Raw genomic sequence first — 57,098 nt, 5'->3', positions numbered from 1 at the left:
GTAGGACGTTTTTGAAAGGTTCGCTGTAGTTAAGAGAATTTGCTTGAGAATTCTTCCAGTGCTGGCAGCAGCCGTTAAATTTCAAGCTCTGCCCCGAACTCCTGCTGTTGAATTGGATCTCAGAACATGTGGCTGAAATATTGTATGGAGGGGGGGACATATAAAGACATGATATCCTTTCAGCTCATCCTTGCAGCTCATAGAAATGCAGACATGATATCCTTCCAGCCTGGAGTTCAGCAAAAACACGGCTTTACCGCCCCTCTCCTTTGTACAGCTTTTCCTGTTCCATGGGAGGGGTGGGGGTACAGAGGTGACCCTACAACAAAAGGGGGGGTTGCTGCATCATGTTTTCCCCACCCAAATTAGCTTTTTACAGTTTTCAGTTTATTACCAATCATGTATTCTATAAATACAGAACATACGACCCAAAGGTAATGAATAAAATATACTATTATAGATCATCTCGAATGATACCAAATATCGACACGACTTCTGAAGATACTGGGTTGGAGCCAATGACGCCTTTCCACTTAGGGAGTTTTCCCTCTTATAAAGTCATTTGATCTAATTCATTGGTTTATTTCCAATAATTAACCATTTTCCCCATCGTTATACGTACAAATTTACTTCCTGTCTATCTTCTTTTATTGTGAAAAGCAGGTTAAGTGTGGCTGTGGTTGCCTAGTGAAACATGTTTTGTTTGAACTCTTGAAGACCTGGAACAATATTTCCAATATTTCATGTGCAGTGTATGGGCAGCCCATTCTTCAGACCATAACTGCTCTCTGGTAGCCCTGACACTGCTACGGTTTTCCCTTGTATCTCCTTGTGTTGGTGTTTCTAGTTTTCTACATTTTAAATCTCCTGCTTCTCGGTTCCGGACTGTGAACTTGTTCACACGATCATACACTTGGGGGATTACAGGTTTAGCTAAAAGGTGGGACTGTACTTTGTTGCTCAGAAGCCCTCCTGTTTGTACGGTCTCAGACGATAAATGCAGCATTTACCAAATGTTTGCCTTGCGAGTTGCATTTGACATGCTGGGCCTCCAAGTTGTGCTGGCTTGCATTACGACACTGTACTTTCTGAGGTGGAATATATGCTACCAGGTGATTTCTCCCCCTGGTGGTGTACACGTGGTGAAATATCCTTGTGAGACCTGTGAAAACGCATGGTCGCTTTAGCCTCCTTTATTCCCTGTTTCAGCCAGGATTCAGCCAGGATCGAACGCACGTTCGGTAAAAACGCATGCGTCCGATCCTGGCTGAATCCTGGCTGAAACAGGGAACAGAGGAGGCTAAAGCGACTGTGTGTTTTCGCCCCATGACTCCCTACCCTTCAACATTTAAGCCTTGTACTTCTTCTTCCTCAAGAGTCAAACCCTGAACACAACGCCCTGCATTATCTCCCTGTGTGAGCTTTGTATTCACGGCTATGTTGGTGTGGCTGCTGTTCCGTGCACGTTTCTGGGATCTTCATTGTGTATGTGTTTGTGGGGTGTGTATGCGCCCGTCTGTGTTTGTCTCTCTCCCCCTCTCTCCTGACCCACCTGTCTGCATGCGTTTGGGCATCTGTCTTGTCTGTGCGCTTATCCCTTCTCCTTGACACACTGTTCATCATTGTCAGTAGCCAACATGTTCTGTCCCATGCTACCAGGGAATGTAACACCCCCCAGATCAAAGCCACAGAGTTCTCGAACCCTCTTTCACCACCAGTGGCTCACGGTTCCAGCCCTGGGTGAGAAATCTGAATATCAAAATTCTCTTAGCTGACTAATGCTTTCACAGATCTTTGGAGGCTCTATTTCCCCTTTCCCATAAGTGGATCGGATCTAATTCGACGGGGGTGACTGACTGCCATTTACACGAGGGCTTGTAAAAACTCACCAAACTTCCTCATAAACTCCCAGCAAAGAGGGTCTCGTTTTTAAGAAACTCCTGGCTGATATCGGATTCCAGAAACCTCGGCGGGGAGAGTGGTGGACGAGGTATTCCAGACCCGGCAACCGGGGGGGAGAAAAGGTTGGTTTGCGATCATCGCTGTATTATGTCACTATGTTATTGTATCACATCGTTTTCCTGCATTCTTTTCCCTGATGCATGATAAATTCTAGCGCAGCCTGCCTAAGCAGCCGAAACCGAAAAAAATGCGATCAGAGGAAAATATTTAAGACAGCAAAGTCTGCAGTATTCGTGTGGATATGTTATTAGCATTATATCGGCCTTGCCGATGGTTTTGTAGTATAATGGGCTATAGATAATACCCCAGCTAACAAATGCAACGAAAGCCGATACGGTTATTGGAATATGTGACGTGTGTCACCTAAAGCCGGCAATGTTTATATTGCAGCATTATCCAAACGAATCCATAATATCAGAGCTGATGCAGGCGAGAAAGATTAGATAAAGGTTAGTCAAGCTATCGAGACAACTAACATATTGCTAAATATATCCATATTTGCAACAGACATTGGATAATAAATTATGTAAGAGATGCCGGGAAAGGAACACATCTTTCTAGCGAATGGTACAATCACTGTTTATGTTTCTGGTTTCAGTGACAATTTCGGGGAGATCCTAGGGGGGGGGGCTTTTCAAGCCTTCCAGAATGCTGGGGGGGGGGTGTTGCCCTAAATGTTTGAATCTCAGGAACCTGCAAATCCTTTGTTTCCTGTTCCTCCCTCATGCTTCAGATTGCAAATAAATCTTGAATTGTCCCAAGCGATATGCTGAAATTATTGCAATGCTTGTTTAATTACCTACTCTGCAGCTCGTAATGAGAATAGGAACTGGGATGAATATTCGACAAACGTGAGCAGCAGCTTCAGCCCCGGCAGATGTATGTTGATGTGAGCTGGCTGGTTTTGGTGTAACAGATTCTGTATTTGCTACCTATTAGTCCTTGTAGCAGGAATTACAGTCAAAATAGGCAGTAGCGAATTTTGGTAAATACCTATTTCATATCTTTGACAGAATTTTTTTTTAAACAATTTTGGGAGGGAGGATTAGGTCTGGGCAGATCATATCTCGGCTATTTGTACTCAGGATCGCACAGACCCTTGTGATTGTACATGAAGATCCATTTAAAAACCCATCATTTGCTCCATTTTGTAATAGGCACCCCACCTCCCATGATGGGAAAATCCACAATCTTTTACCAGATTTGAATTTGCTAGACTTGACAGCTTGCTGATTTGAAGTTTGCTGAATATTGACTGAAGAAAAAATATTTTGAAGCAGGGAAGGGATTTGATTTCAAAATTTATGAACTGGTTTTTCAGAATTGCTGCATATAGACCAGTTTTTACTGTGATAGGTTTCCTCAACCAAACTTAAGCTGGTTGAATTTCAATATAAATATAATATCCTTCTCCTGGTTCTGTAGAAATAAGCAGCTTCATATATATATATGCTAACATCTGAGGTTTGATTGTTGGTATTTTGTTTTAATGACACCAAGAGGAGGTAGATTAAATGCCACAATTCCTTAATTTAAATGTAAACTGAGTAGGAATTTTTCATCACGAAAACAAATTATAGTGAAGCAAGGGTAAAGAAGATGGATAAGCAATTCGAGGGCTCTTCAGCATTTGTCAAGGTGGGAAATTAAAATAGGCGTGTTTTATATCAGGTGTAAGAATGCATCTTCAGAGAAAGCTTGCAATTGAAAAGCTGGCAGATACCGTGTTGGATCCCACTAGGTTTTCCTCTGGTAAAAGCAGGAGGAGGGGAGCCCCTCCAGAAATTGCCACGATGGTCCAAGGACAGTACAAAGGAAGGGAATTCAGAGAGATCAAACAGAAAAACTGACAGGATCTAACCCATCACTTTCAGGTGGGAGGGGGACACGGTTGGCATGGCCCTCTAAATTGTTTTAGAAACATTTGGAATGTACCCTTTCCTATTGCTTGGATACACACCCACGTTTGTATATAAAATTGGTAGGTAGGCACATTGTTCCAAAGAACAATGACAAAAACAGATGTTGCAACCCAAATATCACAATATGGTATACAAGCTTTTGAGTTTCCCAGAACTCTTCATCAGGCTGGATATTCACTACAAAATGGTGTGTGCGGGGGTATTCTGGGCCTGATGGAAAAGCCCCTAGACTGCAACAGTTTTCAGATCAACAACCTAGCTCTCCAAATACTACGTTCTCCCCTCACCAGTGTTTGGGGGTTCAGCTAATACTAGCAATGATATTAGTACATGTAGCAAATTGAGGAAAGGTGGTATTTGAAGAATATGCTCAGTGTTAGATAAGAGTTTGGTGCTTAGCCTGAATTGGCATTGATAATGAGAAAATAGGGAATTGTATCTACTAAGATGGAATAGTAGGACAGAGAATACTCATACGAGAGCAGATTACAAAGGGAACATGTATATGTATATTTATAGCCTCACTGAGCAGTACATTCATATGTGTGTAGAGCCATCATGGGGCACGTTGCAAAACATGTATGATCATGAATCACCATCAAGGTCAATGGAATCGGGGCCCTGCGGTTCAGCTACTACTCAGATTTTCTTCAACAGCATTTCAGCTACTAGATACTGGTTTAGGGTTGTTGGGTTTTTTTACTGGTAATTATTATTAACCATTTGCCTGGTGCTTTTACAAGTCTTTTTCCCATCGTGACTCTACCAGCCTCTTCAGGTAGGCATTTGTATCACCATAATACAAAAAAGGAATTAAAGCTAAGGTAGGCTTAGCTTGTCAGGTAGGCATTTGTATTACCATAATACAAAAAGGAATTGAGAGCCGGCATGGTGTAGTGGTTAAGAGTGGTGGTTTGGAGTGGTGGACTCTGATCTGGAGAACCGGGTTTGATTCCCCACTCCTCCACATGAGCAGCGGAGGCCAATCTGGTGAACTGGATTTGTTTCCCAACTCCTCCACACGAAGCCAGCTGGGTGACCTTGGGCTAGTCACAGCTCTGTCAGTCTCACCTACCTTACAAGGTGTCTGTTGTGGGGAGGAAAAGGGAAGGTGACTGTAAGCCAGTTTGATTCTTCCTTAAGTGGTAGAGAAAGTCGGCATATAAAAACCTCCTCCTCTTCTTCTTCTTCTTAACTACAGAATTTTTTTTAAAGCAGTGGCTATTTTAAATGCAAATAGTTTCTATTGCCGGGAGAGCAGGCAGCCCATTTCAAAATCTTTCCATCCCGCCGCCTTAAGAACTATAAAATCTCTAAATGTATTTAGTTGAAGAGAGAAGGTGAACAACAACAAAACTGCTGTAGGATACAGAGATCTTGCTGCATCAGCTGAGGAGCTTGTTTAGCGGTATTGCCGCATTTCAATATTGAGATGCGGAGGCAGTGATTCGTTTTCCGCATTTATTTTGGTTTCCCTTTTAGCATGTCAGAGGAAAGTGTACCAGCCATTCAGGCCCGAATCATATTGAAAACACTGGATAACTTATGCATATTGTTCATATTTATATTATGTTTTATTCTTCCGTAAATGCAATGAAGAGAGAAGAAGCCACTGAGATATTTTGCTTGGCCGTCGATCTTCCCCATTACAAAACCTTTGGGATTTCCACCTCAGTCCAAAATTATGGACATGGAAAATGCTGCATAGATTTCAATGGGACTTGCTTCATCATGCTACTATTGGGGCTTCAGCTGTTCTATGTGCTTTACTTAACCATTTTATCTGTAGAAGGGACTGTGGGTTCTTGCCATCTAGTAGTAGTCAGTATCATGGCAACAGTCAGTATATTTCAGTTAATGCAATGTGTCCCCCCCCCTTTTAAAAACCCCTTTTCAAAAAGGCTTGTAGACCTTTGATAGGATCAACAGACAACTGCATAATCAGGAATAAACTCTTGAAAGGCCCGAGCCTGAAAAATTTGGATTTAGGGGGATTTATGCAATACGCGGTTTAAAAATAAGACAGACTTCTGATGGCATTCTGCTGCATATGTCCGATCCTGTTTTGTTTTGAAGAAGGCTGTTGAGCACCCTACTTTGCTGTCAAATTTGGAGCAGAGGGGGATGAATCCAGCCTCCTACCCTAAAAAGTTTGAAACTTAACAAAACACTAAAGGAAACCCTCCAGCCAAAGCTAACCATTTTTAAGGCCCTTTGATTTTCAATGGCAGAGAACTAAGCAGACAGAACCTCTCTTTTTTCTAGACCCTGGCCCTCTGGTTTCAAAAGAAAAGCTTTCATTAGCATCCATGTTGTGGGACCCAAAGTAATTGTCCTCACGTTCATCATCTCATTACAAATTAAAAGTTAATGATTCATCAAATTGCTAAAGTGGCAATTGGATAATGATAACAAGAATAATTGGTGCACATTTGAAAACAGAAGGCAAATTCTTGGACAATCTAACACCGTTCATCCATGAGCACAATTGCTGGCCAGTTTGAAGTGCAGGAACATTCTTAGGGTTATCCACAGGTGAATATGCCTGAATTATTCAAAAGAAAGGTACTCTCTCTGTGTGTATATCTGTCCGTCTCGATCATAACAGAGATTGCGAAGCCAAAGCAGAGAATGAAAAAAAAAATTCGCCAGACAAATCAAAAGAATTAGAGAACATAACTCATTTGAAATCATTCTGATTGTTCTCTCAGCTATGGCAATCGTTCCATTATTGATACATCGCTAACAATACAGTACCACATTATAACATTCCAGATATCCCTGAATGACAATATCTGGTTGCTCCTTATGAAGCAGCAGGGAAGTGAATGTGTATAGGTCTCTCTTTCTGTGAGGTGCTGTAATGTAGATCACTTCGGCTTTATGAGAACTGGTCATTAGGTTTAGTTACTCCAAGTTAGCAGGCCGAGGTTTGCATTCTTCATTAGACACTGGCTAGTGTCTGAGCATCAGAAATCAATAAGCAAATTAATATTAATATCCTCAGGACTAATAACGCTTTTGAAGCAGTCATCAATAAACTGAATATCAAAGGGAAAGAAAATGGAATTTACATGACGGTGATGTAAAAATATAGACTGAAATTTTTCTGCATTTCAGCTAAAGACACCATGTTAAAGACGGAAGAGAATCAAGGGGGAAAGAGTCTAAGAAATAGAATCGATTTAAGTTAAGAATTGTAAAAATATTAGCAGAAAGGAAGGAAAGGTCAGTGGGGTAAGAGATTTGTCCCATATTGCAATGTTTCTGAGGTTTCTGATACTTGGGACACACTTTTATCGGGATTAAAATTGGGAGGATTCTTCACTCACACTACTTTATTTTTAGACTATGAAAAAGGAAGAGTTATCCATGTATGGGAGAGCCGACTCCCTGGGTTTCTCCTGGGTCGTCATTCTGAGCATGCCTTCTGACTGGAAGGGCACATCCCCAGAGCAGTAACTGATGCAGAGATGAAGCAGGCAGCCTCCTTTGTGGGTTGGTAATTTGGATGCATCACTGTATCAAGAACGAGAGAGTCATTCTACCCCACCGTAGAATCCCCATCCCTGTGACTTCTGTAGAGGCAAGGAAAAGATGAAGGCATGGAAAGAACAACCTGAATCAAGCAGAGATGCAGTTCAAGTAGAAATGCAGTGGGCAATATTCTCCGCGGATTTTGGTTTGAGCTCATAGATGGCTCATGTTTTATTTTTGTGCCGCACAAGCTGTTCTCTTGCAGTTTTTAAGAATAACCACACAAGAGGGGCAGGTGTGCGAGTGGAAGGAAGGGATTTCACACTAAAAACAACAACAACAGAGACTTGATGTCACCTCATGATAATCTCACTACAAGGTGGGAATTGAAGGAACAGCTAGGTCACCAGGGAGTAGGGTTGTCAGCTCTGGGTTGGGAAATACCTGGAGATTTTGGGGGTGGAGTCTGAGGAGGGCGGGGTTTGGAGATGGGAGGGCCTCTGTGCCATAGAGTCCAATGGCCAAAGCGGCCATTTTCTCCAGGGGAACTGATTTCTATCGCCTGGAGATCAGTTGTAATCGCAGGAGATCTCCAGCCACCACCTGGAGGTTGGCAACCTTACCAGGGAGCCATGTGATCAAAATCGTGTAATGTAGGCCACTTCGGGTAAACAAAACAGAAGTCCAGTGGCACTTTAAAGACTAACAACATTTATTCCAGTATAAGCTTAAGTGCTCACTTCCTCAGATATAATGGGAAGAAAATCATTTCCCTCATTTTTACAGAAAATTACAGAAGGGGTGGGGAAAGAAGGAGTCCCCACAAAAAGAATCCCCCCTTATTCATTGTACTATGCCTCTCTCAGTTTAACTCCTCCATCTTTCCCCTTCCCCTTCTGTGATTTCTCTGTAAAAATGAGGGGAAGGATTTTCTTTCTTCCCATTGTTTCTGAGGAAGTGAGCTCTTGCGAAAGCTCACACCGGAATAAATGTTGTTAGGCTTTAAGGTGCCGCTGGACTTCTGTTTTGTTTTGCTACGGTATACTAACATGGCAATTGTAGCAGAACCATCGTTTCGGCCACAATTTAAAGTCCCATCTGTACATGCACTCAATGTGTTTGAAAAGTGGCAACTGCAAGTTTTGCTGAGTGTGCTCTTTTAGTGGAGCTGGGTGCAGTGGGAAGGGCAATTATTTCGCATTAAGTCGTTCCAAATGAGAGGATGTGTTTTGAGGGATATCTAATCTTGTGTTTCTTTGTGTCTGTGCCCCCCGCCCGCCCGCCAATCTTCAAACCTTCGACTTTGCAGATTTTGCAGTCCACAAGGCGAGAGAACCTGTTCATGATTTTTAAATGCCAACAGCAACCTGTCCATAAAAGCCATCCGCTAATGTGAATGGCCCAGGCTAGCCTGATCTCATCAGATCTCAGAAGCTAAGCAGGGTCAGCCCTGGTTAGTATTTGGATGGGAGACCACCAAGGAATACCAGGGTTGCTGTGCAGACTAGGAAGGCACTGGCAAACTACCTCTGTTAGTCTCTTGCCATGAAAACCCCAAAAAGGAGTCGCCATAAGTCGGCTGCGACTTGACGGCACTTCACACGCACACACACAATGTGGCAGATGTATTTCAAAGACAGGTCAAAGGAAACTGTTTGGATGTTTGTGCTGAATACTGGGTATGACTTTGCTGGCTAGCAAATGAAGATGTTTGGTTATTTGAGGGAGGGGAATGTTTCTCCTGTCATCTGGCAATAATTTATTTATGAACGGTCAAAGGTCATCTAATGGGGCATCGGGGATTCCAACATGTAGTAAAACGTCGCTGTGGATTATATTACATAAAAGAAGAAACAAGAACACAACACCCAGCAGCAATGGAAATTATTATGTTCCAAAGTACTAAAAAGATGCTGGTTTCCCCCTCCCTGGACATTTGTGTGTTTTGATTTGTTTGAAACGTTTATACGCTGCTCTATCCCCATGTCCAGCGTGGTCTATGAGAAGACTATAAACATGTATTAAACCCAGAAAATAGTAAATAATCAAGCCATAATAAAATAACAAAGAGCACTCGCAATAATAGCTGATAGAAATATTTAGCAAATAGTGTTGTCACGGGTTCCAAGGCATTTGTGTACATCAATGTTTTAAAATCCCTTGAACTAAAAAAAAAAGCTGTAATATTCCTTTCAAGAACAGCATTCCTGACTTGCTGCCGGTAAAGACTAGATAAATTTGGACAGTGTTAGACTGTCCGTAAGCATAACAGCACTTTGTCACATTTCCTTTAAGTTAGCTATTTTACAGCATCCTGGGTTGGATTCTGCCTGCTTTTTCATTAAATCTTGCTTAGTTCCCCTCCTTAGCACAACCTCTGTCATACCTTGTTTTTGTTCATGCAGATTCCAGCATAACCTTTTGGGGGGTGGGGGCGGCCAAAGGACTCCCTCATCCCTTTTTCAGGAATGGAAAACCTGGCCGGATCCAGCCCAATGCCTTTGACTCTCGAGAAGACCTTCCAAAACCAGAGTTGCTGATCTAAGTGGGAAAAGGCCACCATCATGTTGTGCTTCTGCAGAAATCTCTGCAGATTTGAATCGGGAAGGCGGTTTACTCGTTGTAGATCCAACAACGCAACATTCAGATCTGCAAGTGTATGTTGTCCATCAATGTATGCAGAGGGGTGCTCTTTTTAACCAAGGAAATCATGGACCGTTCCGCCGCTTTCTACAATGGCAGCACATCAAGGGCTTATGAGGATAGCTTCCTTATAAACTGGAGTAGGGTTTATGGGGGTATTGAAAAAGATGGGCTCGAATTTCCCTGAAGTTTGGGGTTATTTTTGAGAAACTTTCACTTTGTATTGTGTCTGTTGCATTTCCTCCTGCCCGTCCTGCAAAGAACGGAGGGCAGGATGCGTGTTTCTCCTCCAAGACCCAGGGGGATTAAACTCTCTGGCACTGAAGTGATGGTAATGCAGTGGTAATGCAGATGATATTATTTCGATAAAAGATGCGGCCTCTCATTCAATCAGTGTCAGCGATGAATACTTCGTCTTCGATTCATCATTTTTCATGCAAAACTTGCAGCTGTCCGATGAGATTCGTATGAGAAAAATGTGGACTCACTTTTGTCTGTAATAAGTTTTCTATTCATTATGGACAAAGTTTCCAAAATATGGACGCTCCATAGAAATGATGAATGGTTGGTAATCATGCAAATATTTTTTTTTATTTTTTATTTTTTGCAAACGGGGAAAATCGATAGGCTTAAGTGTGCTTAATTCTGTGCTGGAGTGGGGCCACGGAAACTGTAATCCAAAGAACACTTTTCTGGAGTAAGTCCCATTGAATAAGATACAGTAGGACTTACTTTTGAGTAGGCCGGCTTCGGTTTGCATGATGCACAGATAGGGTTGTCAACCTCCAGGTGGTAGCTGGAGATCTCCTGCTATTACAACTGACCTCCAGGTGACAGAGATCACCTGGAGAAAATGGCCACTTTGGCAATTGGACTCTATGGCACTGAAGTCCTTCCCCTCTCCAAACCCCACCCTCCTCAGGCTCCACCCCCAAAATCTCCAGGTATTTCCCAACCCAGAGCTGGCACCTCCAGGTACTAGCTGGAGATCTCCTGCTATTACAACTGACCTCCAGGTGACAGAGATCACCTGGAGAAAATGGCCACTTTGGCAATTGGACTCTATGGCATTGAAGTCCCTCCCCTTCCCAAACCTCACCCTCCTCAGGCTCCGCCCCCAAAATCTCCCACCAGTGGCGAAGAGGTACCTGGCAACCCTAGCTGCCAACCCTCTGCACACATCATGCGCTGGACCCCAATATTTATTCCTTCCTCCAAAGTGCAGCCATGCAGGCCTCCGTGTGCAGCAGAAAACCAGCACATGGTGCTGGGGAGATTTCTTTAGTGGGGTTTCCAGATAAAAAGACTTGTCTTTAGGATTCTCTGCTCACAAAGAAGCTTTTTTAAAAAGCCAAGCTGGAACTTCCTGCCTGCGACTAAGGTTACCAGCTTGTGAGATTTAAAGTACCTGGACAGTAGATAAAGTCAAGGGTAGGGTGAGAGAAATCTGATCGGGTCAAGGGGTAGAGTCTGGTGAGTTTGCGATAGGACGGAAGTGTCAGGTTTCAGTTCACCAAAGAGTGGTGGCCAGGTGAGGGAAAGAGACAAAATATTTAAAAAACCAAAACAAAATATGTGGTTAGTAAAATGGGCCCTCAGAGCTCCCCTTGGTGAAAAAAATACCAGACAGGTTAAGGGCCCAAGTTACCAGATTTCAATGAGATGTCCTCTCGTAGGTTTTTCCCCCCCACCAAAGAAAAGATAAATCTTTCCTAACTCTCCTTTATTTCTGCCTTCGCTAGGAAGAATTACAGTTTTTCAGGTTGAGTCCTCCTCCTAATTAAATCCATCCCTTCTTTCCACAATGGTCCCTCAGGAGTCTCCCCTGGTCTCCGCTGAGCGCAGGATTGGGGCAATCTCTGAACCTAAAACAGAACGCAAATCGGACATTTTCTAACAAAGCTGTCGATTTTACGAAATTCGCCCATTGGTTGGGGGGAGTCATTTTCCACTGCGAGTATGAAAAAGCAGAAGGTGCAGGGGCCAGCAGCATGCCCCTCTCTCCACGACATCCCAACATTGAGTCCTATGTTTGGCTCATCAGAAACCCCTTTACCTAATTCTGAGACGCGTCCTTAAATCGGCACAAATAACTGCCTCCATCAGTTGAACAATTAAAAATGCAACAGCTTAATTGCTGCTGCCTGTTCCCAGCCTGCCTGATTTGTATAGATGCAAATGAGAGTCTTGGATTATTGCTCAGAGTTCCTTGAATCACAGCACGTTTCAGAACCGTTCACAAATTTACCCGACTTACAAAACATTCCTCGCTCGTTCATAAAGCGCCCCAGTTCCTGCCATGTATGCAACAATGAAGAAAATACCGTATTCGTAAACATTTGGATCATATTCCAACCTCTGCTAATGAACTGTTTATTAAGGGGATGGTGGTCAGTTCTGAGCGGGATTTCAGATAATGCTAACATTAACACACTTACAATTACCTAGTGTTAACCACAGCCGAGTATATCTTTCGGAAACAGAAGACTGTTATGTTCTAGGAGAATGTGATGTGAAATGAAGGACTTTAAAAATAATAACTCTTTCCCTGTACATTCCTCCCCAGCCCCTTAAATTGGATGGGGGAGACTCTCCTCTGTGTTCCTTTCTTTCTGGAAGCTGGGCCTTTGGGGTACTTTTTGCCTCTTCCTGCCCAGCGAGAGATTCGCTGGAGAAGAAGCCAGGATGTCCATATTTTTATATATCATCCAAAACCATAGCCAAGTCTATAATTAATAGACCAAATTCAAAGCACGGTTTCAGAGCTCTGTTAGATGAACTTTAACTCACCAGACAATCACAGTAAGCATTGGTAGTTTTTTTTTTAATGAAACCAGGGTTTCGCATTCTGTCTCAACTGAGACCGACTAAAAGTCAAGGAAAAACATTAACGTAGAACAAAAGCAACGAGCAAGACATGATTGGCCGTGACCTAAAGATTTCCACAAAGGAATGCCTTCTTTTGCGTGGATAAATATTACCTTGACCCGCTAAATACCTTGTTTTTTTACTCTAAAGAAAAAAGTATAGTTTCTTAAGACATACAAGAAGATGTTATTTGCAACATACAAGATTCGGAGTCTTCTTTGCACACAGAAGGTCTCCGATTCAATCCCCAACATCCCCGGTTAAACGGATCAGGTTGTAGGTGATGGGAATATTTTATTTAGCGAGTTGATACGCCGCCTCTTCAGAGAACAAGGTGCGCCTAACAGATGTATTTGTGCATCTCATGCAGATGCCTCGTGCACTAGTGGAAGCCATAGATGCCAAAATCTGCTTTGCTAATTGAAGAGTATCGATTCACTGACTGGAGGGGGGTGAATATATACGTAGATATTTACCCACTGAGAGGACAGCTTGAAATGAGATAGGGGGTCTACTTTGTGGTGAGGGAGCGCCAGGCTAGAAGCAGGCTATCCAATGGCGGCAAAATTGCCACTCTCCTTGTTGAAGTATTATGGGATCCTGTCAAGAGCGGCCTCGTTTCCGACAGCACTTCGCCCCTCCTGGGTTTCATTTGGTATAACAGCAAAAGGAGATGAAACGGAGATATGCCAGTGGGAGCCAAGAGCCGAATATCCTCAAAAGAGGAACTAACGCCAAAAATCCTGACATCATGGAAAGGATGTCATGAGAGCCAAAATAATGTGTGTGTGTGTGTGTGTGTGTGTGTGTGTGTGTGTGTGTGTGTGAGAGAGAGAGAGAGAGAGAGAGAGAGAGAGAGAGAGAGTAAAAGGGAAAAGAGCCGGGTATTTCGGCAAGCAGGAAGCCCCTGCTGCTTGCAGTTTGTTTAAGTAAAGACACACGACAAAATAATGAATCTTTCTAACCCTGAACCTGCAAAATCCTTTTATTTTGTTCCGATTGCTTTCTCAGGGAGCAGGTAGGGTGAAACGGTAGCGCAGACACAAAACAGAACGACGTGAAGCCGAAATTCAGCAAACTTCCTCTATTTCAAAGACAAAAATTTGAAGTAGGCGAATGGCTGTGAAGCCTCAGTGAGAATCAGCATCAGGTGATGGTCAGGGTTTTTTGCACTCGGCCATCAGTAGGGTTGCTAGGTCCCTCTTCGCCACCGGCGGGAGGTTTTTGGGGTGGAGCCTGAGGAGGACGGGGTTTGGGGAGGGGAGGGACTTCAATGTTATTGAGTCCAATTGCCAAAGTGGCCGTTTTCTCCAGGTGAACTGATCTCTATCGGCTGGAGATCAGTTGCAATAGCCGGAGATCTCCAGCTAGTACCTGGAGGTTGGCACTGAGCAGGCATGGCCAAGTCTTGCAAGGCCGAACATTATTTTGAGAACCTGTCACTGGGCCTCTGTACTTTTACTCTAACCTTAAAAAGCCACGGCTGTGATGACCAATTTGGATGGAGTCCACAGTGCGAGACAGGAAGGCTTAAAGAGTTTCCCTCCTGTACCATTTCCCAAATTAAACTGTCCACTTCTATGAGCTAATATTTGCCCTAATGGAGGGGTTGGGGGGGGTACTCTTCTTGTATCAGGATTCCCTACCCCCCTTACTGGGGCGAATAGCAGCTGGGTCTAGAGCACAGAGGTTCTTTTCTGGACGAGTTCTCGACAGAGAGCGAAGGAAGAGCTTTAGATAACTGCAGTTGACACCCCAAATTGGAAAGCCGCTTCACGGGCTACGCCTCGGGGAGCGTCAGCAGCAAAAAAAATAAATAACTGAGGGCTTTTAATAGATTTTCACCAACGTTCCCACTGTGAGATTTTGTTGTTGTTGTTCCACAGAACACAAATCTGCAAGAGGGCAGACAAAAATATTTCTGTAGGAAAGAGGGAAGCGTGTTCGTATTTCACAGAAGCAGTCGCAAGGTCTTTTCTGGCTATTTCAGGTTCCACTAGGGGAGGGGAAAGAGATTTCATTAATGGGGGGCAGCGGAGGGGAGACTCGCATCAAGGCTCAATCGTCTTTGATAGACTGAAGACTGAAATACAAAAAAAAATCCCATATATTCTAAAATAATTCCTTATGTCTTATTTTTTTACACCTCGTAATAATTATAGCAATGTTATTGTGTGCATGTGTGTATGTAAAGTGCAGTCAAGTCACGGCTGGCTTATGGCAACCCCATTGGGTTTTCAAGGCAAGAGACTAACTAGGGTTGCCCTTGCCAGGTCCTTCTTTGCCACCGGCAGGAGGTTTTTTAAGCAGAGCCTGAGGAGGCCAGGGTTTGGGGAGGGGAGGGACTTCAATGCCATAGAGTCCAATTGCTAAAGCTGCCATTTTCCCCAGGTGAATTGATCTCTACCGGCTGGAAATCAGTTGTAATAGTGGGATATCTTCTGCTAGTACCTGGAGGTTGGCAAGCCTAACACTAACAGAGGTGGTTTAGCCATTATCTTCTTCTGCATAGCAACCCTGGTATTCTTTGGCAGTCTCCAGGAGCCACCCTACTTAGCTTCTGAGATTTGACAAGGTCAGACTACCCTGGGACATCCAGGTCAGGGCACAGCCTATTCACATGTAGCCCTGACCTGGAGAGCCCAGGCCAGGCCAATTTCATCATATCTCAGAAGTTAAGTAGAGTCAGCCCTGGTTAGTACTTGGATGGAAGACCACCAAGGAAGTCCAGGGCCGCTATGCAGAGGCAGGCAATGGCAAACCACCTCTGTTCGCCTTTTGCCTTGAAAATCCTATGGGTTGCTATGAGCAAAAAATAAAAATTACATGTATATACACATACATCTTTAAGCAAGGGGATTTGTGTTTTTCTCAGATGTGCAGATATACTCACTGGGTTAGATCCAACCAGCTTTTCTTCTAGTGAAATAGAGAGAAGGGGGACCTTTTTGGCTATTAGAAAGGTTATGCTGGAGTTGCCAGGTCCCTCTTTGCCACTGGCGGGAGGTTTTGGGGGCGGAGCCTGAGGAAGGCGGGGTTTAGGGAGGGGAGAGACTTCAATGCCATAGAGTGCAATTGCCAAAGCGGCCATTTTCTCCAGGGGAACCGATCTCTATCGGCTGGAGATCAGTTGTAATAGCAGGAGATCTCCAGCTAGTACCTGGAGGTTGGCAACCCTAGAGATCATGGAGCCTGCACGGACAAAAGCCATGCAGTATGGAGGCTGCACTAAGGAGGGGGAATGGGTGCAATTGAGCAAAAACGCTGCCTGGATCCAACCCATTGGTTTGTTCACGAGCTGACCAGAGATATCAGTGCCCCTCAGAAATAATCCTAGGTGGCCTGAAGCATGAAGAAAGGACAAAAAGAGCTCCAAAGTGATGCCTCTGCTTCTATTTGTGAGTCGATGAGCTCAAAACAGCACAATCTGCATGCTTGGAGAAGGTGACATAACATATGTGCAACGAATTAGTACAGAGCACAAGAATTGATGGTCATGTGGGTAGCTGGGGGGGAGTAGCTTGTAGCTGTGATTTATGCTTCCCGTACCCCCTCCTGGAGCGGCACTGTCTCCAGCCACCTGGTCTTGGGATGCAAGCACAGCGTCCAAGTGTAAAATCTAGCAAGCATGGGTTGCCTAAACTAGCCGCCACCTGCGCCTGCCGACTAGCAGTTTACAGGGAATTTTTTCCCCTTGGTTTTATCTACGTTTATTTAAGCCCTGAGTCATTGACGGCTTTGATGCCTGGTACTAATGCAGAACGAATCCTCGAAACACCCCTGACAGGTTCCTCCTCTGAATGCTCTACCCCCTGGAGAGATCTCGGAAATATTTTCCAGGTTGGGGGGATAACAGGACAAGGAGAGAAGGCCAAATCCTTCGGGTGGAGAAGCTTCGCTGTGTAGTAGCAAAAAGCAAGAGAGTGATGTCCAAATTTGGTTGCTACTGAAAAGATTGCGGTCTCTCTGGTTCAGCGTTGTGTAGTGGTTAAGAGTGGTGGTCTGGAGCAGTGGACTCTAATCTGGAGAACCGGGTTTGATTCCCCACTCCTCCACATGAGCGGCGAACACTAATCTGGTGAACCAGGTTGGTTTCCCCACTCCTACACACGAAGCCAGCTGGGTGACCTTGGGCTAGTCACAGCTCTCTTAGAGCTCTCTCAGCCTCACCTACCTCACAGGGTGCCTGTTGTGGGGAGGGGAAGGGAAGGCGATTGTAAGCCGGTTTGATTCTTCCTTAGAGAAAGTCGGCTTATAAAAACCAACTCTTCTTCTTTTTCTTTTTTGCCTAATTTCTTTTAGCCCTTTTGGGATATCTGTTTGTAAGTTTCCTCCATAACCAAAAGGCCTAAGGCTTGTATCCAAGACCCGCCTAACAGTCAGCCTAAGAACCTCATCTTGGCCATGGGAATGTTTCCTCAAGGGGGAAACACCAGCGAACCCACCCACACCCACAATTTTGGGATGACAATGTGACCCCCAACACCCATTGCTTTCTCAGCTTCAGCCCCCTTCCCTTCCCTTCATTCACAGAGGAAATATAGGGGAAATAACCACACAATTCTTCTCCTCTCCCACCATTCAAAGACTTGGGGCAGCAAAATTCCTCTTCCACCCAAGGGCGAGAACGCAGCCTGAGCCAGGCCTGCTTACATCTTCTCCAAATCTTGGGGGATGTGACTTTCCCCTCCAAACTGTGGAAGAGGGAGGTTTTGCGTTCGCACAACCTCTTTCAAGCCAAAACTTGAAAGGGAAATTTATTCCCACAGAAAAAGAAACAAAGAAATAAAGCTAGTCTGTGAGATAAGTGAGCGTGAAATAAAGCAGCTTCAAACACCAGTGTCCCTCGAGTCCAATGCTGCGAACAAGAATGGAAAACCGCTCACCAAAAAAAATGTAAACGAGTTATGCTCTGCTTAATTTCTAAAGAGATAAATAAGCGCCGGCAAGCCAGCCTTCCTAAACGTAACATATTCTCTTCCTAGAAGCCGCCTCCTTACCAATTTCAGGTTTGTAGGAACTGGTTGTAGCTAGATAGTGAGCAGCCTGTGCGTGGCCAGAAAAAGAACATAGTTGCCCCGTTTCTTTTTAAATCTACCTTTCCTTTCCACCACCAGTATTAGCCCCAAGATGGCTTTTCTCGGTCCCACAACCCAGAGCTGGATCCTGCTAGTTTATCTGCCGGTAAAAGGTTGGGTTGGGAACGCTGAGAAGGTTATACCAGGAATCGCAGGACCCAGATGGACGAACCCCATGAGAGACGGGGGCTGCAGTCAGGAGGGAAGTCAGGGGGATTTGAGTGGAAAGGCTGGCAGAATTCAACCCTCAACAAATAGATATTTTTTAAAAAGTTTAAAACGCTCTGTAAGTCATATATATGTAGGGTTGCCAGCCCCAGGTTGGGAAATACCTGGAGATTTTGGGGGCGGAGCCTGAGGAGGGCGTGGTTTGGGGAGGGGAGGGACTTCAGGGCCATAGAATCCAATTGCCAAGACAGCCATTTTCTCCAGGTGAACTGATCTCTAACAGATGGAGATAGGCTTGCCAAGCCCCTTAGCTCCACGGGCAGGAGCTTTGCGGGGCTGCGGCCATGGTGCGCGATGCGCCTACATCACTTCCGGGTTTACCCAGAAGCGACGCGGATGCTCTAGCGATCTCGGCCAAAACTCTATATGGTCCATAGAGTTTTAGCCAAGGTTGCCAGAGTGCGTTTAGAGTCCACCGCTCCAAACCACCACTCTTAACCACTACACCCAGCTGGCTCTCCAGCTGGATTTCCAACAGTATCCATGTTGTTCTTCACAGAATTTTCTGGTTTTCAGGGGGGCTAGTACATTATCCTTAAACCTCCCCCCCCATCCCACCGCTCCACACACCTCTCTCCCTAAAGGAAGGCATTTGTTTTATGTTTGACAAATGATTTATTGACATTCCAGATGTTTTCTGACCTGATCTCCAATTTGTCAAGATGGTCTTTGCTACTGAAAAAGAGAAAAGGAGGGTGAGCTGTTTGTAGGGGGGGGGGATGGAGAGAAGTCGGGTCCTCCCCCCCCTTTAAGTGACCATGTCAATTTTTAAACAGTAACAGTAGAGCCACAAAACCCCCACCCCCATTAAGCTTCACTTTAAAGTGCCCCCCCCCTTCACGGCAGGTGCTAAGGCAGAAGTCTTGTCGATGGGGGATGTTTAGAGTTTCACGGAAGGGCATAAAATCAAATTTGGAACGTTTCGCTCTTTACAGGGGAAAGGAAGGGGGGAGAAACCCTTGATTCTGAGCACTTGGAGCAAAACGGAACATCAAGGCAGCCATCCTGCCTCGGGCTAATGGAAGAAACAGCTCTCACCTGCGCTTAACTTCTTACAAAGAGAAATGTCAGCGCGCACGCCTGGATGGAAACCAGACGTCCCAGCAGCTGCCCCCTTAATCCCAGATGTGTAGGGAATGGCTTGCATTTGTTCAGCGGTGAGGGAATTATGCTCTGCATATGCTCAGGGACATTTTCCTTTTCTTTTTTTTTAATCCCCTCTTGCAATAGCTTCTCATTTCTTCCTTTACTTCCTCTCAAAATGGCCACTGGAAGCTCCTTGGGGCAGTGCCCTGTCTCGTTTGTTTATGGTCCATTGTAGAGCATGATGGACACTGATGGCAAAAACGTAAAGGTCCCCTGTGCGAAGCACCGGGTCATTCCTGACCCATGGGGCGATGTCACATCCCAACGTTTACTAGGCAGACTTTGTTTGCGGGGTGGTTTGCCAGTGCCTTCCCCAGTCATCTTCCCTTTACCCCCAGCAAGCTGGGTGCTCATTTTACCGACCTCGGAAGGATAGAAGGCTGAGTCAACCTTGAGCCGGCTACCTGAAACCAACTTCTGTCGGGATCGAACTCAGGTCGTGAGCAGAGCTTGGACTGCAGTATTGCAGCTTACCACTCTGTGCCACAGGGCTCCTAAAAATTTCAGAGAAGGAGACCACATTATTGTTGGCTCCCACCCGATGGAATATCTTATGCGTGTGTGAGAGAATATCCACGTAAGTGACTAGTTGCGACATATTTCACACGTTGAATTTTGTGGCGGGGGGGGGGGGGTCTTTCCAAATGTAGTATCTATAGCAGGGGTGTCAAACTCGATTGTTACGAGGGCCGGATATGACACAAATGTCACTTGGTCGGGCCGGGCCATGCCTCGCCAGCCCAGATCGAGAGTGGGCGGGGGGTGGCTGCCTTGGCAGGCTCGCGGGCCGGATCAGAGCTCTCAAGGGGCTGAATCCTGCCCGGGGGCCTTATGTTTGACACCTCTGATCTATAGAGAAGAAGCCACTACTGGATGGCTAAAAAAAGTCCCGTCTTGCCAAGCATGGGAACAGGACGCTGCCTGGCAGTGAGAAGAAGCCACACACCACGGAAGAAAAGACCTCCCTGTTGGCTGAGGAATGCGCCACTATCAAAGCCCCGGGCAATTAGCGATCAAGAAAAGCAGAGACAAGGCAGAGGCATCACTTTCCTCTCTTCCAAGGATTAGCCCTCCTATCAAGGGAGCAGAATCTGAGACGGGGCTCCCAAGGCCGCCAGACCTCCAGGAGCGTCTTGGCCCACACGGGAATCGACTGTCTCCCCCAGAGCCCCAACTCGGTTCAGGAGATGTCATAAAAAAGCCGATTACACGGCTGTGGCTTTGGGCGGCTTCTCTGCCTCTTGCACCGTGAGGCCTTTCTCGCAAGTGGCACGGACAGGGGCCGTTGGCTTTAGCGTCTCTTTAGGGCTCTTGGAGGGCAGGTGTTTTATTGGCCTGGCCAATACGGTTGCGCTCTGTTGGGTAATCAGTAAAAACCTGAAAAGGTCTAGAGATTCTGTTGGCTCCGCAGTACATGTCAGGTTGCCAACCTCCAGGTAGTAGCTGGAGCTCTCCTGCTATTACAACTGATCTCCAGCCGATACAGATCAGTTCACCTGGAGAAAAGGGCCGCTTCGGCAACTGGACTACAGCATTGAAGTCCCTTTCCTCACCTCCCCTCACCTCACCAAACCCTGCCCTCCTCAGCCTCTGCCCCAGAAACCTCCCACCAATGGCAAAGAGGGGACAGGCAACCCTAAGTGCTCATGCCCCATAAGATTCTGCCTTCGTTCCTCCCCTCTCGACTCCATCCTGGCTCTTCTCTGATTGACTCCTTCTCTTACCTCCCAGATTCCTTCCTGGCTCCAATTTTGCCCAATCAGCTTCTGGCTCTAATTGCTAGGGGCAAGACTTATTTTTTTGACACCTGTATCCCTATTTTTTGACCTTTGGCGTCACTTCTTCGGGGATACCTTTTCAAGTTTGTTGTTGAGCACACAGGCTCTAGGATTTATGTTTGTGAGGTTTTCGGTTCCTTCTGTGTGGGCTTTAGAAGTTAAACCTCTCGGGTAGGGAGTAGATGCATCTTCTCTGTGTGTAGGGTTGCCAACCTCCAGGTACTAACTGGAGATCTCCCGCTATTGCAACTAATCTCCAGCCGATAGAGATCAGTTCCCCTGGAGAAAACGGCCACTTTGGCAGTTGGACTCTGTGGCATTGAAGTCCCTCCCCTCCCCAAACCCCGCCCTCCTCAGGCTTCGGCCCCAAATCTCCAGGTATTTCCTAACCCGGAGCTGGCAACCCTATCTTTTGGGCTGCAAGAGGGAAGTCTCGCGGAGCCAGGGAGTGAATCGTCAGACACAACAGAGACCAAAGCTCCTGGACATTGAATAATTGTGCAGGACGGGAGATTCCACAAAGCACAGCTTGTCGCAACAGGACAGACTGAGGAAATTTGCACCTGCCAAATTCTCTTTTCTGCACTGTTGTCTGCTACTGCTGCTGCATCTGATTAGATTAAGAGCGGTGGTTTGGAGCGGGGGACTCTGATCTGGAGAACGGGGTTTGATTCCCCACTCTTCCACATGAGCAGCGAACTCTAATCTGGTGGGCCAGGTCGGTTTCCCTGCTCCTACACATGAAGCCAGCTTGGTGACCTTGGGCTAGTCACAGCTCTCTCAGCCCCATGTACCTCACAGGGTGTCTGTTGTGGGGAGGGGAAGGTGATTGTCAGCCGGTTTGATTCTTCCTTAAGTGGTAGAGAAAGTCGGCATATAAAAACCAACTCTTCTTCTTCTTAGCCCAGAAGGAGCAAGTGGATGTCTCTAGATGTGAGCTCAATAGGGTTGTCTCCAAACTGGAAGCGCCATTCAGAAATTCTCTCGGACAGAAGTTCTTTTTCTCGAAACTTCGACATTGCTAAGAAAGGTGTGGTTCTGACCTCCACCATTGCCAAACTGGGAGGGGACCTGTCTTCTTACTACGTCTTCTTACTCGCCACACTTCCCTACGCAGATGTGTGACTGTTGTGGGCCCCTTGGGGAACTACCATGTTTACTCAACCCTTGGCAGGATGGAACGCAGGGAAAATCGAGAATTCGGCTTATCATAACCCGCAAATTAGCACTCCCCGATCCATTGGTCATTGTCAACTACAGATCACTCCCCAAAGCCTTCCCCTCCTTACGAGCCAGAGACCAGATGCAAGCCCTCATTGCCTGTGACCCTTTCCCTTCTCACTCTCTGCTCCTTCCACCCCACCCCTGCTCCTGGGACTGGGCTAATTCCCATTCGTGCTTCTACTGTGAAAAGGGAGTTTAAGGCTACTTTCTCACGCTCATTAAATTCTCATCTATTTGCGTCTTTGGGCCCGGTTTCGAGATTGCAGCGAGTTGTTGAGATGTGCGTGCGTGCGTGTATGAATGATTCTTTCAAGAGTGATCACAGAATAGGGAACAGGTGGAGTAACCACTTGGGAAGGCGGATATGCATTCATCTGTCTCTTGGTTACCAAGGACGACCACCTGCATGGCCATCCCCTTTAAATTCTAGAGAAGCTTTGGAGGATGAGGGTGTGGTAGATTGAGACTGAAGCCCCACCCCCTCCTTCCATTGGCATGGAATTGGTTATGCTTTGCAGAGGAGGCTGGACAGGGCCCATGCCCATCACGGAAGCTGTTTGGGTGTCAGGATCACTATGCAGATGAATGGGATGCTCTATCTAGGGTTGCCGGGTCCAGGTTGGGAAATACTAGGAGATTTTTGGGGTGGAGCCCGGGGAGGATGGGGTTTGGGGAGGGGAGGGACTTTAATGCCGTAGAGTCCAATTGCCAAAGCGGCCATTGCCCACCAATCTAAGCAACCGGGCAACCCTAGCTCCAGGGTCTGGAGATCTGTTATAATTCTGGGAGATCTCCAGGCCCCGCTTAGAGGACCCACATCTCTACGATCATAAGAACACAAGAATAACCCTGCTGGATTAGACCAGTGGTCCACATCCTCTCTCACACACTGGCTAACCGGTTACTCTGGAGGGCCAAAAACAGGGCATAGAGGCCAAGGCCTTCTTCCAGTGTTGCCTCCTGGCACTGGTATTCATTTATGGTGCAAACCTAATTTGTCAAGGGCTTGGAGGCCACCCAGATATCTGTAGCCAGTACTATAAGTGCTGATCATTCCACATTGGGACTTGGAGCCCTTGTTCAAACAGAGACATCCTTTATGAATCGTCCTTAAGGACCCTTCTGTAGGTGCCACCAAGAGAAGCTGGCTGTGTCAGACAAGAGCTTGGCATAACCCTTCTCAGTTGCTCCATTTTGGCCACTCCTACCTCGCGTACTGGGAGAGCACACTATGGGTAATCCTCCTATTATGTGCAGTTGCCATTTTATGGGAACAGGGAAATGCGTGTATTTTCAAGTTTCAGTATGCACAAATGCTAGGGTTTCCCACCTCCAGGCACTAGCTGGAGATCTCCTGCTATTACAACTAATCTCCAGCCGATAGAGATCAGTTCCCCTGGAGAAAATGGCAGCTTTGGCAATTAGACTCTATGGCACCAAAGTCCCTCCCCTCCCCAAACCCCGCCCTCCTCAGGCTCCGCCCCCAAAATCCTGCCACCAGTTGCGAAGAGGGACCTGGCAACCCTAACAAATGCACACCTGCACGAAATCAGGAGACGTTCTGGAGGGGTAGCTGTGTTTCAGCAAAATAAAACAGAAGTGAGGCTGTGCCTTAAAGATGAACATTTATTCCAACCTGAGACTTCACTTCTTGAGATGCAAACAAAAGAAAGAAAAACTTATTTGTACATCCCTGACAATAACTGTAACAACATTTATTTTGCTACGTATACCATCTAAAAGAGCCCCGTGGTGCAGAGTGGTAAGCTGCAGTACTGCAGTCCAAGTTCTGCTCATGACCTGAGTTCTATACCAACAGAAGTTGGTTTCAGGTAGCCGGCTCAAGGTCGACTCAGCCTTCCATCCTTCCGAGGTTGGTAAAATGAGTACCCAGCTTGCTGGGGGTAAAGGGAAGATGACTGGGGAAGGCACTGTCAAACCACCCCGTAAACAAAGTCTGCCTAGAAATCGCCGGGATGTGACGTCACCCCATGGGTCAGAAATGCCCCGGTGCTTGCACAGGGGACCTTTACGTTTTTACCATCTAAAATAAGGAGAAAGCAGTACATCCCTGACAATCCCTGCAGCAGTGGGGAAATGGGGGATAATATAGGCAGGGGGGTTTGTGGGGGGGGGGAGGCAAGTTTTCCCTTCTTTCCCAACTGCAAGCTGTTCTAATGCGTCCATTCTGTGGATTATCCCCCCCCCCTCTCTTCCAGGTGATGTATAGTTATCCTTGACTCCTGGCCCCCTCCCCCCAGAGATGCTTCACTTCCCATGGGGCTTTGCGGTTTTCCTCCCATCTCTTCTCAGTTTGGCTTCCGGTCCCCCCAACCCTTGCTATGATGTCAACCAACATCCACGCTACTGCCTGCCGGAACTGTCCGAACTGGCGTCAGGGCGTCGGGTGGAAGCGTCCAGCACGTGCAGCAGGCCTCCCGGACGATTCTGCGCCTTCCGGGACTCCACCGACACAGCCTCCAAATTCTGCCAGCGCTGCCAAGAGAACTCCCACCTGCCAGAGCACCTCACAGACACCGAGGGTGGCGCGACTTGCTGGTGGTCGCGGCCGGCCGCCAACGCCACGCTCACTTTGGCGCTGGGTCGCCGGGTCGAGGTCCTCTATGTGGCGCTCCGGTTCTGCTCCCCGCGCCCAGAATCCCTGGCTATCTACAAGTCTATGGACCATGGGCACAGTTGGGTTCCCTTCCAGTTCTTCTCTGCCCACTGCTGGCGGCGCTACCACTTGCCGGCCACTACGGTTATTTTGAAGTCCATGGAGCACGAGGCGGCTTGTATCGATGCCCAGACAGCCCCGAAGCCCCTCACTGGGGGACTGGTAGCCTTCATGCCTCTAGCGGGCCGTCCCTCGGCCAGGATGTTCGAGTACAGTCCTGTCCTCCAGGACTGGGTGACCGCCACAGACCTCAGGGTGTCGTTTGACCGCATGCACTCGACGCGGACGCTGGGGCTGCGGAGAAGGGAGGCGTCCTACGGGGTGGCGGAGCTGCAGGTCGGGGGCAGGTGCAAGTGCAACGGGCACGCCTCACGCTGCGCGGCCGGGAAAGACGGCGGGGTGCCCCAGTGTGACTGCCAGCACAACACGGCTGGGCCGGACTGCGACACCTGCAAGGCCTTCTACTGGGACAGACCCTGGCAACGGGCAACGCCCAAAGACGCGCATGAGTGTGTGGGTGAGACTGAGAGAGGCTGAGCGCGGAGAGCAGATGTTTTGTGAGGGTTTGAAGTAGAGCTGGGCCTTCTTGTTTGGCAGTCTGCCTAAACAGTGATAAATTTATCCACCATCTTCCTGAGAGAGACAGCGTGTAGTGGTTAAGAGCAGTGGTTTGGAGCGGTGGACTCTGTTCTGGAGAACCGGGTTTGATTCCCCACTCCTCCACATGAGCGGCGGAGGCTAATGTGATGAACTGGATTGGATTCCCCACTCCTACACGCGAAGCCAGCTAGGTGACCTTGGGCTAGTCACAGCTCTCTCAGCCCCTCCTACCTCGCAGTGTGTCTGTTGTGGGGAGGGGAAGGGAAGGTGATTGTAAGCCAGTTTGATTCTTCCTTAAGTGGTAGAGAAAGTCAGCATATAAAAACCAACTCTTCTTCTTCTTCTTCTTCTTCTTCTTCTTCTTCTTCTTCTTCTTCTTCTTCTTCTTCCCTGTTTTGTTCAATCAAATCCCACCAGGGCCTTCAGCTTCAAGGTTTAGCTGGCTGGATGGGTGGGCAGATGTAGATCTTGCCTGCGTTCTTACCAAATCGGATCTTTATTTCATATATGAGAATTTTAGACCATTTTCACAGGTGCAGATCAGTCCTCACAGACTGGAAGGCCTTGAGCAAATGTCTACCCTGTCTGCAGGCAAGGCTGGCTCTGGCTAAAGAAAAGGTTGGAACGGGGCTGCCTACTCCAGGTTGGGAACTCCTCTTGGGTAAACTGTAGGCATATTCAAGCTAGCCCAATTGGAATGGTGACCTTGTTGTTATCCTGGAGATTTGGGGGTTAGCGTTGCCAGGTCCCTCTTTGCCACTGGTGGGAGCTTTTGGGGGGCGGAGCCTGAGGCAGGCGGGGGTTGGAGAGGGGAGTGACTTCAATGCCATAGAGTCCAATTGCCAAAGCGGCCATTTTCTCCAGGTGAACTGATCTCTGTCGGCTGGAGATCAGTTGTAATAGCTAGTACCTGGAGGTTGGCTGATAGACCCCTTCCTGCCTCCTCAGCATGCAACTGCCACCTCCACTCCCACCGCTGCCGGTTCAGCATGGAACTCTTCGAACTCTCAGGGCGCCAAAGCGGGGGGATCTGCTTGAACTGCCGACACCACACAGCTGGGCGCCACTGCCAGTACTGCTTGCCAGGCTTCAAACGTGACCTCAGCCGTCCCATCACAAGCAGTAAGGCTTGTAAAGGTGAGCTGGAACAACAAGGCTTCACTCTGGGAAACACACCGACAAAGTCAGGGAGGGACCGTGGCTCAGTGGTAGAGCATCTGCAGAAGGTCCCAGGTTCAATCCCCAGCATCTCCAGTTAAAGGGACTAGGCAGGTAGGTGATGTGAAAGACCCCTGCCTGAGACCCTGGAGAGCCAGAAAGAGGGGCCATGGCTTAGTGGTAGAGCATCTGCTTGGCAATGCAGACGGTCCCAGGTTCTATCCCTGGCATCTCCAGTTAAAAGGGAGTAGGCAAGTAGGTGATGTGAAAGACCTCTGCCTGAGACCCTGGAAAGCCGCTGCCGGTCTGAGTAGACAATACTGATTTTGATGGACTGAGGGTCTGATTCAGTACAAGGCAGCTTCATGTGTTCATGTGTCCTCTTGAATCTCTCTGTTTTACTCATTTCCATTGCAAGGATAAGCAAAGAGGGTATGTTTACCCTGGAGAGGAGACGACCGAGAGGTGACATGATAACCATCTTCAAGTACTTGAAGGGCTGTCATATAGAGGATGGTGCTGAGTTGTTTTCTGTTGCCCCAGAAGGTCAGACCAGAACCAACGGGTTGAAATTAAATCAAAAGAGTTTCCGTCTAGACATTAGGAAGAACTTTCTGACAGAGCGGTACCTCAGTGGAACAGCATTCCTCGGGAGGTGGTGGGCTCTCTTTCTTTGGAGGTTTTTAAGCAGAGGCTAGATGGCCATCCATCAGCAAACTGTGAACTTAGGCCGATCATGAGAGGGAAGGCAGGAAGGGTTGCATCAGTGTTTGGCTCTCATGGCCCTTCTTACATGCCCAGGGTAATATTGATCACCACTTTGGGGTCAGGAAACAATTTTCTTCCAGGCCAGATTGGCCAGGGATCCTGGAGGGGTTTTGTTGCCATCTTCTGGGCAAGGAGTAGGGGTCGCTGGGGGTGTGGGGGGAGAGGTAGTTGTGAATTTCCAGCATTGTGCATGGGGTTGGACTAGATGACCCTGGTGGTCCCTTCCAACTGTATGATTCTATGCTTCTAGGGCTGCTCTAAACTAATCTCACACTTCTCTAGCAGTGGTTCCCAAATTGGTCAGTAGCTGGGGGGTGGTGGGATTATCTAGGGGGGCACTAAGAGGCAAGAGGGCAGCAGGGGGTGCTAGAGGTGGGCCCCTTCAACTGTGTTGTTGGATAGGGTAAGGGGCTCTAGGTTGGGTTTGTGGAACCAAGGGAGCGGTGGCCTGAAAAGTTTGGGAACAACTGCTCTAAAGCAATAACCCCTGCCTTGTTTCCTTCCCAGCTTGCCAGTGCCACCCTATAGGAGCAGTTGGTGCCATCTGTAACCAGACGACTGGGCAGTGCCAATGCAAGAACGGTGTCACTGGGCTGACCTGCAACCGCTGTGCCCAAGGTTTCCAGCAAAGCCGCAGCGCTCACACACCCTGCATCCGTAAGCTTGGCTCTCATGTGAACCTCGCTCGTTTGAACCTTCCCTTTTGGTATGGCTCCTGGTGTGGCCTCAGCATGCATCTCCAGTAAAGGCGTTGATGCTATGGTATCTGCATTTCGGCGGGTCCTTCTGTCCTACCTTCTGCCAATATCTTAGCACCTCCAGTAAGGCGTGCACATTTACCAAAGGTACCGTAATGCCAATATATCCTATAGAAGCGCCTCATAACCGGGCAGCTGTATATTTTTTTCCCCATCGCAGCAATATCAGAGTAAGCAACAACTCCCTTCTGCATAATCCTCCTCCTCCTGGTATGTTGTACTTGGGGGTAAGATGCAGAAAAGAGCAACCGAAATGATCAAGGGACTAAAGCAACTGCTTAGGGCTGTTCAGCTTGGAAAGAAGGCAGTTAAGGGGAGATGATAGAGGTCTATAAAATTATACATGGTATGGAAAGAGTGGGCAGGGAGAAGCTTTTATCCCGCTCTCATAATACTAGAAGGTGGGGTCATCTGCTGAAGCTGGAAGGTGACAGATTCAAAACAGATAAAAGGAAGTATTTCATCACACAACACAGTTAAATTGTGGAACTCCCTGCCCCAGGATGTGGTGATGGATGCCAACTTGGAAGGCTTTAAGAAGGGAGTGTACATGTTCATGGAGGAGAGGGGTATTCATGGCTACTAGTCAAAATGGATACTAGTCGTGACACATACCTATTCTCTCCAGGACCAGAGGATCATGCCTATTATATTAGGTGCTTTGGAACCCGGGCAGGATGGTGCTGCTGCAGTCGTCTTGTTTGTGGGCTTCCTAGAGGTCCCTGGTTGTCCATTGTGTGAACAGACTGCTGGACTTGATGGACCTTGGTCTGATCCAGCAGGGCCTTTCTTATGTTCTTATGTTCTGCCTCCAAGATAAAAGGCTGTGAAAACAGGTCACAGCGGTAGAAGCACCATGCCCTCCAGGGAGCCCCACCCATTCCACAGGAGGTGCTAGATGAGGGAATCATCTGGCGAAGTGGGCATCTGACAAAATGAGCTCTGTCACAAAAAAAGTATGTCACGCTTAATCTGTTAGTCTTTGGGGACGTTTAGTTACATGATGAAATAGCTGGATCTAGGCAGAGTATGAAAGTCCCATCTGTGGTGGAACTAAGGTGAGACATCCAAGATATCATACCTGCAGCCTTCTGCCAATACATAAGAACATAAGAAAAGGCCATGCTGGATCAGACCAAGGCCCATCAAGTCCAGCAGTCTGTTCACACAGTGGCCAACCAGGTACCTCTAGGAAGCCCACAAGCAAGACAACTGCAGCAGCATTATCCTGCTTGTGCTCCACAGCACCTAATATAGTAGGCATGCTCCTCTGATCCTGGAGAGAATAGGGATGCATTATGACCAGCATCCATTTTTACTAGTAGCCATGGATAGCCCTTTCCTCCATAAGAACATAAGAAAACCCATGCTGGATCAGACCAAGTCCACAGTCTGTTCACACAGTGGGCAACCAGGTGCCTCTAGGAAGCCCACAAACAAGACAACTGAAGCAGCATTATTCTGCCTTTGTACCACGGCACCTAATATAACAGGCATGCTCCTCTGATCCTAGAGAGAATAGGTATGTATCATGACAAGTATCCATTTTTACTAATAAAATAAAAAATTCTTAAAACCTTCCACTCACATCATACCTGGACCAAACGTCACTGAAAATACCCTCCCTAAGCACCATTTATTATAATTTTTAAAATTGCTTAGATCAAATCTAGCATTTCCACGGGCACAAGGACTTGCACCCGTATAGTGTGATTTTCCCGCTTCCCTTCTCCCATCGTAGTCTGAAACATCCCCTGAAATCCAGTCCCCGGGGGGACATTTCTGTCCACTGCAGGTGGGGGAAGGCGGAAAAATTACACTATGAAACGCCAGTGTGGATCCAACCAATAACTGTCTTTTAGAGTGGATGTAAACAGCTTTGGAAACCAATTTATAACTGGAAAGCATACTAGAACATGACAACAATTTGGTTCAGGGAATCATTGCAAAAAAAATCTCCGGGAATTTAGAGAGCTCTCCTGTCTAATGCTGAGGATGTTTGTTTCCTGTGAAAAGACAACTGAATGATCAGCTTGAAAACACCTGCCAGAAATTCTAGTGCCCAGAGTGGACTGAGCCAAGAGAACTTTTAATGGTTGGAGGGGAGAGATGTTTAGTGTTCTATGCAATTCCTTGCCCCTTCTGGTTGCAGACTAACAGCCCATTCATAACCTTTTGGCAGCCATTTTCCGGCCGCTGAAAGGCTTTAAAAAGCCTTTCGATGGCTTTTTAACGTTTAAATGGGGCGTTTTGCCATTCTCCCCACCGGCCATTCTCCCCACCAGCCATTCTCCCCACTGGCGTGCTGGGCCGAAAAGGGACAGGGAGCTGCCTACTGACAGCTCCACCCCCTGGCACGCCCCAGGAATACCCCCTGGGATGCCGGCGCGGGGCTTTGCACCGATGGGATGCCGGTGGAAGGCCCAGCCAGCAGCGCCAGGAGACCGGCGTCCAAGCCTCCCTGCCAGCGTTGAGGCCACTCTGTGTGGCGTAAGTAGCCCGGGCACCGGCACAGGGGTCCCCAACGCCGGCACAGCCCCTTTTGGGTCTCCTAACGACTTTTGTCCTTGGAGGTCAGGAACTGGCTGTTACAGTGCAATCCTAACCAACGTTACTCCCTTCTTAGCCCACTGCAATCAATTGGCTTAGACAGGAGTAACTCTACATACGATTGCACTGCAAATGTATGCAAAAATCGGTGGGTGCAAACAGACTTCACTGGGACCCATTTGCTTCAACACTACGATTCCTTTCTTATCGGTGAAGAATTTCCTTTAAAACATTAATAGCTTGCTCTGTGCCTTCTGTCTCTCAGGGATCCCGGAAGTGACGACGACGACCGTGTCCCCCCCGCAGGAATGGAACACAGGTGAGAAGGTGAAAAGGAACAGCTCGTAGTTCTTTGGTCTTCTGAAGAAGGAGAGGCAGGAGCTTGTTTGGTAGGTAGGGTTGCCAGGTCCCTCTTCGCCACCGGCGGGAGGTTTTTGGGGCAGAGCCTGAGGAGGGCGGGGTTTGGGGAGGGGAGGGACTTCAATGCCATAGGGTCCAATTGGCAAAGCAGCCATTTTCTCCACGGGAACTCTATCGGCTGAAGATCAGTTATAATAGCAGGAGATCGCCAGCTAGTACCTGGAGGCTGGCAACCCTAATACAGCCACAACTGTAGTACGATAACAGTGGCTAGAAAAAGTGGGGCTGTGACGACAGAAATGGGGGTTGGCTGTACCTTTGCACAGCCCCATCCCCACAAGTCACAGACATGTGACGAGAGACACTAATTGCGGGCACTGATTCTTCATGAGATCGTGGGCATATACATATGGCTGAGAGCCTGCCCCAGTTGCTCACATGGCATGCCAGCCTTTATTCATGCCCAACTGTGGGGTAGGCGGGATGCGTCTCTGTGTATGATGAAGAGAATATAATATCTAATATTGATGGAGGTCTAGTGGTGTAGTGGTTAAGAGCGGTGGTTTGGAGCGGTGGACTCTAAGAACCGGGTTTGATTCCCCGCTCCTCCACTTGAGCAGCAGACTCTAATCCGTAGAACTGGGTCGGTTTCCCCACTCCTACACATGAAGCCAGCTGGGTGACCTTGGGCTAGACACAGCGCTCTCAGCCCCACGTACCTCATATGGTGTCCGTTGTGGGGAGGGTAAGGAGATTGTCAGCTGGTTTGATTCTCCCTTAAGTCGTAGAGAAAGTCAGCATATAAAAACCAGCTCTTCTTCTTCTTCTGGGGATGATAGTCAGGAAAAGTTAGCAAAGAGGGTTTTACTACCGCCTAACCCTGTACGTCTGCCAGGCACTGAATGTCAGACCCACTGTGAACCACCTCGAGGACGTGTCCACATGAATTTAAGGAACTACTGCAAGAAGGATTACGGTAATATGAACCTTTGGTTTGGTAATTGTACTATGGACCTATATCCCCAAATATCCCCAAGCATATCTCCCTGTGCCAAAGGGATGCTAAATGCGGGAGTCATGCCATACCCTACCTCAAACCAAGCTTTCCCCTGATAAAAGTAATTGTCTTGCAGTCTTGATATGGAGAACATTGTAAAATCTCAGGTAGGGCCTGCCATCTCTCGGTTGGGGAAATTATTGGAGATTTGGAGGTGGAGCTGGGGGATGGCAGAGTTCAGAGAGAGTTGGGTTCCCAGCAGGGATGTGATGTAGGGTTGCCAGCTCCAGGTTGGGAAATACCTGGAGATTTTGGGGGCAGAACCTGAGGGGAGGGCGGGGTTTGGGGAGGGGAGGGACTTCAATGCCATAGAGTCCAATTGCCAAAGCAGCCATTTTCTCCAGGGGAACTGATCTCTATCAGCAGGAGATCAATCGTAATAGCAGGAGATCTCCAGCTGGTACCTGGAGGTGGGCAACCCTAATGTGATGACATACAGTCCCTTCTGAGAATGCCATTTTTTTCCCAGGAGAACGGATCTCTGTAGCCTGGAGATCAGTTGTAATTCTGGGAGAATGCCAGTCCCCACCTGGAGGTTGGCAACCCTACCTTTAAGAGGGGGGAAATGTGGTGAGATGCGCATGCAGGCTTGCTCATTCAGGACGTGATATCATAGTTCCTCAGTATGTGCATCATCGCTGGAAACACAACCTTCCTGACTTTCTGAGGGAGTGACATCATAGTCTTGAAAATAGATCAGGAGACGGTCCTGTTTCGCGGAAGGGAAGGGCAGAATTACCGGCAAAGGAAGTGATGTCATCGTTCCAGAATGTATTATGTGACCGTTCGGTTACTGATGGTTATTTCTCTATTTTTCTTGCAACTGTCCCATGAAACTGCAGTTCTCCGCGCACAGCTGATGGCCATGGAAAAATCGGGCACATGGTGGAAATTCACCGCCACGGTCCTAACTGTCTTCCGCCAGCGCCATGTGCCCATTCGACGGGGCGAACAGCCGTTCTGGGTGCCCGAGCAGGATTTGGCGTGCCGGTGCCTCTACCTCCACGTCGGCAAATCTTACCTGGTCATTGGGAACGATGAAGAATCACCGGACCCGGCCCGCTTAATCCTCGATAAAAACAGTCTGGCCCTGCCTTGGAGGGATGCCTGGGCACATAAACTACGCAGTTTCCAGCAGCAAAGCAGAAGAGGAAAATGCCGGGTCGCCTGAACTACTGTGTTAGGTAGGGGTCAGGGTGGGCAGGAAATCAGGCTGGGGGGAAAAACCCAGAACTGGGGCGGTAGCCACATAGGTAATTACCTGTTCAAGCTTTGAGATACACTCTAGTTCTGAAAGCCAGAATTGCTGCTAAAGGAAAAATCCTACACTGCAGAAAAACACAAATCCCCAGAAGGAATTTATGGCAATCTGGATTTTGGTTTTATTACAACTACACAAGGCCTTTCGGCCATCCTCTAAAAGGGGGCAAGTGGTAGAATTACAGTTATTTCCTTTTTTCCAGGAGCTCAGGCTGAAAGATCACATGAACTCATGAAGCTGCCTTCTACTGAATCAGATCCTTGGTCCATCAGAGTCAGTGTTGTCTACTCAGAATGGCACCGGCTCTCCAGGGTCTCAGGCAGGGGTCTTTCACATCATCTACTTGCCTAGTCCCTTTAACTGGAGATGCTGGGGATTGAACCTGGGATCTTCTGCATGCCAAGCAGTTGCTCTGAGCCACAGCCCCTCAGGAACTTGCCTTAGACTATGCCCAGTGGGGGGAAATATTTGGGTATAAGATGGTGGTCAAATCTGGCAGAGGGAAGTAGAAAAAGAAACAAGTTAAACAGGCTGTATGAAGTCTGAGGCAATAGCGGAAGCAGCCGAGCTGACATATAACTGATCCAGGTTGCCAATAAGAACTGCTGAAATCCCTCAGCACTTCCCCCCATCACTTAGGGTTGCCAACTCCAGGTTGGGAAATACCTGGAGATTTTGGGGATGGAGCCTGGAGAGGGCAGGGCTTAGAGAGGAGATGGTATGATGCCATGGTGCCCGTCCTCCAAAGCAGCCATTTTCTCCAGGGGGACTGATCTCTGTAGTCCAGAGATCAGTTGTAATTCTAGGAGATCTCCAGGCCCCACCTGGAGGTTGGCCACCCTACCATAACAAGCGATCAGGCGAGAATCAGGGCCGTTTGGAAAGGCTTATGTCAGACTCTTCCAACATCAGGCAAGATCATGACCTCTAACCTCAGATGTACTTGTTGAAATGATGTGCAAATATATTTTCAAAATCACTGCCTTGTTCTTGATAAAAGAGGGATGTGTGAGGGAGGAAAGATGAAAGACAAACATGCCTGACCTGGGCTGGCATTGGGGAAAATGAAGGTTTGAGGACGGGTTTTTATTGTGCTTGGAACTGTTCCAGTATTGGTTGGTAGAGGGGCTTTTAAGTCGTAAGGGGCTGTAAGTAGGGTTGCCCACCTCCAGGTAGTGGCTGGAGATCTCCCGCGATTACAACTGATCTCCAGCCACTAGAGATCAGTTGACCTGGAGAAAATGGCCGCTTTGGCCATTGGACTCTGTAGCATTGAAGCCCCTCCCCAAACCCTGCCCTTCTCAGGCTCTGCCCCCAAAATCTCCAGGTATTTCCCAACCCGGAGCTGGCAACCCTACTTTTAAGGAAGGATAGCGATATAAACGCCCTCTACTGAGATGCCATTTTGAGTCAAGTTTGGGGCCTGGCCTGGCTGTCAGGCATCAGAGTTAATAGCCAGGCCTCATATGTTAAAACAAAGCTTTGCAAGAAATTTAGGGTACATATAGGGTTGCCAGGTCCTTCTTCTCCTCCTGCGGGAGGCTGTATTGTGAAAGTGTGTGCGTGCATGCGCGCCGATGCATGCGCGTCACTTCCGGTTCAGAACCGGAAGTGCCACCTCGCGGGGGGGGCTTATACCTCTACGTTTGAGTGGTAAAGCGGCCCTTTACCACTCAAACTAAGAGGTATAAGGCCCCTCGCGAGGCGGAACCTCCGGTTCTAAACCGAAAGTGATGCGCGCGGTATGCACGCGCGCATGCACGTTTGCCCGCCGACCCTCAGGTGGTCGGCGGGCAGAGGGGCAAATTGCTGGGGGTTTGCCGGCCACCAGCCGGCACCTGGCAACCCTAGGTACATATAAAGTGCAAGGCCTAGGTTCCTTTAACTGTCATGGCTTCCCTTCACATAAGAAAGGCCTCAGGGTATGTGTGTGAGAGAGATACAGTTCCCAGAATTCCTCGGAGAACGCCATGAGAGCCAAACCAGTTGAAAACCACTTTCCCTTCGCGTAGTCCTGCTAGACCCACTAACTACCTCCCGGTCACCATCTCCAAATTATGGCTAAAGCAAAGGCTCCATCTAGTGTACAGTCAGGATAGCAATTACTCTTTTATTCATTCGTTTGGGGTGGCATAGGGGGTTACCGCACTTGTATTCCCAGCGATGTAATAAGAGTTTGAAAATGTAATAAAAAATACTGTTCGCACTTTCTGTGTATTCCCACCGATGTATTAAGAGTTTGAAAACGTTATAAAAAATACTGTTCACACTTTGTTTGCCCCCTTTAGCTGTGAAGACGTCTTCCAACCATTTATAAGCAGTTGTATCCAAAAACCCTTTAAAAGCGATGTTTTTTATTACATTTTCAAACTCTTAATACATCGCTGGGAATACAAAGTGCGGTAACCCCCAAAGCTTTACACCTATTGACAATGGTTGCCAAAACAAAACCCCTACTTTATATTCCTGACAAACAAAAGGCAGGCAACACAGTAAACAGAGATCTTCCTTTCTTTATTAAAAAATACAACTAACCGCCAAAAAAATACAGAAGCATATACAAACAATGATTTCTAACTGCCCAAACAAATAAAAATACAATAAAACAAGAATGATCCTAGAACAACGCTACACAAATTGATCCTTAAAACGCTTGCTTTGAAAAACTTGTTTTTATTCTATCGGAAAGTTATTTGCAGCAACTTTACCTAACACATTTTGCCAGATTTTAATAGCGGTGGCACAAAACTTAGCAGTGTCAACACCCTGGGATTTTCATCCGTGGGCAGCTTTTGAGCCCACTGCACACCCGAGCAGCTTGGAAGCTTATAAACAGAGGTCCAAAAATGTTAAAAAGGAGGCATGGACAATGAAAGGAGAAAAGGGAGCACCCAGGATTCTGCCAAGTAGAAAACTAGCAGGTCAAAAAGAAAGCGAAGCCAAGTTTTTCTTCCTGGCCTAAGCACGCAGCCCTACCCACCACTGCAGCTGATGTCTAGGAAAAGCACGACCACATTCTTCTGATCGTATAAACAAGCCCTCCGGCTTGCTTCAGTTTCCAACTGGTCATGGCTTAGAGTACAGACTTTCACTGGAATCTCGAAATAGGACTCATGGCTGGCATTTCTGTGTTTCCCATGGAAGCAGTGGTCCCTAGCAAGTTGAAGATAGGAAGCTAGTCCTCAAGGCAAAGAGCGGAGTGTTAGTAAGTAGAAGAAAGCAGCCCTAATATTTCCCTCTCCAAAGCTCAAGGGTCCTGATGGGTTTTGCTTTGGAGGTCATCCCAGGGAAATCTGATGTCCACCTCCTTCATCTTTTGCTGGTAGAGATGATGAAATGCAGCACTCTGCTCTGGGGAGAAGTGATTTTTCCAGTCCCCAGAGATCCCTAAAAAGTAGGGGGGAAAGGGGAGTCATTACCCTACAGCACCACCTGTCAGCAGAACTTAGAACTGCGGACATTTCCATAAAGCGCTTCTTTCTCCGCCAGCTTCCGTGTTACCTTTTCGAAGGAAGGGGCTGACCTTTTGGTCCATAACATCTTCAGGAACGAGGCTGTAATTCACCATCCTGTTGCCCTTCATTGTCTCAAAGGAGGCGTTCGCCACAACAGAATCCACAGCGGAGGCATCTAAGTCCTTGCCAAGGAATTGGCAGATGTGGAGGACGGTGCCCCGGAGATTCTGGGGAAAGGGGAAACCGTGGGTTGGAGCTACAGGGCCTAGGTGGCCAGTGGATCTGACCCAGGGCAGCAGGGAATGAGGACCAAGGTTGGTTGGTTTGTTCTAAGTCACTCACCTGCAGCAAATCATCGTAGGTCAGAAGCAGAAAATTTTCCCGGTTCCTGTAAGCCAACCAGCCCTTGACGTGATCAAACCAGGAACCAAAGAGAACTGGGATGCAAATACAGAAGAGAAGATGTTTTATTTTCATTAGTTTAGGGGAAAAAAAGCAGAATTGACATTTTAAAGACAAGATAAAAATATTGAACACATGAAGCTGCTGTGTACTGAATCAGACCATCAAGGTCCATCAAAGTCAGTATTGCCTACTCAGGCCGCCAGTGGCTCTCCAGGGTCTCAGGCTGAAGTCTTTCACATCACCTGCTTGCCTAGACCCTTTAAGTGAAGATGCCAGGGATTGAACCTGGGACCTTCTGCATGCCAAGCAGATGCTCAACCACTAAGCCATGGCCCCTCTTCCTGGCTTTCCAGGGTCTCAGGCTGAGGTCTTTCACATCATTCGCTTGCCTAGTCCCTTTAACTGGAGATGCCGAGGATTGAACCTGGGACCTTCTGCATGCCAAGCAGAGGCTCTACCACTAAGCCATGGCCCCTCCATGGCTCTCCAGGGTCTCAGGCAGGGGTCTTTCACATTACCTACTTGCCTAGTCCCTTTAAGTGGAGATGCTGGGGATTGAACCTGGGACCTTCTGCATGCCAAGCAGATGCTCTAGTCAGCCGCAGCCCCTCCCCTAACTGCCTAAAATCTTGTATATGAGGAATCCAACTGCAGCCTTTCCATGGGCATAAGACAACCTGTTCTGGATCCAACCCCCACTGATTAATTTACACACGCAAGGAATGAACAGCCCAAGGAGAGACTGAGAGCAGATTTACATAATACTGGTAAAAAAATTGCAACAGATTTGAACTGTAAGCTGCTTTTGAGTACCAATTCGACTGAAAAAGCAGGGTATAAGTACACCTGAAAAACGTTCGTAACAGAATCATTTGACAGAACTGATACTATGCTGAATGTTAAAACATAACCATGGTTACTTCAACCATGATGCAAAACTGGGTGAATATGAAACAAGGTCAAATCAATCAGATTTGCCAATGGCACCGTACCCTTATTGTATGTAGGTCAGCCCTGTGACTTACTAAGAAACCACTGGGAGGTTTAATCTGAAATAGTACCAAATAGTACAGAATTGTCAAGCACTCCCGCACACTTTATTTCACAAGAGGTGGGAGGAAGTGAATGTGGAGAGGGCAAAGCAGCTAAGGGAATCACAAATGCAGCACAGTGTGGACTCAAAAGGGAAGGAGGAGGTGATTCACATCTGTCCCTTCTTGCTATCTCTCTCTGTCACTCAAGAACTAAAATACTCTGTCCTGCTGCCTCCTCAGAGACCTCAGGATTCATGGCTACCAGTTCTGCCAGCGTACTTTTCCCTGCAGCAAACATCTCGGTGAATTCGCCAAAATCCTCCTTGTACTCCAGGAATGTGGACATCTTGGCATAATAATAGAGCGACACGCAGACATCTCTGGGGTCGCGGACAGTATAAATGGCCTGGGGAAAAAAAGGTTGTTGGGGGGTTGGAACCACTTTGTTCCAGCAGTGCTCAACCTGGGAGGGGGCCGGCCTAAGGAGGCACGATCGCGAGGGAGATGCCCCTAAACGTGGCCAGGAGGCCGTGCCAATCCCTGCTGCCCTCTCCTCCCAGTCTATGCAATCCAGCTGACTCTGTGCCCCCATCACAGACCACTCATACAGTCACCTTGGCCTGCGAGGTGAAAAAAGATTCCGGGAAGACCGTGTGGGGCAAGTGAGAGGTGATGAGACGGGGGCTAGGCCGGCTCTCCAAGTAGTCCGCTGCCGTCTTCTGCTCAATCCAGGGGACCCGTTCCCAGGAGGGGACTGACTGTGACAGCGTGGGATCCCCATTGCTGTAGATCAGGGAGAGAATTTCCTGCATCCAGGTTGTCCCTGGGGGAGGGGGGTAAAAAAAAAAGACGACAAAAACATTCTCTACTGATTTCCTTGAATCTTAGGGTTGCCAGCCTCCAGGTACTAGCAGAAGATCTCCTGCTATTGCAACTGATCTCCAGCCGATAGAGATCAGTTCTCCTGGAGAAAATGGCCGCTTCGGCAATTGGACTCTATGGCGTTGAAGTCCCTCCCCTCCTCAAGCCCCGCCCTCCCCAGGCTCCACCCCAAAAACCTCCTGCCGGTGGTGAAGAAGGATCTGGCAACCCTATTGAATCTGCAAGAAGCATCTCTGCTCGACTTTTTGGAAACGTACAGGCATGCATCCAGGTTATGGTTCCCTCCCGCTTCCTGGCTGGCAGAGTTCCTTTGCCTTTTGCCGGCAGCTTGACATGCAGTGGTTCAACAGGTGCTGCTTTCCACCTCGCTAGAAAAGCTGCAACTGTTGGAATTCCTACCTGCTGTACAGCTGAGGGGGCTTACCATGCCCCATGCCAAGAAGTACTTCCCTTTTTCAGGCCTGAAAATCCAAGGCAGGCATGCATGCAGGGTGTCTCACCAGATTTAGGGTACGTGAGGTTGAAGACGTCGCTGTCGCGCACCTGGAAGCTCCGATGGGCATACCGGACGCTTGCCTTAGTATGGACAAGGCTTGGAAGGGTTATTCCACCGTACTCTATGGAGCCTGTTGCCTGTCCGGCCATAGGCCTTTTGTGGGGGGAAACGAAGGTAGAAAAATATATGAGGCCTACATTTCCCACCACTGGGGAGGAAGGAAGCAAGAAAGCCCACCCTTCAAACAAACAAGGAAACAGGATAGAGGGAAAGCACCCAGCCCTTGGAACAATTATTGGAGGTGTGTATGGTGGAGGCAGGAAAGAGACGGGGTTGCGTCCCATAGAACATTTCTGGTTTTGCACGAGCAGGAACAGAAGACAATAACCACAAGCAGTCTTTGCATAAAGTCAACTTTGACTGTATCTTGCTCTGTATTTCATAGAATCATAGAATTGGAAGAGACCACCAGGGTCATCTAGTCCAACCCCCTGCACAATGCAGGAAATTCACAACTACCCCCCACACACCCCAGTGACTCCTACTCCATGCCCAGAAGATGCCCAAGATGCCCTCCCTCTTATGATCTGCCTAAGGCAGGGGTGGGGAACCTCAGGCCCAGGGGCCATATGCGGCCCCCGAGGACATTTTTTGTGGCCCTCGGGAGCTCCGGGGCCCTGCTGCAGAGGCGGGGCGCAGGGCGGCCCTCCCAGAGGGTGCTTACAGTGGTGCTGCGGTGCCCTTTGGACCTCCTCTCACCGACTGTCGGCTGTTGAGCAGCGAGAGGGAGGGGGAAAGAGGCTGGTGGCTCCCGGCGGCAGAGCATGCATGCAGAAGCCAATTGGGCTTCGGGGGGGGGGGTCTTTTGTGGACTCTGGGGAGGAAAGGGCATGGAGACTGGGGCCCAGTCACGCGGGGCTCTGTGCGCCACCGGGTGCGTGTGTGGGCAGGGGAGGTTGGGGCCCGGTCGCGCGAGGCCAGCGGGTGTGTGTGTGTGGGGGGGGGGAAGGCTTTTCTCTCTTTTCTTCCTCTTTTTCTTTCACTCTTTCTCCTTTCTCTCCCTCTTTTTCTTTCTTTGTCTACCTCCGTCCTTTTCTTTGTCTCCCTTCATCCTTTTCTTTCTTTCTCCCTCTCTCTCCATTTCTTTCTCCCTTTCTCTCCCTTCCTCCCTTTTCCTCTTTCTCTGTTTTCCTTCCTCCCTTGCCGATCGACTGCGGGCTGTGCCCCCCTGGCACCTCGTTTGCTCGGGCGCACTGCTGGCTGCCCTTCCACCTGGGAGGGGGGAGTGAGGGCACCCTGCAGGCCTTCTCTGTGTGGCCTCCCCTGGGGTTGCCAACCTCCAGGTGGTTAAGTTAAAGAACAACAGCATGTGGCTCAAAAATAGGTAATTTATAATAGATTCACATTCAAACAGACTCGGTACTCAGACCTAAATTCAAAATCATATGCGATTCAATTACACTTGATACAACCAAAGCAATAAATTTCGAAGGGATTCAAAGGAATTACAATTCATTCCCAAACAAATTCATTCCCAAACCATGGGTATAAAAGTTCAAATCAAATAAGGTCACTCCAGACCGTCACAGTACGTTCCTCCTTTGGTGGTGATTACCCCACTTCTCTCCGGGGAAGAGGCAACAAAGTTCCAACTCACAAAGTGATGATGTTCCAAATCATAAGATGACGTTCAAAATCATAAAAAAGACGACACTTCTAGATAAGTTGTCGTTTCGCCAATCCGGCTTCTTCAGTTGTACTTAAAAATTAATTCTTTTATGCAATTCGGGCACTCCGCCTCTATAAAAAATGCATTTAATAGGCAATGGTATTATAACGTCATTTTTCAAAACATTAAATTAATATGAAACATATTAAATTCCATGTATTGCAATCTTACCCCAATAGTGATAGACCAGACACGGCTCAAGACCCAAACAGGCTCCTAGTTCCTACTGAGAGGTTGTGAAAGCTAAGGGGAATAGTACTCAGAGTTATAGATGGGAGTCAGCTGTGCATCCAATACAAACTCCTAACCTGCTTAAAGGAAACTTGACAAGTCAAATTCATGATTGAGTCCCGCAGGAAACATCGTTTTAAAAAGAAAAATGAGTTTCTTTTCCTGTCTATGCAGGATAGTGGTAATATCCTGTTGGTGATAGGAACGAGGTGTATACTTCCAGAGGGCAAAAAATAAAATATCATTTTCGGAATGTCCTTTGTCAAGGTAATGCTGCGTGAGTGGAGCATCTAATACCTTTGCCCGCAAGCGCGCCCTGTGCTCCCCAATCCTAAGCTTCAGTTGTCTGGTACAGGAGCCAATGTAAAGAAGAGAGCAGGGGCAAGAAATTGCGTACACAGTATTCCTTGATGAACAATTAGTAAAATGCCTCAGTTGATATTTGAAATTGAACGCAGAGGAGCTCACTTCTTTCACTGGTAAACTGAGCGAACAGACTGAGCAGGTTCCACACTTGTGGTGGCCAGAAATCATTGGTCTGGGTTTAGGATCAGAAAAGTCAGTTTTAACCATGTAATTCTTCAGTGACTGGGTTTTCCTCAGGCCAAATAGGGGAGGTTGCTGACATCCAGGTACATTCTGCAAAATGTGCCAGTGACGATTGATTATTTTTTTGATATCATATGTCAAATGATTAAACTCCAAAGAGCCATAGACTCTGGGGGCAGTCTCACACTTACGACCTTCACTGCGTAAAAGGGAATTCCTTTCAGCTAGATCAGCCCGATGTTGAGCTTTCCTAATGCTATCTTCTGCATAGCCCCTACAGCGTAACTTTTTTGTTAGTTCTGAGGCTGCCTTGTTATAATCATGGTTAAAGGTGGAATTGCGTTTTAGTCTTAATAACTGGCTGTATGGTAAATTGAGTTTGAGATGGAGGGGGTGATGTGAATGAAAGTGCAAACCTGCCCCTAGGTCCGTAGGTTTGTGGAAAGGTTTCACTGCAATGGTGTTTTGCTGGGTCCTAAAGACCGTCACGTCTAGAAAGGAAATGGATAGCTCACTGAAAGAGCCCGAGAATCGTAAGTGCTCATCTAGAGAATTGATCCATGTGTAAAATGAGGAGAAACTGTCTGATGAATTCAAAATAAGAAACAAATCATCAATAAATCTAAAATAACATTTAACATGTGCCAAAAAAGGATCACTATTATACAAAAGCCGTTGCTCAAAAGATATCATATACAAATTGGCAATCGATGGGGCGCACGCTGCGCCCATAGCAACTCCCTGGGTTTGAATGAAAAACTGGTCCTTGTATCTAAAAAAATTGTTCTCAAATAAAATATCAATCAAACTTAATAGAAAATGTGTAGGTGGCAATAGATTCTCCCGATGATTCAGTCTCTCTTCCAGGATGCTTCTAGCACTCTCCAATGGAATGTTTGTATAGAGTGCTGAGACGTCCAGAGTAACAAATACAGCTTCTGGAGATATTTCCATGTGTTCAATTTTAGTAATGAAATCCCTGGTGTCTTTAATGTAAGAGGGAGTGTCCTTCACCATGGGTTGAAGAAAGGATTCTATGTATTTTGAAACAGGCTCCAAAAGACTGCCGGTTGCTGATATAATAGGTCTTCCAGGAGGATTTTCTAAAGTCTTATGGATTTTAGGCAAAGAATAAAAAATCGGAACTCGAGGGTATTTCACAAACAAAAAGTCAGCCGTAGGTTTTTCTATGTAGTTAAGAGCCAAGCCTTCATAGAGAACTGTTTTGACCACATTTGAGATCCTATCAGTAGGATCCCTGGAAATACGTTTGTAGAACCTAGTATCCTGCAGTTGTCTCATATTTTCATTGTTATAATTTTGGGAATCCAAGATCACGATGGCCCCTCCTTTATCGGCTGGCCGGCAAACAATGGATCTGTCTTCAGACAGTGATTTCAAAACGGACATTTCCTCAGAGCTTATATTAGATGGGGTGTGATTCTTCCAAGCCTTGCGTTTCTCCAGTTTCTCCACATCACGGAGAACAATGGATTGGAAAGTGGAGATGTGATGACTGACGTTTTTTGGAATGAAAGTGGACTTTGGTTGGAAAGTGCGAATTGGTGAGGATTGCCCCCTGAAAAATTCCTTCAACTTAATAATTCTGAAGAATTTATAAAGATCCACCCTTGTTTTAAAAGCCGAATAGCGTGGAGTGGGTACAAATCCTAAACCTAAATTGATAACTTTCTCTTCTTCTGGGGTAAGAGTTCTGGAAGATAAATTCACAATGAGGTTATTGGTCTCTAATGGCAATTCTGATTGCTATGAGGGTTGCACTTGTTTTTTACGGGGAGCCCTAGGGGGACCCCGTTGAGGTTTGGAGGTATAAGAAAAATCTCTACGGCCTGAGCGCAATTGGTAGGAGGAGCCGTACGACCCACCACTTGAGATGCTAGAATTGCCTTGCTCAGAGGAGGAGGCTTCTGAGTCAGAACCTCTGGCCCCACCCATTCTGCCTCGGTAATTACGCTGTTGTCCCTGCCCATGCCAAAAATATACCCTATTATTGGCGTAATCGTCCTGATCCCGCTGAAATTTCCGGTTTTTATACACCTCAATATCAGTTGCATATTTCTCCAAATCCTTCTCTAGTTGGTTTAACTGAGATTCATACGCCTCTTCAGTGATAGAATCTTTTAACTCTGCTTTCAAGCTGTCAGCTTCTTCCTTGGATGTTTCTGATTCCTTGAGAGATCTCTCAATAACTAACATCATGAGGTCCACTGAGCATTTGTTTAATATGGCCATCCATTTCTCATTGAATTCTTTATCTGTTCTGTATAAAGCTGGTGATTTCTGAATTCTTAGCCCTCTGGGGATAATGTCGTTCTCAATATATTCTGATAAGGTTAATGCATGTGACTCCGCTCTAACACTCCGTTTTAAAGTATTCCAAACTTTAGACATATCCCTACTTGGTGTTTTGCTAACTGTTGGTTTCTTGGGTAATAATTTGAATATCCTATCTTTATCAGAGCTCGAATAGCTAAATAAAGTAAGCTTGTGAGCCATAGTTTTAGATTATCTCAGAGAACAAGATACCTATGCTGGAAAAGACTATAAGTTAAAGAACAACAGCATGTGGCTCAAAAATAGGTAATTTATAATAGATTCACATTCAAACAGACTCGGTACTCAGACCTAAATTCAAAATCATATGCGATTCAATTACACTTGATACAACCAAAGCAATAAATTTCGAAGGGATTCAAAGGAATTACAATTCATTCCCAAACAAATTCATTCCCAAACCATGGGTATAAAAGTTCAAATCAAATAAGGTCACTCCAGACCGTCACAGTACGTTCCTCCTTTGGTGGTGATTACCCCACTTCTCTCCGGGGAAGAGGCAACAAAGTTCCAACTCACAAAGTGATGATGTTCCAAATCATAAGATGACGTTCAAAATCATAAAAAAGACGACACTTCTAGATAAGTTGTCGTTTCGCCAATCCGGCTTCTTCAGTTGTACTTAAAAATTAATTCTTTTATGCAATTCGGGCACTCCGCCTCTATAAAAAATGCATTTAATAGGCAATGGTATTATAACGTCATTTTTCAAAACATTAAATTAATATGAAACATATTAAATTCCATGTATTGCAATCTTACCCCAATAGTGATAGACCAGACACGGCTCAAGACCCAAACAGGCTCCTAGTTCCTACTGAGAGGTTGTGAAAGCTAAGGGGAATAGTACTCAGAGTTATAGATGGGAGTCAGCTGTGCATCCAATACAAACTCCTAACCTGCTTAAAGGAAACTTGACAAGTCAAATTCATGATTGAGTCCCGCAGGAAACATCGTTTTAAAAAGAAAAATGAGTTTCTTTTCCTGTCTATGCAGGATAGTGGTAATATCCTGTTGGTGATAGGAACGAGGTGTATACTTCCAGAGGGCAAAAAATAAAATATCATTTTCGGAATGTCCTTTGTCAAGGTAATGCTGCGTGAGTGGAGCATCTAATACCTTTGCCCGCAAGCGCGCCCTGTGCTCCCCAATCCTAAGCTTCAGTTGTCTGGTACAGGAGCCAATGTAAAGAAGAGAGCAGGGGCAAGAAATTGCGTACACAGTATTCCTTGATGAACAATTAGTAAAATGCCTCAGTTGATATTTGAAATTGAACGCAGAGGAGCTCACTTCTTTCACTGGTAAACTGAGCGAACAGACTGAGCAGGTTCCACACTTGTGGTGGCCAGAAATCATTGGTCTGGGTTTAGGATCAGAAAAGTCAGTTTTAACCATGTAATTCTTCAGTGACTGGGTTTTCCTCAGGCCAAATAGGGGAGGTTGCTGACATCCAGGTACATTCTGCAAAATGTGCCAGTGACGATTGATTATTTTTTTGATATCATATGTCAAATGATTAAACTCCAAAGAGCCATAGACTCTGGGGGCAGTCTCACACTTACGACCTTCACTGCGTAAAAGGGAATTCCTTTCAGCTAGATCAGCCCGATGTTGAGCTTTCCTAATGCTATCTTCTGCATAGCCCCTACAGCGTAACTTTTTTGTTAGTTCTGAGGCTGCCTTGTTATAATCATGGTTAAAGGTGGAATTGCGTTTTAGTCTTAATAACTGGCTGTATGGTAAATTGAGTTTGAGATGGAGGGGGTGATGTGAATGAAAGTGCAAACCTGCCCCTAGGTCCGTAGGTTTGTGGAAAGGTTTCACTGCAATGGTGTTTTGCTGGGTCCTAAAGACCGTCACGTCTAGAAAGGAAATGGATAGCTCACTGAAAGAGCCCGAGAATCGTAAGTGCTCATCTAGAGAATTGATCCATGTGTAAAATGAGGAGAAACTGTCTGATGAATTCAAAATAAGAAACAAATCATCAATAAATCTAAAATAACATTTAACATGTGCCAAAAAAGGATCACTATTATACAAAAGCCGTTGCTCAAAAGATATCATATACAAATTGGCAATCGATGGGGCGCACGCTGCGCCCATAGCAACTCCCTGGGTTTGAATGAAAAACTGGTCCTTGTATCTAAAAAAATTGTTCTCAAATAAAATATCAATCAAACTTAATAGAAAATGTGTAGGTGGCAATAGATTCTCCCGATGATTCAGTCTCTCTTCCAGGATGCTTCTAGCACTCTCCAATGGAATGTTTGTATAGAGTGCTGAGACGTCCAGAGTAACAAATACAGCTTCTGGAGAAATTTCCATGTGTTCAATTTTAGTAATGAAATCCCTGGTGTCTTTAATGTAAGAGGGAGTGTCCTTCACCATGGGTTGAAGAAAGGATTCTATGTATTTTGAAAGTTTGTATTGGATGCACAGCTGACTCCCATCTATAACTCTGAGTACTATTCCCCTTAGCTTTCACAACCTCTCAGTAGGAACTAGGAGCCTGTTTGGGTCTTGAGCCGTGTCTGGTCTATCACTATTGGGGTAAGATTGCAATACATGGAATTTAATATGTTTCATATTAATTTAATGTTTTGAAAAATGACGTTATAATACCATTGCCTATTAAATGCATTTTTTATAGAGGCGGAGTGCCCGAATTGCATAAAAGAATTAATTTTTAAGTACAACTGAAGAAGCCGGATTGGCGAAACGACAACTTATCTAGAAGTGTCGTCTTTTTTATGATTTTGAACGTCATCTTATGATTTGGAACATCATCACTTTGTGAGTTGGAACTTTGTTGCCTCTTCCCCGGAGAGAAGTGGGGTAATCACCACCAAAGGAGGAACGTACTGTGACGGTCTGGAGTGACCTTATTTGATTTGAACTTTTATACCCATGGTTTGGGAATGAATTTGTTTGGGAATGAATTGTAATTCCTTTGAATCCCTTCGAAATTTATTGCTTTGGTTGTATCAAGTGTAATTGAATCGCATATGATTTTGAATTTAGGTCTGAGTACCGAGTCTGTTTGAATGTGAATCTATTATAAATTACCTATTTTTGAGCCACATGCTGTTGTTCTTTAACTTATAGTCTTTTCCAGCATAGGTATCTTGTTCTCTGAGATAATCTAAAACTATGGCTCACAAGCTTACTTTATTTAGCTATTCGAGCTCTGATAAAGATAGGATATTCAAATTATTACCCAAGAAACCAACAGTTAGCAAAACACCAAGTAGGGATATGTCTAAAGTTTGGAATACTTTAAAACGGAGTGTTAGAGCGGAGTCACATGCATTAACCTTATCAGAATATATTGAGAACGACATTATCCCCAGAGGGCTAAGAATTCAGAAATCACCAGCTTTATACAGAACAGATAAAGAATTCAATGAGAAATGGATGGCCATATTAAACAAATGCTCAGTGGACCTCATGATGTTAGTTATTGAGAGATCTCTCAAGGAATCAGAAACATCCAAGGAAGAAGCTGACAGCTTGAAAGCAGAGTTAAAAGATTCTATCACTGAAGAGGCGTATGAATCTCAGTTAAACCAACTAGAGAAGGATTTGGAGAAATATGCAACTGATATTGAGGTGTATAAAAACCGGAAATTTCAGCGGGATCAGGACGATTACGCCAATAATAGGGTATATTTTTGGCATGGGCAGGGACAACAGCGTAATTACCGAGGCAGAATGGGTGGGGCCAGAGGTTCTGACTCAGAAGCCTCCTCCTCTGAGCAAGGCAATTCTAGCATCTCAAGTGGTGGGTCGTACGGCTCCTCCTACCAATTGCGCTCAGGCCGTAGAGATTTTTCTTATACCTCCAAACCTCAACGGGGTCCCCCTAGGGCTCCCCGTAAAAAACAAGTGCAACCCTCATAGCAATCAGAATTGCCATTAGAGACCAATAACCTCATTGTGAATTTATCTTCCAGAACTCTTACCCCAGAAGAAGAGAAAGTTATCAATTTAGGTTTAGGATTTGTACCCACTCCACGCTATTCGGCTTTTAAAACAAGGGTGGATCTTTATAAATTCTTCAGAATTATTAAGTTGAAGGAATTTTTCAGGGGGCAATCCTCACCAATTCGCACTTTCCAACCAAAGTCCACTTTCATTCCAAAAAACGTCAGTCATCACATCTCCACTTTCCAATCCATTGTTCTCCGTGATGTGGAGAAACTGGAGAAACGCAAGGCTTGGAAGAATCACACCCCATCTAATATAAGCTCTGAGGAAATGTCCGTTTTGAAATCACTGTCTGAAGACAGATCCATTGTTTGCCGGCCAGCCGATAAAGGAGGGGCCATCGTGATCTTGGATTCCCAAAATTATAACAATGAAAATATGAGACAACTGCAGGATACTAGGTTCTACAAACGTATTTCCAGGGATCCTACTGATAGGATCTCAAATGTGGTCAAAACAGTTCTCTATGAAGGCTTGGCTCTTAACTACATAGAAAAACCTACGGCTGACTTTTTGTTTGTGAAATACCCTCGAGTTCCGATTTTTTATTCTTTGCCTAAAATCCATAAGACTTTAGAAAATCCTCCTGGAAGACCTATTATATCAGCAACCGGCAGTCTTTTGGAGCCTGTTTCAAAATACATAGAATCCTTTCTTCAACCCATGGTGAAGGACACTCCCTCTTACATTAAAGACACCAGGGATTTCATTACTAAAATTGAACACATGGAAATATCTCCAGAAGCTGTATTTGTTACTCTGGACGTCTCAGCACTCTATACAAACATTCCATTGGAGAGTGCTAGAAGCATCCTGGAAGAGAGACTGAATCATCGGGAGAATCTATTGCCACCTACACATTTTCTATTAAGTTTGATTGATATTTTATTTGAGAACAATTTTTTTAGATACAAGGACCAGTTTTTCATTCAAACCCAGGGAGTTGCTATGGGCGCAGCGTGCGCCCCATCGATTGCCAATTTGTATATGATATCTTTTGAGCAACGGCTTTTGTATAATAGTGATCCTTTTTTGGCACATGTTAAATGTTATTTTAGATTTATTGATGATTTGTTTCTTATTTTGAATTCATCAGACAGTTTCTCCTCATTTTACACATGGATCAATTCTCTAGATGAGCACTTACGATTCTCGGGCTCTTTCAGTGAGCTATCCATTTCCTTTCTAGACGTGACGGTCTTTAGGACCCAGCAAAACACCATTGCAGTGAAACCTTTCCACAAACCTACGGACCTAGGGGCAGGTTTGCACTTTCATTCACATCACCCCCTCCATCTCAAACTCAATTTACCATACAGCCAGTTATTAAGACTAAAACGCAATTCCACCTTTAACCATGATTATAACAAGGCAGCCTCAGAACTAACAAAAAAGTTACGCTGTAGGGGCTATGCAGAAGATAGCATTAGGAAAGCTCAACATCGGGCTGATCTAGCTGAAAGGAATTCCCTTTTACGCAGTGAAGGTCGTAAGTGTGAGACTGCCCCCAGAGTCTATGGCTCTTTGGAGTTTAATCATTTGACATATGATATCAAAAAAATAATCAATCGTCACTGGCACATTTTGCAGAATGTACCTGGATGTCAGCAACCTCCCCTATTTGGCCTGAGGAAAACCCAGTCACTGAAGAATTACATGGTTAAAACTGACTTTTCTGATCCTAAACCCAGACCAATGATTTCTGGCCACCACAAGTGTGGAACCTGCTCAGTCTGTTCGCTCAGTTTACCAGTGAAAGAAGTGAGCTCCTCTGCGTTCAATTTCAAATATCAACTGAGGCATTTTACTAATTGTTCATCAAGGAATACTGTGTACGCAATTTCTTGCCCCTGCTCTCTTCTTTACATTGGCTCCTGTACCAGACAACTGAAGCTTAGGATTGGGGAGCACAGGGCGCGCTTGCGGGCAAAGGTATTAGATGCTCCACTCACGCAGCATTACCTTGACAAAGGACATTCCGAAAATGATATTTTATTTTTTGCCCTCTGGAAGTATACACCTCGTTCCTATCACCAACAGGATATTACCACTATCCTGCATAGACAGGAAAAGAAACTCATTTTTCTTTTTAAAACGATGTTTCCTGCGGGACTCAATCATGAATTTGACTTGTCAAGTTTCCTTTAAGCAGGTTAGGAGTTTGTATTGGATGCACAGCTGACTCCCATCTATAACTCTGAGTACTATTCCCCTTAGCTTTCACAACCTCTCAGTAGGAACTAGGAGCCTGTTTGGGTCTTGAGCCGTGTCTGGTCTATCACTATTGGGGTAAGATTGCAATACATGGAATTTAATATGTTTCATATTAATTTAATGTTTTGAAAAATGACGTTATAATACCATTGCCTATTAAATGCATTTTTTATAGAGGCGGAGTGCCCGAATTGCATAAAAGAATTAATTTTTAAGTACAACTGAAGAAGCCGGATTGGCGAAACGACAACTTATCTAGAAGTGTCGTCTTTTTTATGATTTTGAACGTCATCTTATGATTTGGAACATCATCACTTTGTGAGTTGGAACTTTGTTGCCTCTTCCCCGGAGAGAAGTGGGGTAATCACCACCAAAGGAGGAACGTACTGTGACGGTCTGGAGTGACCTTATTTGATTTGAACTTTTATACCCATGGTTTGGGAATGAATTTGTTTGGGAATGAATTGTAATTCCTTTGAATCCCTTCGAAATTTATTGCTTTGGTTGTATCAAGTGTAATTGAATCGCATATGATTTTGAATTTAGGTCTGAGTACCGAGTCTGTTTGAATGTGAATCTATTATAAATTACCTATTTTTGAGCCACATGCTGTTGTTCTTTAACTTATAGTCTTTTCCAGCATAGGTATCTTGTTCTCTGAGATAACCTCCAGGTGGTGGCTGGAGACCTGGCAACCCTAGCCTCTCCCCCCCACACCGGGAGATCTACACCTGGTATGGCCCCTGAATGATGTCATAAATGTGCAAATGGCCCTTGGCAGGAAAAAGGTTCCCCACCCCTGATCTAGCCTCTGCTTTAAAACCTCCAGAAAGGAGAGCTCACCACCTCCCGAGGAAGCCTGTTCCACTGAGGAGCCGCTCTAATTGTCAGAAAGTTCTTCCTAATGTCTAGACGGAAACTCTTTTGATTTAATTTCAACCCGTTGGTTCTGGTCCGACCTTTCTGGGGCAACAGAAAACAACTCGGTATTTCCGCTTGCTCAATTTCAGTAGCTCCCCCCCCCCCACATAATAACCTTCTTCGATCAAATCATACGGCATCTCCAAAATGGACTATAATGCCTCCAGTAGCAGTGGGATTTTTGTATGTAGAAACACTGACTGGAAAAGAAAAAATCAAAACCAGATCTTGGGTTCCGGGTAGCTCTCGTGGGAACGGAACGGCGCGAAATTCAACTTCCCTTTCGTTATCGCGTGGTGGGATCCAACCTTCTCTTTATGGTTCCCTGTATTTCTTCCCTTGCTGGTTTTACCGAGGAGATAAACCACCCACCTTTCCCAGGCTTGGATCCCCAGCAAAGCTCGCTTTCTCAGTCCCCTCCGGCCTCCTCTTCTGGTGCTGGTATCCTGGTTCTTTGCAGTACACTGTGCTGAGAAAGAATCTAGACTTCCGGCTACAGGAAAGTACAAAGGGAGACTTTGTCCCTTTGGGGTGGGGTGGGGGGAAGGAAGCCAGTGTGGCAAAATCAAGGTCACATCTCTCCACGGACCGATCTTCCTGCCTCTCGCATGCCCGAGCTCTGAGATCACACGACACTCGATCCGCCTCTTAAGCGGCAACTTCCCCTTTCCGTGGAATCCTCAAATAAGCACACTGTACTGAATCGCTTAACTCTGAAAATTGCTATTCCTTGCCCCAAGCGGGAGACAATGCATGTCGCTCTCTGCGCAAGAACTAGGCTGTGGCTCCCAGGCCGGCCCCTGCCATGCTTTCCATGGAGATGGCCTTCTCCCTCCCCCTCTCTTTTAATTTCTCTGGACAATTCTGTTGGAGAACCCAGGAGTCCTGGTTCCCACGGGCAACTATTCTTTCCCACGGGGCTTGGTAAAGGCACCTGCTTTTTGAAGAAGAAGGAGGAGGAGAAGGAGTTGGTTTTTATATGCTGACTTTCACCACTTAAGAATCAAACCGGTTTACAATCACCTTTCCCTCCCCCACAACAGACACCTTTGGAGGTAGGTGGGGCTGAGAGAGTGTGACTAGCCCAAGGTCACCCAGCTGGCTTTGTGTAGGAATGGGGAAACAAATCCAGTTCACCAGATTAGCGTCCGATGCTCACGTGGAGGAGTGGGGAATCAAACCCGGTTCTCCAGATCAGAGTCCACCGCTCCAAACCACCGCTCTTAACCACTACACCCCGCTGGGTCTCCTTTTTCCTTGACAAGAGGACTTATGTGCCTATAGTGGAGTTTTGGCACATCCTTCTACCTATACGAGTATTGCTTGTTTAAGGATGGCGACTCTGCCTCCTTATTTGGTGACAGAACTCTCCCATATCCTGGTGCCCTGCCTTCGAACACAGAACCCGTTTCTTCTACCAAAGCGGCTGCAGATATTAGCTCCTCAACCAGCCTAATTAGGTTGCCACTTGACACACACACCCCAAACCCTGAACAGGCCTGCCCTTGTGCCAACGTGGTGTAGTGGTTTAAGAGCTGTTGTTTGGTGGACACTGATCTTGAGAACCAGGTTTGATTCCCCCCTCCTCCACATGAGAGGCGGAGGCTAATCTGGTGAACCGGGTTGGTTTCCCCACTCCTCCACATGAAGCCAGCTGGGTGACCTTTGGTAGTCACACTCTCTCAGCCCCACCTACCTCACTGGGTGTCTGTTGTGGGGAGGGGAAGGGAAGGTGATTGTAAGCCAGTTTGATTCTCCTTTAAGTGGTAGAGAAAGTCGGCATATAAAAACCAACTCTTCTTCTTCTTCTTCTTTACCAGAAATTAAACCGAAATTAGCAAGCGAGGCTGCTCAAAGCAAAAACATAAAACATTATCGCCGACTAAATATCTTCATATCGAATTGGAGCGAAAGGCACAGGAGCAGTGGCCAGGAACAAAGTTGGGCACCATCAACCTAACTTATTGCCACTCTGTTCCTCTTCCAAAGGGATTCTCATCCCTTTTTTTCTTTTCTTCCTCCACTGGGGCTGTAACCTGCTTATATGTGTGAAGAAGCCACCGCAGAGCGATGGCTGCCGAGAGGATTCCTGTTCTTGCCCGATTCCTGTTCTTGCCCGATGCCAACTCAAAACACAATAAACAGGATTTTCAATAGAGAGGAATCTGGCTGAGAAATCACCGAGTGTTGTGTAACCAAGCAATAAGAGATTAAGTAACGTACAAGCATGCGTAAAGCACCGCACTGATGCTGCTGGACCAATCTAGTTTACTCACCTTCCTCCGGTCTTACTCTCTTACTCCCACCCACCCCCTTCAGAGGAGTTCTGCCCCCTCCCTGCTTTCCCCCCACCTTTCCTAATAAATCTACAGGTGCCACTTCTCTCCACCACCCCCACCACCCCAGGCACAGCCATTGGATTTCTGCTGGGTTTTGGATTTCTGCTGGTTTTCCTAAAAGCGGGGTTTCTGCTTGTTTTGCTAAAGCCAAAGGAGCTCTGATTGGGGTTTTTAGCCCACCCTACCACCTAGTTTATCTTGCTAGATCACTCATCCTAGCATTCACATTCTCATTGAGAAGGATCGCTCTCCCTTTCCCCGGTTGCCGAGAGCCTCTCCTTACAATTGTCCCCCCCTTTTTAACCCACTGAGCCCCCTTCTCAACTAAAATCATAACATGCAGGGTGTAGAGAGTTCAGCGTTTCTCCTATACAATATTTTGCAATCCTTGCAGGAACCCTGTAAGGTATTGCTATTCCCATATGGGCTGAGGCGTGGAGAGTTTGCCTGCGGCGATCAAGTGAGTTCAAGGCTAAGGCATCATTTGAACCCATGACTTCTTCCCCATCCAAGGCTCATCCACGGTACATATGCTGCCTGTATTCGGCCACGCCATTTCCCAGCCCTTCTCAGCTCTCAAACTAATAAACCTCAGTTCCCCTCCCCGAGAAGCGAGAAACCATGGCTCCCAGCCCTTCCCTTCTCATAACCTACTAAATTTCACTTCATTCCCAAGGGACCCAGGAGTCCTGATTTTGCGATAACCAATCCAATGAAGGCAGAGCTGGGCGGGACTTCCCTTTGAATAAACTTCGAAGCGTTGCCTCCTTACTAGGGAACCACAGTGTTAAGGTGGCCCAGCAGAGATGCTCTTGGATCTTGGTTTCCAGCAGACATGCCAACTGGCCAGAGATGTTGCCGCCGGGGCCAAAATGCTACCCTGGTGGCCAGTGGCCAAAATGCTACCCGGGTGGCCAGTGGCCAAAATGCTACCCGGGTGGCCAGTGGCCAAAATGCTACCCGGGTGGCCAGTGGCCAGAATTAACGCATGCAAAGCAGGGGGGAAGGGGAGGAATAAATAGCCAAGCCATCTGGAGTCAGACGTCATTATAGGTTTAGGAAATAAATCAAATAATGAGGAGAAGCTTGCGGCCCAAAAACTGGCTGACTGGTTCACAGCATGTGAAATTAGGGTTGCCAACCTCCAGGTGGCGGCTGGAGATCTCCTGCTATTACAACTGATCTCCAGCCGATAGAGATCAGTTCTCCTGGAGAAAATGGCCGCTTTGGCAATTGGACTCTATGGCATTGAAGTCCCTCACTTCTCCAAATCCCACCTTCCTCAGGCTCCACCCCCAAAATCTCCAGGTATTTCCCAGCCTGGAGCTGGCAACCCTATGTGAAATTCAGAGCTGGGGGTATTTCTGAGGGGGTTTGAGGGCTGCCACCTGTAACAGTTACCTGGTACCAGTGAAGTTGTTATTGGGGAAAGCTTTCATTTGTCTCCTCCGCCTCCCCTCCGCACCCTGCTTCTTTGCCCACTGACCCACAGCTTTGGTCTCCTTCTCCTGGGCATCTCTGTTGTGTGTATTTTTAGTCCCAGCCAACCTGACACTGTCCATGTAAACGTGTACTGGAAAAGCGACCTTTTATGACTCTTGTTTGTGAGTCCGATAAAATGTTCACGTTTGTAAGTGTGAAGGGATCTTGGACTTGTACCCCAAAGACCTGGGTTCAAAACTCTCTTCTGCCGCAGATTCCCTGCGTGGCCTTGGTCAGTAACTCCTTTTCAGCCTTTCAGCCTGATGGATCTTGGTGGAGAGAGTAGGCCGGACCTTTGGGGTAGTGTGGCTCATAAACCTCAGTAGAGATCCACCACAGTGGCAGAACAGACCATCATGTATATTTAAAAAAAAATTCAGACAATGTTCAGCTGGGTGACCTTGAGCTAGTCACTGTTCTCTGAACTCTCTCAGCCTCACCTACCTCACAAGGTGTCTGTTGTGGGGAGAGGAAGGGAAGGAGATTGCAAACCGGTTTGATTCTCCTCAAAAAAAGCTAGAGAAAGTCAGCATATAAAAACCAACTCTTCTTCTTGTTTTTGAACATTCATTCACCCCACAAGTGATGTAATAAGCTCATACCCTGCCAGAAATGCTGTTAGTCTCTAAGGTGCTATTGGACTCTTGCTCTTTTCTATTGTCGTGTGTGTGCGTGTGCGTGTTAAGTGCCGTTAAGTCACTTCTGACTCATGGTGACCCTATGAATCAATGTCCTCCAAAACGTGTCCTGTCCTTAACAGCCTTGCTCAGGTCTTGCAAGTTGAGGGCTGTGGCTTCCTTTATAAAGTCAATCCATCTCTTGTCGGGTCTTCCTCTTTTCCTGCTGCCCTCAACTTTTCCTAGCATGACTGTCTTTTCCAGTGACTCTTGTCTTCTCATAATGTGGCCAAAGTACGATAGCCTCAGTTTAGTCATTTTAACTTCTAGGGTCAGTTCAGGCTTGATTTGATCTATAACCCATTGATTTGGGTTTTGGTTTTTTTTTGGCAGTCCAGGGTATCCGTAAGACTCCTCCAATGCCACATTTCAACGGAATCTACTTTCTTCCTATCAGCTTTCTTCAATGTCCAGCTTTCACACCCATACATAGTAATAGGGAATACGCTGGCATGGATTAACTTCATCTTGGTTGCTAGTGACACATCATATCTACTGCTACTGAATCCTATGTTAGTGTCAACTTGATGGTACACAGAGATATCACTTCCTGTGACCACAGTGGCTTGAGGGGGGTAGGGTTGCCAGGTCCCTCTTCACCAACGGCGGGAGATTTTGGGGCGGAGCCTGAGGAAGGCAGGGTTTGGGGAGGGGAGGGACTTCAATGCCATAGAGTCCAATGGCCAAAGCGGCCATTTTCTCCAGGTGAACTGATCTCTATCAGCTGGAGATCAGATGTAATAGCAGGAGATCATAGAATCATAGAGTTGGAATGGACCACCAGGGTCATCTAGTCCAACCCCCTGCACAATGCAGGAAATTCACAA

General features: G+C 46.6%; 1 protein-coding gene and 1 pseudogene across 1 annotated transcript; one reads left to right on the top strand and one right to left on the bottom strand.

Annotated features, from left to right (window-relative positions):
* Positions 1 to 1,678: 1,678 nt before the first annotated feature.
* On the top strand, positions 1,679 to 33,425 carry LOC130490028 (netrin-1-like). Its single transcript, XM_056863820.1, has 7 exons — positions 1,679 to 2,024; positions 24,546 to 25,520; positions 26,552 to 26,740; positions 28,037 to 28,186; positions 31,103 to 31,156; positions 32,093 to 32,173; positions 33,097 to 33,425. The coding sequence occupies exons 2-7, from the start codon at positions 24,590 to 24,592 to the stop codon at positions 33,423 to 33,425; spliced, it is 1,734 nt and encodes a 577-aa protein (XP_056719798.1). The 5' UTR covers positions 1,679 to 2,024; positions 24,546 to 24,589.
* A 3,332-nt stretch (positions 33,426 to 36,757) lies between these two features.
* Positions 36,758 to 39,854, bottom strand: LOC130489652 (sulfotransferase 2B1-like; annotated as a pseudogene).
* Between the last annotated feature and the right edge of the window lie 17,244 nt (positions 39,855 to 57,098).

The sequence above is a fragment of the Euleptes europaea genome, chromosome 18 (genome assembly GCF_029931775.1).
Source record: "Euleptes europaea isolate rEulEur1 chromosome 18, rEulEur1.hap1, whole genome shotgun sequence".
NCBI lineage: Eukaryota > Metazoa > Chordata > Lepidosauria > Squamata > Sphaerodactylidae > Euleptes > Euleptes europaea.
Note: the sequence above shows the minus strand (reverse complement) of the source record. Positions and strands in the feature narration are given on the sequence as shown.

Excerpts from the sequence above, each read along its gene's own strand:
- LOC130490028 (XM_056863820.1), top strand. The coding sequence starts at position 24,590 with ATGCTTCACTTCCCATGGGGCTTTGCGGTTTTCCTCCCATCTCTTCTC. Across the intron at positions 25,521-26,551 it reads AGACGCGCATGAGTGTGTGG|CATGCAACTGCCACCTCCAC; the intron begins GTGAGACTGAGA and ends CTGCCTCCTCAG. Across the intron at positions 26,741-28,036 it reads AAGCAGTAAGGCTTGTAAAG|CTTGCCAGTGCCACCCTATA; the intron begins GTGAGCTGGAAC and ends TTTCCTTCCCAG.